The sequence below is a fragment of the Larus michahellis genome, chromosome 1 (genome assembly GCF_964199755.1).
Source record: "Larus michahellis chromosome 1, bLarMic1.1, whole genome shotgun sequence".
Taxonomy (NCBI): domain Eukaryota; kingdom Metazoa; phylum Chordata; class Aves; order Charadriiformes; family Laridae; genus Larus; species Larus michahellis.
Genome location: NC_133896.1, coordinates 214,509,809 through 214,574,036, shown reverse-complemented (window position 1 = coordinate 214,574,036; position 64,228 = coordinate 214,509,809). Strand labels below are relative to the sequence as shown.

General features: G+C 48.9%; 1 protein-coding gene across 2 annotated transcripts; it reads right to left on the bottom strand.

Annotated features, from left to right (window-relative positions):
* Positions 1–19,347: 19,347 nt before the first annotated feature.
* Positions 19,348–48,898, bottom strand: POLD3 (DNA polymerase delta 3, accessory subunit). 2 transcript variants are annotated; one of them, XM_074572230.1, is made up of 12 exons: positions 48,741–48,898; positions 46,858–46,913; positions 45,250–45,352; positions 42,697–42,736; positions 40,970–41,102; positions 37,904–38,168; positions 36,477–36,549; positions 33,893–34,052; positions 32,467–32,579; positions 26,159–26,256; positions 25,218–25,299; positions 19,348–21,533 (listed from the first exon to the last, which is right to left on the bottom strand). In XM_074572230.1, exons 1-12 carry the CDS (start codon positions 48,798–48,800, stop codon positions 21,328–21,330), a joined length of 1,389 nt encoding a protein of 462 aa, XP_074428331.1. In that variant the 5' UTR covers positions 48,801–48,898; the 3' UTR covers positions 19,348–21,327. The 2 variants fall into 2 exon arrangements, with proteins under 2 accessions (XP_074428331.1, XP_074428332.1); XM_074572231.1 differs by having other exon boundaries at positions 26,159–26,253.
* Positions 48,899–64,228: the final 15,330 nt, after the last annotated feature.

The window sequence follows — 64,228 nt, the reverse complement described above, 5'->3', positions numbered from 1 at the left end:
GCATCTCTGGGGATTAACCCTTTTAATTGGATCAGCAGCCACAGATCAGAAGCCAACATTTCACGGTTGGTGGCATCGCCTCCCTCGCCCCGCTCCTCCTCCCGGTGTCCTTTTGCCTCTGCAGGAATCACGCCATTTCCACACGAGCCATGAAGCCGGGGTTGATTTTGGGGCAGAGCTGGCCCAGCGCCACGGGACCTCTCATCTCTTGTGGTACTGAGCTTGGAGGGCAGGGATGGGCTTTCTAAGGAGGGTTTAACAGGGTGCTCCCAGGGTCTGTCAGGGACCTTCCCTGTGGACATGCCACTCATCTCACGGCCACCTCTGCTTCAGCCCTGATCACGCGGGCACCCATCCCACCACAATTGGGGGACCATCAGGGACAGCATCCTTCCTGGCATGTGCAGGGCTGAGACCACCCTGCCCTGCCATTGCCCACCCAAGTGCCCATGACCCTGTCACTGATGGTTGCATTTGCTCCCCTTACCTTGAGCTCAGCACCTTTGTAGTCTTTCTTTACAGCTGGGCTGCCTTCCTTAGAGCTTCTGAACGAGGTCTGCAGCCCTGTCATTGTCCAGTTGTGCTCGTTGTGACTAACTTCTGAGCTGTTCAAAGGTTAGGAACAAAACCTTGCAATCCTGACTGTGCTTTCACATCTATGAGCAAGGAAAAACCTCAGCTTGTGGTTGCAGACATGATGCATGGTGAGGGAAAGATGAAGATGGAGCTCTCCAAGACCTCCCTGCACAACCCGGCCAAAGTCCCCCTGCTCTGGACTGCCTTCCCCATGTTCCTCTTGAATTAGCCACAGAGCATGAGAAGGAGTTTCAGTCAGCTTGGACCTTTTGCTGGTGTGGATAAAACCCGTGAGCAGAAAGCCAGCACCCGTTGGTGGCACCACTGAGCTGGAGGAGCAGCATGTGTCTTGATGCCATCACATAGAGGTTTCCCGATGTCTTGAGAGAAAAAAGACTCAGAGCAAACACTCAAACACTGCTTGTATGACACCAAAGGTTTTGGGTCTTCGGGTCTTCAAATGCCCTGTCCAAGAGAACTTGTCATGGACCCAGACACCATCCCTGGCCTGAGCCAGGAGGAGAGGGGAACATCAGCACACCCAGCCCTGCAAGGAGAAGGCTTCTTGCATGAGGCCTGAGGTGGCATCGATGGGCTTTGCCACCCTGCCTGTATCTGCTTAGTCTCTGCCAGCATTTTGCATGTGGGTTAAACATGGCTAATTCTCGCCACCGCTGGGTAACGGCTCTGTTGAACTCTCTGTGGGCTCCTCGGGGTATTTGCAGGTGCATCCATGCAATTGGACCACAGCAGCATCTCTCCCATTGGAAGGGATTTGGGTCCATGGGACAACAGCAACACACAGGGGTGTTTAATGCAGCATCCCTGGCTGAGGCTGTTGTCCCCTCACCGCAGTCTCTTCTTGACCCTCAGGGAGAAGATGTTGTGATTGAATTGCATGCTGCCGCTGCTTCTGCAGGACCTGCATCTCCTGCCACTTCTTCTGCAAGACCTGTGTCTCCTGCTGCTTCTTCTGTGGGACCTGTATCTCCTGCCAGCCCTCCTGCGATCCTTCTCTCCTCTTGCTGCAATCTGTTTTGTGTGCAATAAGTGCATCAGATATCTCATGGCAGGTGCAACCTGTGCTGCGACACCTTAGGTCTCTGCAGAGAGCATTTGGGCACTGGGTCCAGTTTGGGTCCTCAGTACCAGGCAGGCAGTGCCAGGCTGGACTCAGTCCAGCTGGAAGGTACGCCAAAAAAGTTTTCCCCTTCAGGTAGATCAAACGCTGGAACAGGGACTGAGGGAAAGGGGGGGCATCTCCATCCTTGGAGAAATGCAGCCCTTGCCTGGACGCAACCCTGAGCAACCTGATGTAACTTCAAAGCTATCCCTGCTTGGAGCCGGAGGTTGGACCAGGGACCTCCTGGGGTCCCGTCCAACCTGAATTACCCCGTGGCTGTGTGCTCTGGGATGGATGGCAAGCCACCATCAGAAATCTTGGCTCTACCTCCGAGGTCTTAGGGTTTTTTTACGTCAGAGCCATGCTATTTCATGCTCTATTATCAGGTTAGTCAAAACACTTCTCTAAACTATATGTCTATATAATTGCCAGCTACACTCACTTCCTTGGCTCCTGCTGTTTTCCATTGCATCGGATTTGCAGTCATGCAAAATATCTGCTTTCACCTTAATCTGCATGAAGCCCCCCCCCTTCCCCGCAGGCAGCTCAGGAGCCAAGGGGAAGCCAATACCTCTCGGCTACATTCACTGGAGCCTTGTTCCCCACCGGACGAGATGGGAGAGAAGGGGCTGGTGACGTGCTCCACTCAATTTGGGGTGTCAGCATCATTAGGACTCTGCCATGGGGAAATTAAGTCACATACAAGAAGGTTTTGTTGGGTTTGGTGCTGCCCTGAAAGTCCTCTATGAAGACCATGGCTCTGGAGATGGTTTGAATTTTTGACTCGTAGATGAAGCATCTCCCAATGAGTTGGGCTGTGTGTTCTCATATCAACTTCCCCCAGCCAAGGTGGGGGGTTTTCTCCCCAAAAAGGTGGTATTTCTCTTAAAGCGGTGCTTGCAGCTCTCCGTAGAGACCCCTGTGCCGTGCCAGGCGAGCGTTTCCCCCGCATCCGCTCTGCACATCCCTTTCTTTGTCAGAGATGAGAAATGGAGAAACCAGAGGATCATCCGTGCTGTGCGTCTCACAGGCTGTTCTCGTGCCACCGTGGACCTGTCTCCTCTCCAGACTAAACAGTCCTAATATTTCCTGTCTCTTCTCACATAGAAATGTGTCTGTAATCACTCTTTTCCCCTGTTTCTGCACCTTTTTGGATGCCGGAGCAGCTCAGGATGTACCTAATCTGGCGGGTTGTCCAAGCTGCTGGGGAAACGAGATCGCATTTCCCCGCCTCCAGCTTTGTCAAAGCTTGACACCCCTAGAACTGTGAAACAAAAAAAAAAATCCCTGCAGAGGAAAGCTTTGCCAGCAAGTCAGGACTATCCGGACACTGGAAAAAACCCCTGGCTGCCTGGAAGACGGGTGCCGAGAGAGGGGTGATGAGAAAAACAGGGAAATCCTCGGAGACCGTGGCTGGCAGAGCTGGAGCCAAAGGACGGATGGGAGGTGGAGGAAACGTGACCAACGCGGCATGACCGCAGCCCCGGGGGGCCTTCTCCTCCGGTGTGATGCTTGGCCTCTCCGCCCTGTACGTGTTACGTGGCCATCCCCAAACGTGGGGTTTCCAAAGGGGAGTTAGGACAGACGGATGGTGCAAAGGAGCCCATGGAGCATCCCGCGGTGCTTGTGGTCCTCCTGCCCCATGGGATGCAGGAAAGCCTCCCACCCCACCTCCGGCTGCCGTCTCCAGTGCATGGGGATGGTGTTTCTTGCTTTCCTATTTTTTGCCCACGGAAGCACGCGGCCCCCGGTGGAGATCCCTGTTCGTACGGGGCTGGATAAATCCGAAGAAAGCTGCTTACAAGTCCTTCTCACCAGCATTGCCAAAAGACCATGATTCAGTGCTTTTTTTTGGGTAGAAATTAATTAGTTCAGGCCCATCACAATTATCTAACTCAATGAGCACAACAATAACCCACTGTTTAAAGGTTGTTCACGGCCATTTAGCACCATCTGGGTCGTCTGATCAGGGGCTTTGAAAACAGTTGAAAATGAAGTAAGAAGGATTACTTGGCCCGGACACCCCTTTTTGCCTCCCAGCTGCACAGACAATGAAAATAATCCCGATGGACTCATTAGACACAGGGAGAGGGAGCAAACATCACCCTGTATCTTGCTGTGCCCTTCTCAGCTGCGGGTCGGTGTCCCTGAGTGGGAAGGTGGTGGCCTTGGAAGGAGCAGGGGAGAAGAGCTTGGCCACACGTCCAAATGGCAAAGAGCTCTGCCCTGGACATGCTCCTCTTCAAGCTTTGGGGGTTGCGTTTGAGCTGTGAAGCTTGAGGCAGCCCCATGGAAAGGTTGGGGTTTGCAGAGGTCTCCGCTGCCGCTCAGAAGGACTTGGGCTACTTTGGAGATTGGGCAGTTTCTTGCGGGTGCTGGAAGATGGATTTGAGGGTTTGCCAAGTTGGGTTTCCCCCAAGTTGGGAAGGCAGCGGGGAGCACTGCTGATTTTTAAGGACGAGTGGGTGCTTACCATGTCCAAAGCTGCCCTGAGAGGGGCTCGGAGCCTGCTGGAAATTCAGGACAGACTCGTGTAGAGTCCATCCCTGGGTGGCCACCTGAGAAATGAGACTTAACGCAAGTTGTGTAAGTTTGGAGATGCCACATGTGGTAACCCATGTGCACCCTGCACGGCCTTCCCAGCAGCCAGCCTCCAGGTTCCATGGTCTCTCCAGTAGCTGCCTTGGACCTCCCAGTACCACCAGTTCCAATTCACCATCCCCAGTCTCTCCAGTACCTCTCCCAGACTGACAGCTTCTCCAGCACCTGGCTGTGACCTGCGGTGTGATTGCGTTGCTGGCACCCAGACCTCCAAACACACGTACACACACAGCAGAGAGCCCCTCAACCAGGCAAAGAGGAGCTTAATGAGGAGATAGAGTCTAATTAATGAGACAAATTGCACTGACTGGGGACAAGCACAGTGTCCACTCACCTGCTTAGGCAGAACTGGCCCATTTATCCCCTTATCCCTCTCTTTTCACATGCTTTTTCCTCCCCAGACCCCCTTCATCCCTCCCTTTGCTCACCATCAGTCCATCCCCTCAACATTGTCTTCTGCAGTCCCCAAATGCTCTTCCCTTGGGGTCCCAGCACCTTTCCCCATCCTCATGCCTGGGCATACGTCCCTTAGGGCCCATCAACCTCTTCCTACATCATGAGAGGAGCAGTGGTGGTACCATGGGCTTCTGCGTCCCCATCACCACCACCTCACACCAGCCACGTGAGATGCATTGTCCCCCATCTCCCCCAGGCCGGGTTGGGGTCTGGGTGTGGATGGAGTCTTGGGTAGGAACAATATATGGATTTACAGCCCTGGTTTTCCTGCAATCACCACTGTGCAACACCCTCACTGTGCCCACGGGAGCTGGGTGTCTGGCCACGCCTGCTAGAGGTTGTGCTAAGCATGGACACCACCATGTCTTCTGCAGAGAGGGCACCCAGCTTCCTAGACCCTGATATAGCCACAGGAGCACTGATATAAGATTTATCTTCCTCCATGGGGCATTATTGTGGCCACCACAGCTTGCACCAGGAGCTTTGCCAACTGGATGTGTCAACCTCCTCTCGTCAACGGGGCAATTGCTTGCATGACCGGATGGCAGAAGAACTTGTGCTCAGATCTGACCATACACACATACATCTCCTCTGGATTGAGCGGACATCCCTGAAATGTGGTTGTGTGACAGATTTTTGGTCTGGAGGCCCAGAGGGGTGGATTTTGGGTGGTCAGAAGAAGACAACAAACCTCTTCTCTTCCCTGGGAAGGTGCAGGTCCCAGCTGAGATGGGGTGGTGAGGTTCAACCTGTGGTTTGGAACAGGAACCATGGCTTCTTGTGGTGGTCAAGAACATAGATATGAATTCAAAAAGGGACAGAGACAAAGTGATGGAAGAAGCTGTTGTGAAATATGGCCACCCAGTGGCATGAACACCACCCTTGCAGCACCACTTCTCCCTGGGGATCACCAGGGGAAGCCAGTGTGACCAGCCTGGCAGGAGACATGGCATTTGGGCATGCTTTTTGGCAGGATGACCCCACTCATGGTGTCCCAGTCCACCTGGTGAGGCAGGGGACCCATGCGTCAAGGGTCTTCCCAGGTCCTGAGCAGCAGGGCAAATGCTGCAGTGTGTGTTGGACACTAGTTCGTGGTACAGCTGTCCTGACGACTTCCTTTCCCCACAGCACTGCATCTCACTAGCCTCATCCAGCATCCTTGGGATGAGCTTGTTCTCCTCCCCAGGGAGATGAACGACATCACTGCCAACTCCTTGTCCCTCTTGCACCATCCTGGAGCTGCCCTGCAGCACAAGAGAGCGCTTCTCCTCCTGTGGGGTGGAAAAAATTGTCTTTTAAGAGGGTGGCCATGCTAAGGACACATGGGTGAGTGATCCATGTTGGTAGGAATCCTGCTCTCCTCAGGAGGGGGTACATCCACCTCTGAAATGGTGTCTGTGATCCCTGATTGCCACAGAAAGCAAGAATGTTTTGTGGCGTTTGTGCTCAGCAGTGGTTCTCCTCGGGACCACTAGGGGTTGGAGCAGGCTGTGGTCTTGGCATGGGGTTCCCACCAAGCAGCACAATAGCTGCTGAGGACTGGGTGGGAGATGTGTTTCATCAGTTGGTCCTGTTGCTGTGACCCCATGCATCTTTCATTTTTGCATGGCATGAAGACCCACATTTTAGGAAGGATCCAGTCCGGTTGCCCTCCAGGACTTGGTCCTGCTTGGAGAAAACTGGACATGTCACCATGGGCTTACGTACTGTCTCGTCAGTAGGAATCAGTGGGATCCCAGCCCCAACTGCAAGCCCAGCTTTCGTCCCAGGGGAGGAAAGTCCTGAGAGCCCACTCCCATGGTTGGGAGCTCTTTCTTGCCTCTCTCCACGTCTCTCCCTCGCTGGGTTGCACAGCCACTGGCTGCTGGAGGCCCAGGGTGGTTATTCCCCCAGCGATGGCTGTAGTGAGATGGGTGGGGGATGTGGAAAGGGCTAAACTCCAGGACAATCTCAGCAACCAGTCCTCCGACCTCCAGGCCCTTGTGCAAACAAAGGGAACCACACGATACTAAACCCCCAGATCCAGAGTGGGATGGACAAGCAGGTCTCCAAGAAACCTATCTAGATGGGAAATGTGGGCAAGCGTCCCCTACTGGTGTCCCCTACCGCCAAGACCTACAATGTCAGTGTCCACCCAAACAGGCCAAATTTACATCTTCTTTATTTTTCCTGCCTGTCTCTATGGCTGTTTTTTTCTTGGTTACGAGTGCTCCAGGCCACAGTTTGCACAGGAAAATGGGGTAAAACAGAGTTTTGCTCCCCGGTGGGCTGCCCGAGACAGCGGTTTGCAAGCGGGGTTTGGCAGGGGGCTGCAGAGGGACCTGCTGAGGTTCCTCCAAACCCCGTCAGGCTTCCGGCTCCCGTTCCATGGCAGGAGGATCAGCACTAAATAATGAACGGAAACATTGATCCCCTTCCAGGCTGCTTTTAGCACGTCCCGAGAAGTTACGCAGACACCAGTGTGGGCTCCTGCTCCTCGGCGGAGTGAGGGAATCTGGAGCCTACTGACGTTACAGCCCAGACGTGACACAGAGAACTGCACGTTGTCCTTCCCTCGATGACCTTCCTTGGAAGTCAGGAAGACCCAGTTGCACAACGGGCAAAGGCTTTCAATACGTGATGATAGCTGCTTCAATACGTGACGCAGCTATTGGCGGTTGCTACCTGGGCCAAGAGGTTTCCAGCGGAGGACAGCAAATTGCTTTGCTGACTTCCCGAGATGGATTATTGGCATTTGAAGCTGAATCTGAAGCACCAAAACCAACAGAAAAGGTCGGTTAGAGGTGGATATAATTTGGCCCTTCACCTAAACGACCCCCAGCCTGTGAAAGATACCCAAAATAACTAGAACGAACTCTACAGACAGTGTTGATCTGCTAATAAATAAGAGATTGTATGATTGACTTTGGATTTCCAGATCAGCCTCGTCAACCACTGGCCGAAGGTGACGAGGCTCTCCAAAGGCATTCAGGTGCCTCTTGCCCTTGAACTTGTCCTGCAGATCTGAGCAGCTTCGGTTAAAATCAAGGCACGCTGGAATCAGAGTTTTGTCCTTCACATTGGCATGGCCAAGGTTTAACCCTACGCATCCAAAAGGATTTTGAAGGAGGTTTTGCCTTTCAAATGGCAATTTAACCCTTTCTAGCTGGTCATTGCCTTGGAGGAATCATTTTCCCATGACCCAAAACTTGAGTTTTACCTCTCTTTCTTGGCTGGGCAGCTTGTGCACCGGTTGGGATTGGGATGTCTGGGTTGAATTGGCTGCTGGCTAGCTTCCAAGGGGCTCGGTGCCTTTTGGGGTCACGTTGCAGGTCCTAGGAGAAGACAGATGATGACCTGCACATGGAGAAGTGGCGCGAGCTGGGATTTGCAGCCATAGTTCGGTTGTAGCTCATTGCTCTTTCTTTTGGTGAGACCAGCCATAAAGTAGCCCGATCTCTGCATGGGGCAACAAAACAAGCCTTGGGTGATGCTCTTACCAGCTCTGGGGTCCCAGTTCCCGGTGGGGATGGTCCCTTATCCCCCCGTGAGGTTTTGCACCCCCGGGGAGCAGCCGTGCTCCCCACACCTGGTCTGGGGAAGAGGGATAACGTCATCCGCAGCTCCTTGGCACAAAAGCAATCGCAAAATACCAGCCAGAAGAGAGGCCAGCTGGGGGAAAACTCATGGGTGAGCCCAGCGCCAAGTCTCCCAGCCGGGAATTGGTGGGGAGGGCTCAGACTCCGCTTCTCACAGAGCCTACGGTTTTACTCCTTTTACACCAAGGCAAAGGGAGGGAGGAGGCATCTCTTGCAACCAGAAAAAAAAAAATCCTGGGGGTTTTGTTCTTCAAACATCCTGGTTTGGGATGGTGCAGTGGGGTATGTCAGCGGGAGATTTTTTTTTGGAAATGACATGCCAGTGTTCCCACGGGATGGAATCAGCAGGTCCTTGGGTGCCCTGTGCATTTGTGCATATTCCTCTCCCGTGTCATCTTCCCCTCCTTTCTACAATTTGGGTTTTTTTATACATCTTAGAGCTTTTTCAGAGGCCCAACAGAGCGTTGCGATGGTTCACAAAGCTCTCTAGGCTTTGACATGGGCTCCAGCCCTTGCTTTGATGCCAGCAGGACAGAGTCTACTCCCCTTTCCAGCCCATGGCCCCTGCTGGGAGAGGTGGGATCTTGGAGAGCAGATACTGCTACTTGGTTTTGGGTTTTTTCCCAAGTTTTGAAGTTGCCAAGCACTGGCTCTGCCATTGCTTAGCCTGCTGGAGGAGACCACGCAGACAACTCCCCAGGCATCCTTGTCTCCTCAAATTGAGGAAAATCACCAGAAATAGGGTGAGTAAGAGATGACCCTTCCTTGGGGTGCCCCCACCCTGGTTCCTGGCAGGAGATGGGTCAGGGCTTGGAGGTGGATGTCACATCCCAAAGCACCGTGGCTCAATAGCCATCAGCAGCTCCGCGTACCCACCTGGGCCCTATTTGAACCCACCCATAATTTCGGCCTCCACAAAGTCTTGCAGAAGATTTTAATGCACTGCAGGAAAACTTTTGGCCCCTGATTACTCCTGATTTGCACCCAAGCAGGTGAGACACCCCGCCCCAAAGCTCCCAGGGGGTAAGAGCACTTGGCGATTTTGTTAGAAATGCTTGGGGATTTTTACTATGTTTCTGAGTTTCCACCTCAGGGAGCATTCAGAGGCTTTCTCCAGCCCGGTGGGGTGTCATGGTGGGGTGTCCAACCAGCCCAGGAGACCAAAATGCTGCTTTCCACACCACAGGAACAGGATGTTTTCTCTTCAGCACTCAGCTCTGACCCAGGATCCATCCAGTCCTGGCATGACAAAGCCTTTTCCATGGTTAGAGCAGCCTTATAAACCCAACTGGTGACACTGGCATGGGACAGTCTCAGGTGGACCATCCCTGGACCATGGTGGGCAGCACTACAGAGCCAGCAGAAGTGGGCACGTCTCCTCCTTTGGCGGCAGCAAGGAGTTATGTCTCCCCAGACACAGGAATCAACACCCCTTTTCTGCTCCACCCTGGGGCAGGGCAGAGGGTTTGCATCTGGGGCCGAAGCACTGAAGATCCCACTCCTGCCACCACCGATTTATCCCAGCTGGGGAATGTCACCTGCAGGTGAAGGGTGGGGACAGCCAGGGTGGATCGTGACCAACCTGACCTCCAGCTGCCAGGTGAGCCAGGGATGGGATACACTGGGATTTTAGCAAAGCTTTTTGACAACATCTCCACTAGCATCCTCATGGCCAAAATTGGGACGATATGGGGTGATAGGGACACCCCTATGGCAGGTATCCCTGGGATATAAGGATGGGAGCGGGTAAGGATGGCTGAGGGTGATGTTGTTGAGCTCCTTTACAGTACGTCTGCTACCTCAGCCAGGTCTCATCGCACCCAAATTTACTCCTAAAGTCCTTTCAGACAGGAGGAATGGCAGAAATCCATCATTATAAGAATAATCATATTATTTGAATATTATTACTTTTAAAATGTGCAGTGGGGATGGCTGCCTTAGCAGAAGACGTCGTGGTGGTGGGTGAGCAGGACCTGAAGCAGGAGCAGCAATGGAGGAGGAGGAGAAGGATGATGAGGAAAAGTAGATGGAGGAGGACAGTGAGGTCTGATCTTGGATAAACAGGTCCAAAGTCTTCAAGACCCCCAATTTAGCAGGCTGGGTGACCCCTTATTTACCAGGTGCCGTGGTTGTTATGTGGTGATGTGCCGTGCCAGGGGACGTCAGTGAGTGTCACTGGGGGCTGTGTGCTGGGTCCGGCCCCCAGCCCCATGGAAACAACTCCCAAAACCCTGCAAACAGCACCCGCAACACGGCGGGGAGGTGGAGAAGATTTAATTCCCTGGGGTTGGGATGCTGTGTCCTGACCCTCCCAGCTCCGTCGCACCCCAGGGTCCCGCAGCGGGTGCAGCATCCCTTTTTGACCCTGTAGTTTGTACAGGGTGGCTCGGCCATGGGTGGCCTGGGGATGGAGAAGCGGCCACTGGGGACTGTGGCTGGGATGCAGGGGGATGAGATCCCAGATTTGGAGGGGCCAGGTGTCCCCGTTAATTCCTCCATCTGCCTCCCTGAGTGGCTCTGCCCACACTGGGGTGTTTCAAGGGCCATGGATGGGCCTTGGTATGGGGCTGGGGCTCAGCCCCAGGGACACGCTCGTGGACATCCTGTGCACCACAGGGGACCTGGGAAGAGCAGGGAGGTCCTTCGGGTGCCTGGGACCTCTCAGCTGGTCCCTGTGCCCTCCCGGCAGATGTGAGTCTCCAAACTGGGGGGACCAGTCCCCACAAGCATCCCTGTCACTGGGGGTGACACGATGGTCCATCAGCAGCCGGCACTGAGCTCTGCCATCCCCGGTCCCGAGCATCCCTGGCCTCAAGCATCCCCTTCTGGGTGCAGGGCAGGATGATACCCTTGTGCCAACCCCCCCCCAAAGCCGCCCCCTGGCCGTGGGGCTGACCGGTCCCCCACGCCAGGGTCCTCCCCAGCAGCCTGCACCCCCTCTCCGAGCAGGGCCGGTAGCCGGGAACCTGCCCCGGGACCAGAAGCCCATTTCATACGGCCGGGGAATATAATAAAATTAAAGCTCATTAAGCACTTAGAGAAGGGTTTGCATTGAGGGGGTGCGGGCGGGGGGGCCGGGGGGGGCCGTGCATCTCAATACTGGGTTATTTAGAAGGGAGAATTTAATAACAGGGGGGTTGGTTTTTATGGCAATAGATTTATTCCACCTGGGCTAAGAAATACATTCCACATCTGCCGAGCCGTGTAACCAGACTCTAATTAAAATCGTATGCCAAGCGAGGGCCTGGCTGTAAAACACAAAGCTGGCTTTTAGAGCGGCTGGGAACCGCGGCTCGCGCCGAGCCTCGGGCCCCGGGCCAGGCGGCGGCCATGGGGCGGCGGAGGCAGGCGGCGGTGGCCAGCGGCGGTGGCCGGCAGAACGGGTATGGGGCTGGCGAGGCGGCTTTTTGGCTGCTGGTTTTCCCCATGGTGGGGCTGGAGGGGTGCGTGTGCGTGGTGTCTCTGTGTGTGCAGGGACCTTGGACAAAGTGGCCTCTGTGTGCATGTAGTGTCCCTGGGGACAAGGTGATGTCTTTGGGTGTGTAGTCACCATGGGGACAAGGTGATGTCCATGTGCATGTAGTCACCATGGGGACAAGGTGATGTCCCTGTGCATGTAGTGACCTTGGGGACAAGATGACACCTGTGTGTGTGCTGGGACCCTGGGACAAGGTGACACCTGTGGGCATGTAGTGACCTTGGCACAAGGTAATGTCCATGTGTGCGCAGGGACCTTGGGACAAGGTGACACCTGTGGGCATGTGTGTGTGCAGGGGAGGTGATGTCCATGTGTACGTAGTGACCACAGGGACAAGGTGACACCCATGTGTGTGCAGGGACCCTGGGACAAGGTGACACCTGTGGGCAGGTAGTGACCATTGGGACAAGGTGGTGTCCACGTGTGTGCAGGGAACTTGGGACAAGGTGATGTCCATGAGTATGTAGTGACCTTGGGGACAGGGCTATGTCCCTGTGTGCAGGGCCCCTGGGGACAAGGTGATGTTCATGTGTATGTAATGACCTTGGGGACAAGGTGATGTCCATGTGTATGGAGTGGCCTTGGGGACAAGGTGACATCCATGTGTGTGCAGGGCTCCTGGAAGAAGATGACACCCATGAGTGTGCACAGTGATTGTGAGGACAGGTTGACATCAGTGTGCATGGTGACAGTGACACGTGTGTATGTGGTGACAATGGGATGGGCCAAAGTCCATGTGTGCATCGTGGCCACGGGGACAGGGTGCTCTTATGCCTACGTGGTGATATGGGGACAGGGTGATGTCCACCTGTGTGCAGTGACCATGGGGACAGGGTGACATCTGTGCATCTGTAGTGACCATGGGATGGGGTGATGTCCACGCACCAGTGACACGGGGACAGGGTGACATCCATGTGTAAGTTGTGCCCAAGGGGTCTGTGTGTGACACCCACGCATCTGTAGTGACCGTGGGGTGGATGATGCCCACGTGCAGGCAGTGCCATGGGGACAGGGTGACACCCATGCATCCATGGATGGGGGTGACATCCCTGCGTGTCCGCAGTGACACTGGGGAGAGGGTGACATCCATGTGTCCTTCGTGACCACGAGGATAGGGTGACATTTATGCTCATAGCACCGTGGGGATGAGGGGACATCCATGCATCTGCAATGACCATGGGATGGTGTAACGTCCATGCACAAGTGACATGGGGACAGGGTGATGTCCATGTGTATGTCGTGACCAAGGGGTCTGTGTGCACAGCGATGGTGACACCCACGCATCTGTAGTGACCGTGGGGTGGATGACGCCCATGCGCAGGCAGTGACATCCCTGCATCCATGGATGGGGGTGTCATCCCTCTGTGTCTGCAGTGACAACAGGGAGAGGGTGACATCCACGTGTCCAGAGACCAGGAGGATAGGGTGACATTTATGCTCATAGCACCGTGGGGACGGGGTGACATCCATGCATCTGTAGCGACCATGGGATGGAGTGATTTCCATGCCCAAGTGACGTGGGGACAAGGTGATGATGCCCATGTGTTCATTGTGACCAAGGGGTCTGTGTGTGTGTGTGTGTGTGTGCCCAGCCATGGTGACACCCACACATCTGTAGTGACCGTGGGGTGGATGATGCCCACACGCACGCAGTGCCATGGGGACAGGGTGACATCCATGGATGGGGGTGACATCCACGTCCATGCAGCGGCCCGTTACCGGGGCTGAAAGGCTGCCCTGTGCGCCCCATGGCAGGACACCCGCGCTGTGATTTTTACGGTCCCGCGAAGTCAAGCCTAATATTTACCGAACAAACAGTGGTTCTGTCTCGGGTTTAATAGCCCGCTCCTCCAGACAGCGGCAAAAAGCGCCAGTTCTGATGGAGAAACTAATGAGACCTTCGAAATAGTTTGTACGGGAGTAGTGAAGAAATAAAAAAAATAAAATAAAAAAAAAAACACACAACCCAACGCACTCGATGCCAAGGAAAATACACTTACCTAGTAAAGCATGAGTAATAAGTGGCACTTTTTACAGTGTGAAGATATAACTTTTCATGAAAATACCAAATAAGGCTCCGTGTGAAAGGTGGACGGCCTTTCTATTGATTTTTTTTTTCTTCTTCTTCTCTTTTTTTCCCCCCCTTTCTTTTTGTTCTCAAGACGCACGTGCGTTTTCCCCAGCGCCCGTTTTGCAGGAGCCTGTTTACGGCGCTGGGTTCCCACCACCCCCGGCGCAGCCCAGCTCGGGTTCCTTTGCCGTAAGATGAAATAAGAAGGGAATGGAAAAACAGGAGCTGCTATTCTGCGAGACTTTCTATTTTTAAAAGGTTAAAAATAGCTATTTTCAGACACCAGCCCAGGAAGCGCTGGGGTGAAGCGACGCGGCGGGACGTGAGGAGTAAACAAGCGCCGGGACGTGCCGGGCGGCGCGGAAGCCGCAGCTCCGAGGATGCTCGTGGAGGACGGGGACATCATGGGCCACCACGAGCCATGAATGTGTCCGCAAGGAGCTGCGGGGCTCAGCGCCAGTGGGGCTGCGCAGCCCCGAGGGAGGATGCTCAGCACCAAGATGGGACGCTCTTCCTCAAGGGAAGGTTCTCGGCATCAAAGGAGATGCTCAGCACCAAGGTTGGGTGATGGTGGTGCCCTGAAGAAGGGTGCTCAGCACCCAGGGGGATGCTCTGCACCCAGGGCGGTGCTCAGCCCTCACGGAGGATGCTCAGCATCGAGAAAGGTTGCTCGGCCCCGCGGAAGGATGCTCACACCCAAGGGGGATGCTCAGCACCCAGGGGGGAGATGCTCAGCCCCACGGCCCCAGGGTGCTCAGCACCGAGGTTGGGGGACGCTCAGATCCCATGGGGGTGTTCAGCATCCAGGAAGAATGGCTTATCGTGCCCAGCATCATGGTCCTGGCGCCTTCGTGGCTCAGCCAGTGGGATGGGATGCTCGGCTATTGCATGTGGTACCCACCACGGGAATCATAGAATGGTCCAGGTCGGAAGGGACCTTTCAGATCATCGAGTCCAACCATCAACCCAACACTGACAAAAACCACCACTACCGCATGTCCCTCAGCACCACGTCTGCCCGGCTTTTAAATCCCTCCAGGGATGGCGATTCCACCACTTCCCTGGGAAGAGGATGCGGAAAAACCATCTCCAAAAGCCCACAGCTGCTTTTTCTCCTTGCATTTTGCAGCTTTGCTCCCCTCTCCTCTCTACTAACTTGAAAGCCCACTCTGTTAGTGGCTGTGGCCTTCTGCTCACCCCATTTGCTATGTTTTTCTGTTGCAGACATCTAACGTGCCACACCGCAGCCAAAAGGAGTCGATATTTCAGCGAACATCCCATAGAGAAGATCCCCACCTGGAAGAACACCACATAGGGGTTTAAATACCGTGATTTTGCACAGCTGCCAGTTTAATTTCCAGACTTGTAGATGCTGGATGGGACCCCTCGAGGTCTCCGGTCCAAGCTCCAAAGCATGGTCAGCTTTGATGTGAGATCCAGCTCCAAAATTGGAGCAGGGGCTCAGGGTTCTCACAGGGGAGTTGTCCTGGTGTGCTGCTGCTTTCCAAACCGGGAGCTTTTGGGATGCTCCAGGCAGCTTCCAGGTGGCGAATGCCCTCCTCCATGCCCTGCAGAAAATGTGGTTTAAAAGGAGAAGCCTCTTAAAAAAAAATAAATCAAATAATGAATTAAGACACGCAATCTGCACAGTTCCTGGTAAGACATGTGTTGAAAACATCAAATAATGGCACCAGGAACCCTGGAAGTTCTGCGAAAACTCAGCATCCCTGGTGCCTTGCAGCCAGGGGACGTGAACACAGGGAGAGTCATAGCATCACAGAAGGGTTTGAGTTGGAAGGGACCTTAAAGATCACCCAGTTCCAACCCCCTGCCATGGGCAGGGACACCTCTCACTAGACCAGCTTGCTCCAAGCCCCGTCCAACCTGGCCTTGACCCCCTCCAGGGATGGGGCAGCCACAGCTTCTCTGGGCAACCTGGGCCAGGGGCTCACCGCCCTCACAGCCAAGAATTTCTGCCCGAGATCTCAGCTCAATCTCCCCTCTTGCAGTGGAAAACCCTTCCCCCTCGTCCCATGGCTCCCCTCCCTCATCCAGAGTCCCTCCACAGCTTTCCTGGAGCCCCTTGAGGGACTGGAGGGGGCTCCAAGGTCTCCCTGGAGCCTTCTCTTCTCCAGGCTGAACCCCCCCAACTATCTCAGCCCATCTTCATGGGAGAGGTGTTCCAGCCTTCTGAGGATCTCCGTGGCCTCCTCTAGACCCGCTCCCAGGAGGTCCGTGTCCTTCTTGTGTTGGGGGCTCCAGAGCTGGACTTTCTTTAAAATAGTCAAAGACCAAGGATGGGTGAGGAACTGGACCTCATCAGGGGCCAACGTGGCCCATCTTGGTCCAGGGACAGCACTGACCGCTCTTCCCTGCCCCAGTGCAACACTTGAAGCTGAGATAAGGATGAAGAGAGTCTCCTATGGGGGGTAGGGGGGTTTCACTTGGACTTCAGCCCCACTGCCTTGCATTTAACCCCATCCTTCAATCCAGTCCCTGCCTGTTGGCCAAGTGCGATCAGCAGAACCGTATCCACCTTCTCAAAAGAAGCCACCAAAATATCTGAAATAACCAGTGTGTACACAAGCAAGTTGGAACCCTGAATTTCTCTCAGCCTCCTGCCTTTACGCCAGCCTGGTTGCCGGATTGTGAATTGACAACTCTTGGTGCTGGGAAGGATGTTTTAGGTCTTTAAAGCATTGTAAGCCCTCAGGGGCTGGAAGTGAAGGTTCCTCAGGAGTGCTCCCCATATCCCCTGTCTCCAGCGCCTCCTTCCAAGGCTCAAAGGAGCTGTCGTTGGACGATTCAGCAGCAGTTGCCTCGGGATGGGGATACTGGCGCACCCACCAGCGGGAAGGGACTGTTTTCCGAAGGAGAGCAGAGAAGAAGAGACACGGGATGTCATCCACCCAGTGCCACGCGCACAAACCTTCTTCCCTTCAAGCTCTATGTGCCTTGGAAAAAACCACAAAGCGAGATCAAGCCAGCAGCAGCGCACCATGTGGGGCTGGTTTCAACCACCAATTTTAATGGGTTTCAAATCCTTCCCCAGCTGAACTGGTCACCACACGGGGCAGCGCTTGGGAGGAACAGATAGAATCATAGAATAGAATCATAGAATTGTTTTGGTTGGAAGGGACCTTTCACGCCACTGAGTCCAACCATCAACCCAACACTGACAAACCCACCACTACCCCATGTCCCTCAGCACCACGTCTGCCCGGCTTTTAAATCCCTCCAGGGATGGTGACTCCACCACTGCCCTGGGCAGCCTCTTCCAATGCCTGACAACCCTTTTGGGGAAGAAATTTTTCCTAATATCCATCCTAAACCTCCCCTGGGGCAACTTGAAGCCATTTCCTCTTGTCCCATGGCCTGTTCCTTGGGAGAAGAGCCCGACCCCCCCTGGCTACCCCCTCCTTTCAGGGCGTTGCAGAGAGCGAGAAGGTCTCCCCTCAGCCTCCTTTTCTCCAGGCTGAACACCCCCAGCTCCCTCAGCCGCTCCTCACAAGACTTGTGCTCCAGACCCCTCACCAGCTCCGGTGCCCTTCTCTGGACACGCTCCAGCACCTCAACGGCTTTTTGTGTGGTGAGGGGCCCAAAACTGGACACAGCACTCGAGGTGGGGGCTCACCAGTGCCCAGTACAGGGGGACCATCACTGCCCCAGTCCTGCTGGCCACACTAGTGCTGATACAGGCCAGGATGCTGTTGGCCTTCTCGGCCACCTGGGCACACTGCTGGCTCCTATTCAGCTGGCTGTCGACCAACACCCCCAGGTCCTTTTCTGCCGGGCAGCTCTCCAGCCACTCTGCCCCCAGCCTGTAGCGCTCATGGGTGTGTTAATGGAGCGAGAGCTGCCGTCGAGTTTCTACAGTGATCTCAGCACCGAGGGCTACAGATGCCATGACCCGCTGCCACGGAAGCAGACTGTGCCGCGGCAGGGGGTGCCCCAAATCCAGCCCAGCAGCACCCCACGTGCACCCCGGGGTGCTGCAGCACGCTCCCTAGAGCTGGGGAAGCAGCGAGGCGCTGACGCACGGCCCTGGCAAGCGCCCGCTCTCCCCTCTGCCGGCGCTCGGCCTCGCCGAGTCGCATTTTGCTTCCTTATAAGGCCCTGCTGCTCTGCGCTCCCCTCTCCGGTATCTGCGGCCGAGCTGGCATTGCCTCTTCAGAGAGCAAAACAATTCCCCACACGCCGCCAGGACACCCTCCTGCCCTCCGTTAGCACCCAGCAGCGCTTCCTCCCATCCCTCCTCTGGTTTTCTTTAACTAGATAAAGGCCAGGCAACCACGGAGTGGGAAACACAGAAGGTTTTTTTTCCGAGCAGGCTCTGCCCCGTGGGAAAGAGGGCTGTAAATCAGCTGTGCTATCTCCTGAACAAGGGACGGGGACTTTTCATCCATAGGAGCAGCATTTCTAGCCCCTTCCCAGGGCACAGGCGGTCGCTGGGTCAGAGGCACCTCGGCCAACTGATGCATCTATAGCTTTGCCCCAGAGCACGTGGCGGTGCAGCTTCTTCAGCCTCTCACCCCACCTGCAAAACAAGGGTGAAGCTCACTCCGCCTTAAAAAAAAAAAGGCTTTCAGGAAGCCTGAGCAAAGAACCACTGTGAAATACGCTATTTAGCGGAGAATATTAAATTAACATCCTCTCCCACAGCCTCTTCTGGGTGTAAAGGGGGTGGGAAGGGAAATGCAGGAGGAAGATGAGAAAAAAAAAAATCCCTAAAAGATTCCTGTATCTCCAGGATGAGGTTCTGGACCCTGAGCACCATCGATACCAAGTCTCGAGCCAACCGGGAGGCAGGAGATGTGGTCCTCGTGCCTGGCTCGGGGCTGCCACCGCCTCCCAGACATTTTGTCCCCCACCAGCCACAGGGTGCCAAATGGGTGACGTCTGGAAGAAGGAACCTTCTCCCTTTAAGCAGCAGCTAGGGGACGCAGCCCCGTTCCTGGGGACACAGCTCCAGGCTCGCCAAGGGACCCGAGGCCCCCCTGTGGGCTGGCAGCCCATGAAGTGCAGGAGGGGGAGTATGAGATCATGATTTTTGGAAGCCTGAAGTTCGCCTATGTCCTGCTTCTTCAGACATTAAGTCATTTTCCTGAGGAAGTCGCATATGACGTTGATCTGGTTATAGAGGGAGTCGGGGTGGAGCAGCGAGCTCCAGCTAGACCACGGTGGAGGTGAGGTGCAAGAGCAGCAGGGACACCACGTCCCATCAACATCTGCCACGGGAATAAGACTCAAGGGGTCAATTCAATACAGATCCTGAGAGTTTGAGATGTTCTCACTCACATTTGGGATGCTCTAAAAGGCTCAGTTTAATGCTCGCAACCCTGGTTTCGATGGCAGAACTCTTTCCCCACTTCACCAGTGATATTCTTCCATGCAGCTGAATGTCACAGCTACCACGGGAAATCAGGCTGCAGCACATCATTTAAGGAGAAGCAAGGACAAAAGCAAAAAAAAAAAAAAATCTTTATTTAAGGGGTTTTGTTACTTATTACTTTTCAAAATACACCCCCAATTCTACCAAGAATAACAGAAACACTACAGTGGTTCGGGTTTTTTTTAAACAGTTAAATTTTCTTCATAAAAGTCAGAACAAGGTTGTTCATTCTTCCCCCATGGCCCTCTGCTGCCCACGTCACTCCAACGTACCACGAGAGCACGAAACGTTTTTTTTTCGGCTTGTGCAGCAACCTCTGTGAGTACCGTGCCAGTTCTGCCTTCCCATTTTCCCATTATTTTTTTCCCTATACATCTCCAACACAGAAAGTCCAGAATTTCAGTTCTTAACTCTCACGGGGAGCCACATGGGGAGGGTGCTGAGCGACGAGGTGACCCTTGAAGAGCCCCAGGAGCAGCGATCCACACAGTGAGCAGCTGAACCCACCCAGCCAGGACACAGGCACGAATCCAGAGACACTGCTGGTTTGAAGGAGATCCTCTCACATCTGCTGAGGGTGCAAGCTGCCGAGGGTGATGTGACTTCATTCGAGTCAACTCTTGGTCACTAACAGGTGTGTGCTCAAATTTCTCCAGTCACCAACCTGATCTCCTGGTCAGGATGACTGTCAATACAGTTGTTTGGCCCTTTTACTGCCCACAGGTCGGAATACTTTCAGCCGGGTGTCTAAAGACATTTCTTCCTTGGTTCACACTCCTCAGACTTTATCTACCTTTCTGCCAACACAAGCACTTTCTATACGAATATGGATATACATATCCATACGTACGTTGGCCTAACACCACCCAGAAACAACCACTGATGACATCAGTCACCCATTTGGGAGCCCTCACCAAGCCAAGCTTCAGAAATGCTCAGCACCCATCTTCTAGAAGATCTGGCTTTTACATGCATCTATCAAATTTGGCACCAGAAAAATCAGGAGGCATCCAAAAAGACGACTCATTTCTGATTAACAGGACTGCAGTGCTTTATTCGTCTCCAATAACTGGTTCCTCAGGACCGTTTGCCATGACATACTTCCTTCAGCAGGCAGATGACGAGATGTCCTAGAAAACAACTCTCCCGTTGTTTGGTTTATGCCTGTAAAAAGAACTTCAGGCAACCCAAAAACTACAAACCCAAAAAGCAGCGCGCAGTCCCTCACGGACAAGGACAGCAGGTACCTGCCGGGTGTTATCAGAACTGCCCTCTAATCACCCTGCCCTTTGACTCATTAACTTTCAAGGTTGAAGACACAGTTGCTTTCCCAATAACAGCGAAGCCTTCCCCCAATTACATGGGAGCCAATTGTGTGGGAAGCCTCAAAGATGTTTTTGCAAAGACAGAGCACCAACAGCGTCCCGGTCTATAATTAGGCATCTGAGCAATTTACAGAGGATATGTTCAAGGAAGAAAAAAGTAAGAGAATTTTATATGCACTGCTTTGTCCAAAAAAAGATTATGAAAGGCAGAGCAAAAACTATTTACCAGTCTTAGGGGGAAAATTAAGTTCATTTCATTCAGTTAAAGCCGCAGCAGATGTTCAGTATTTGCGTGTATGCCCGAAGACCTGCTACATTGCAGCTTCTAACCAACATTTAGATCAATCTGGGGAGTTGGGGGCGTAAAGAGAAGGGAAAAAAAGCCACAACTTGACTCCTAAATAAGTCCAACTACCACTTGTGGAACAGGTGAGAGGCTGAATAAAAAAATAAAGTTTCATGTGGATAGATTAAAGTCTTTCAAGAGTTCCTCTAGATTTTGCGATTCCCATACTGCTTTGTAAAGACGATTGAAATTATTGCAGTAACAAATAAAACTTTTCTCCGATACAAAATCTAGTCCAGAGGGCTTACTTACACAGTAAGCAAGATATCTTACGTAAGTGAAGATTGCATGTTGTTATCCTCCAACGCAGCGGCTTTCAGAAAGCCACACAAAAAGAGCAACACTCCCAAGCTGCCAAGAGGACCGGGAGAAAAACCCAGTTCATTTCTTCTGAAAAAAACCCATGATGGAGACCTGTTTGTTGGCTCTGTTGGCAGTAGCTGCCCCTTTCTTAAGGTTCTTCTTTTCTTCCTTTGGTTCTTTCTTCAGAGGCTGCGCAGGCTGTTTGTGTGCAGCTGGTGGCTTGGCCTTGGCGAAGTCATCCTCGCTGTCTGTACAGGATTCACTCTCGTAAACCTTCTCAGTCACTGGTTAAAAGAAAAGAGGAACAGATGATGATGGTTAAGCCTGAGACCTCCCCACTGCACTTCTGGAAATGAGCATTTTGGGTTCAAAGGAGTAACATGCCAGATACAGGAATTAAATCCGTTGCTCAAGGTTATGCAGTAGATCCAGAGGACTGGATGGGCTTTCCATACACTGAGCCAAACCGTCTCCCTTCTTTCTTAAGTGTAAGGTGGCAGGTTAGTGACTCAGGAGCTTTAATGTCATTAGCTCTTTCAAAACGGCCTATACACATTCATTCACCATACCCACACCCTAAATAGCATCTCCCCACCGGGAAGGGCCCTCGAGAGCACAAGTTCCCTCTCCAAACCTATTCAAGCATTGCCCTCTTCTAGAAACGAGGGTCAACTGGACTGAAGACCTCCGCAGCTCAAACAGTTCTCTACCAGGGACTGGCCTGCAGCCATCAACTTGTCTTGCACAGGCTGACAAGGAGCTATCAGAAAGTGATGAATCTGAACGAGATCAGTATCCATACTTTAGCATTTGATGATGGAACATCTACTTTAAGGTTAAAATCCACCATTTTGACTTGGCCTGATTTTCATTTGCCAAAGCAAACAGATTGTCCTGAAATCCAGACAAGACAACCCAGAGACAGGGACAGCCTTCCCTCACCAGCACCACACACATCGGACGGTCAGGGAAGAGCGAAGCAAACGCATCGCAGAGATGAGAGAAGGAGCACAAAACCCTGGGGGCGGCTTCTTCCCATACAGGTGGGCAAGCAGGGCAAATATAAAGAAATCCCTTAAAAAAATAAAACCAAACCCGTGGCTGAAATCAAGGACTATGACTGAATGGGATTGCCAGCTCACTGCTGTCAGCGTCGAGCGATGGGGATATAAAACAATGCTCACGGAAATTAAACTGAAGTCAGCTCCACTGATGGAAGCCATCGTTAGATACTAGTAAATGTTGTTGTATCGGCTTTCCCAGCAGTGCTCTGGTATTCTTCTAGTAAGTCATTTTTCTTTAGCAACTGTATTCTTTTAAACAGATGTCCTAACTTCCCTTCTTCTGGGAAACTGGCTTTCACTTGTATTAATGCATCAAATTAAATAAGGTTTTCTACGTAACCAGAAACCGGGAAAAGGAATGGTAGGAAATCCTGCTCCGCAGCGCCAGCGGATGCTCAGACATGGACTGTAAACCCAAGCTAACCTCCCTTCAGAGGCAACTGGCTTTTCAGCGAGAAGCTTTAACAGACCACTGGCCACTTACTGAGCTTTAAAAAGCTATCGTGTTGTCACCCCTGTCAGTAATTGTTGATAACTCCAAGGGCATGCACTTAATCCTCTCCAACTGCAAGACAACACATCTGAGATCGACCTTCTTTTACCGAGATCTCAGCTGAACTTAAAACTTCTGTATTTGCAGCAACTACGGGCACACAGATAGATCGTTACTGACGCTCATCTCGCAGCAAGACTCACTAAATCGCAGTAACTCAAATTATGTGAGCTCTAACTTAAGCCAGTGCTGTAAGACAAATTTACCTGCAATGTACACGCATATATTCCAATATACAAGTCCATGTGCATCCTTTCAAGCTTTAGAAAGTGGAAGGTAGAAACGCACTAGCTTAAACCTCAGTAATTCCCCTTTGCTATAGACTAAGAGCAGGCACTCAACTGAGTCCCAGTTGAAGCATGGTAACGTGTCTTGTGCTTAATTCCACAGATACTTTAATTGCTCAATTTCCCTCAGGGCTAATCCCTAAATTACTTTTGCTTTTTGACACCAATTCCTTGCTATTGCAGCTATTGTGAAAATGATCACTTAAAAATCATGGAGAACAGCCTAATCTTAATGTTAGGATTTGATGTCTCTATAATCTAGTCCTTGTTCAACAAAAAGAAAAAAAAAAGAAAAAAGAGACAGTAGGGAGAGGGGGAAAAGCCCCTATATTTCAAAGAATAACAACAATTTACATTAGCCTGGGAGATTTGCAAGTTATTTAGCCTTCAAATGATTAGGCTTGTGCATGGAAAGGGTAGGGAAGGGAGGGGAGGAGAGAAACTGGACAGTAACCAGACAGCACGTTCTGCGCAACAGAGACTGGCAGGTTTTTAGTAGAAAGAAGCATCTCCTCCCTACCCAGTTCCTCAGCATCCCAGCTCCATCCCTCCCTCCTTCCTAGAGGATCCATCTCCCAAAGGCACAACAGGGGCTTGTGTTTCCCTTTTCATAAAGCGGTAGTGGATATGAACTATGAAACCAAAGGTCTGGATTTCACAAGAGACTATTTAAGCCCCTTGGGGGCAGGGAGAAGAGAAAGAAAGGCAATTTTCCCAGCCCTGGTATGTTTGGAAAGGGCTGAAGAGACAGAAGAGTGCTCTTTGTTGGAAGCTGAACCCGGAACAGTCATTACTGCAAGCTCTGGATGCAGACCTCGTTCAACTCAACTGCCCAGCTAATGCTTTTTTGTTCCATTTTCCTTCCAAGTGTTTTTATGGTTCTATCTGGGATGGGAGAGCAAAACACCCCATAACACAACTAGCCAAAGCAGTCAATAACTTTGTGCAAGTCCAATTCTTTGACAAAAATCCAGTACTTGAGATTTCAGTTACTAGCACAGCCAGTTGCTGAGTGCTAGCTTTATATTTCTTTAACGGAGACACACAAAGTTAATAGGAAACATAAGATACAACTACACAGGCAGGTGCAAACAGACACAAGCTGACTCATGTCCAGGCAGCTCCAAATCTGGGCCAAGCAAGCCTGCATCTATCTACGCTTATGCACAACGACAAACCTGTACAACGGCAACAGATCTCCTCCTAGAACTGGCTGAGCTCCCGTGACATCTACTCAAATCAGCAAGGCTGGAGAATGTTAAGCATCCCATATAATTGAGCTGACAACAGCGCTACAAAAAACACATTCCACCCTCTTAATTTTTTTTTTTTAAAACCTTTGGGGGAAAAAAAAAAAAAGAAAAAGAAAAAATTCTGAACTCCTGCAGCTCTACTTCAATGTCAGGACACAGAGGAGGAAACAAGTACAGCGGTGTTACGCAGCTTTTTGCAGGTAACAGGAGGAAGCAGTGTCCAGTCAGGCTGGAATTCAAAGCCTCTGGCTCTCAGTACTTCTGTAGAGGCTCTCTTCCCTCCTGAAAGCAGAGCCATCCTTATCAGAAACAGAAACCCTTCTCAAGGATTTAATCCCCAACTTACTCCTTGTTTATTTGGGATACTTAAAGTTTATATTAACATATAATCAAGCTCTGCTGCACAGCTCTGGATTTATCTCCGAAAGAAAAAAAAACAACCCAAAACCAACCAAACAACTCATCCCAGACAGAATTTATCCCAAAACCTAGACACCTCTCTGCATCATCTTTAAGCAGTTGTATCTTTGGAGAAGAGAGCAGATGAAGCAAGTGCTCATGCTGGCAGGAGGAAATAGAGAAGAAATGGAAGAAATTCTGTGAATAATCAAAAAAGAATAAGGATTCAGCCACAGCTCCATGACTCCTTACCCAGGCCTTCACTAAAGGGCAGTTACCTCAGTCTGGGAGCATGAGGTCGAAGGGGAATAACAAAATGATTTTGTGAACCTCTTTCAAAGCCCGGGAGAGGCTGGCCTGTAAGAATCTTCAACACAGCTTCAATAAAGTTAATTCCACTGAGGTGTCTTACCCATGCAGCCTTCTTCTGAGTCAATAAACATTTTGGATTTCAGCACACGCTTCCGTTTCCTCTTCCTCCCTCCAGCTGAAACCTGAAGGATATTGAGTATTGTGAGAAATCAAGTGTTAAGGCCCCATGCACGTACACAGGTCATAAAAGCAGCAGCCCCAGGAGTGAAATGTGGTCTCTCTAATGAAGCTGAGCATGATTTGATAAGCAACTCTGTCCCTTCCCAGGATATCCTAGTCTCGTTTGTGTAAATGCCACAATTCTCCCCATCCTACCAGGACAAATTTCAGAGAGGCACAATGCAACTTAACTGAGACAGCAAGCTTTCCCGTCTGCCAGCACAGGGGACACATTTCTCTTCTGGGGCATGTGACGTGTTGAAATGTGTTAAATTATGTGAGAAGCTGGCACTGGGATTGTCCCATCATACCTCTGAAGAATGAGGAAATAACAAGGTGTGCAAGACATCAGAGCTCCTGCTGTGACAAAAAGCTGCGCTTTCGTGAAACTACATTTATTTTCTCAGCTCAGAGGTTAACTTCTTGCCAATCACAGCCCACCTCCCTCAAACAGCAGCTTTCCTGCGATACAAGGCTGAATACCCGGAGTCTCTGGTTTCATTTCTGACCCTGCCCTGACTCCGGAGGCCAAGATTCAGGAAAAAAAAAAAAGAGTGTTCAAATATGAGCCACAATTCATAGAACCATTAGGAGGGAAAAAGAGAAGAAAACAGAAAACTGCATCATGTCAGCAGAAAAGCTAGAGTTTAAATAATTGTCTAGAAAATGAATGAACTAGTGAACATGGTGGATTCTTTCAAGCAGGATGATGGGATGACTTGACAAGTGAACAGGACTTCCCCCCTAGCATCTGAAAAGTGGTTGGGCAATCCCCATCGAGTCGGATAAAAACAGAAGTTAATCACCCTACTATGCTCTTACCTCTGTGGATGCAGGCTCCAGTTCAGTTTTCAGAGCAGGTACAGGGGGTGGAGATGGAGCTTTCTCTTCCTCGGGTGTGGGAGGCAGCGGGACATCTGCTAAGAAGATGAACATCTTAATAGCACATGGGTCTAATGCCTGCTTGCAGGTACCCTTTTGTCTCATCATTTCATTTAACCCTGAGCAATTGCTTGTAACCTGCATTTAGATCAAGGTTTACAAGTTCTCGATCAGATTTGTTTAATTCATGTCGGGACAAGTCGTCCGAAGTGGTTGGCCTGCAGCCAGAGTGCTCACCAGTTCCCAAAGGAAGGAGAGTGAGATAGGATGGGAGAAGTGCATTTGGGATTTTTGGTAAGCCAAAAATCAGTTCCACCAAATGAAACTTTAAAAATAAGCACAGAAACTGGCATGTTATAGCCATATATTTCACTTGCTCATTAAAAAGAGGGACTGTAATTTGTTTAGAAATTGAAAGAGGCAGGGTTTAAGACTACGTATGCCCAAAACACTGGACGACCTTAGTTTCTCTACCTCTCCCCCACTGGTAAAACAGTCATTGCTTAACAGTGGTGCTATACATCCCAAACAATCCGTGCTATTAGCTCAAAACTACCTTAATCCAAGAATTAAGTGCAACATGCTATTACCCACCCTAAAAGATTGTTAAGGGACACCCCAACCTTTCATTTAAAGAACAAGTAAAAACCAAACCACCCCAAAAAACTAAGCCCATTCTCTCATCTGCCATCACCTGTGCTCTCCTCCGGAGATAGTGGAATCCTTTCAATGGCAAAAATAACTGAAATAGTCAAGGCCACTTTCACAAATTTGTACACAGCAAAACGAGCTCTGGAGCCTCTACCAGCTATGTCAAACTGGGCCTCAGCGAGACTAGCAGGGTTTATAGGCAAATGAGAAAGCCAGGGTCACTCTGCTGTGGGGCTGGCAGAGGGACAGAGCCATGACGGTGAAGAAAAATCAGCGCAGGGCAAGAGGGGAAGGAGCAGCACCTTGCACCGCGCAGCAGGCACTGTGACGAATTTAAATGGCTTTAAGGAATCCTCTCCAAATCCAAGTGAGAAACGCTGCCATGCAAGTCCTCAAATGTGGGGGAGAGCTAGGAATGTGGGGGAAGAAACTCCTCATCTGACCTATTGCTTAATAATAACAAGGATGCTGCTGGACAGGAGGACAGAGTGCCTGCTTGGCTTCTCCTCCCAGCTCTGCTGGCTGTAGCACCGCATTCATCCTGTCGTCGTAACACGAATTCTGGATCTGTAGCTGTCCCAACCGATTAGGTCAGTGTTAAGAGTTATGACTGTGCCAGGCATACGGCCAACTGACCTTCATAGGTTAAGAAGGGCTCAAGTGAAACAGTGGTTGGCTGCCAAGGCTAAATAATAAATTACATTCTTCAAACAAGGACTCAGCCTCCTAACTACTTCAGTAAGCGAGGCACAGAAATGCAAACAGAGCGGGATAACATGACTCGGTATTTCACCTTGCTCCAAAGAGCTGGGTCTGGCAGCTGCGCGAAGATAAAAACCAAACAACGGATCTGCTCTAAGGTGCTAACTGCTGGGGCAGCCTGGACCGCAGCCGAGGAGCTGCGGGGAACTCGACATTCTCAATATTTATCATAGTCTCACAGCAACTGCAGGCTGAAGTGCCCATATTCTGCACAGCACCAAACCTGCTTCACCGGCTACCCGGGCTGGCCACACCAATTTGAAAAAATTTTTTAAGAGAGCATGGGCTAAGAGGGATGAAAATCAGCCTGGTGAAAAACTGCTACCTCTTCCAGAGGCTGCTGAAGGTATTTCCAGCGTGTCAACCCCACTATTCTTGCTCGGGGGAAATTTGGGCTTTTCTTCATCCTCCTTCAAACAAGTTCCCCCAGTTTTTGTCAGGCAGAAGGCACCTTTCTCCCCACGTCAGAGCGTTTCGGACTGCCATCGAGCTGCATCTCTATTACTTTATTATCCTCTTCTAGCCAACGCAGCCCTCTGACATGTGATAACTCCTGAGTCAACCTCTAGCTGCTGCCCACAGTTTACTCAACAGCAACAGCTGCATGAAATGGATACAAGTTGGGCAATTGGATGTACCAAAGATGTAAATCCTGGCTTTGTTCGGTTTGCTCTGACCCTGCCTGGAAAAACTGTGAGAAGCTTTAGTGCTTCTGCTGCGGCTCTGCGAAACCGATAGAGTTTGTAGGTTACAGTGCCACTGAAATCACCCTCCAAAGTGGCTGTAAAACACTTGTCAACACTGCGAAACGCTGCCTGTGTTGGTATAGCTGAAGCTGCCAAAACCTCCTGTCCTCTGTGGACGCACTTGTGTAGTTTATTCTGGCACTGGAAGCAAAACAACCTGCAGTGACTAAGGCACCCTCATACCAATATAACTTTTTAATGAAAAATCATTTAAATGGAGAGGATTGTGCCTTATGCCCTCCCTGTATTTTCAACTTGGTACAATGTGCTGACACTCGTGTAAGATGAGCTTATTTTAGGCTAATTTCAGTACATAAAGAGCAGACTAATACAGAGCAACGCAAAAAGACTCGCCTGGACATAAGAACACCTATACAGTGCTTCGCATCAGTCGTACGGACCTAGTTTCAAACCCACAAAATGTCGCTAAGTCTGCCTGAAAAAAGGGCCGTGCTTTTACTAGCAGTTACACAGGTGGAGCCCTGTCTGAACGCCATTTAATCACAGCAGTGGCTGCGGACAAGCGTCCCCTTGTATCCGCAGCTGCAGCCGCGGGAGAGGTTAGCACCCCTGCCCGAGGCCGTGCCTCCTCCCGCGGCGCGGAGCAGCCTGGGCGACCACCTCCCCGTTTTCTCCGAGCTGAGGTCAGCCAGGTTAGCGTGGCACGTTAGCATAAGCAGCAGCTAAACCCTCAGCCTTTGATATCTGCTCTGGCGGTGCAGCTTCCCATATTGCCTTTTGCATATTTAAAACTTACCCCCAGATCATCTGCGGGTGAATGACGCAGGTGGTGGATGAAGCGTGCCCCTGTCTGGCGGCGATTTCCAAATGCTGTGCAGCATATGGCGCCTTCCTCCCTGTTCCCACAGGGATGCAGCATGGAACAATGTCACTCCAGGCCCCATTTTGCTCACTGATGCTGCCGATTAAAATTGCCCCTCCTCTCTGGAGAAGCCCATTTCCAACCTTTCCAAGGATAAATGCTCTCAAAGTCCAGCTGCTGTACGTTATTTTTTTTTTTAATTATTTGTTTCTTCCAACTTACATTCTTATACTTGAATACTGAGTGTAATATTCGATATGAATCTTTCAAAGAATTCAAATTTATCTTCTTTCATCCTGTTGGATTTAGAAGGACAAGGAGCAGAACCAAACGGCCGAACACAGACCTAATCAGGGTGGTTTAGATAGCCATTAGCTTCAAAAGAACAGAAAAGCTCCTCTCGATTCTAATCTTTCCCTTTTGAAAGATGGAACAGAGTACTAAACTAATCTGCTTAATATACAAATTTGTATACACAAACTATAATTTGCATAAATTTACAATTCTAATCCATAACACAAACCCCATTCTGGACATAATGGAAAGAACAAAAAGGACTACGATGCAGGAGGAGCAACGGCAAGAAAATTCTCCAAACAGAAAGGCAAACATTCTGCATACATCTCCAGTAGGTTAAATAGGAGTAAACCAAAAACCAAGCCTCCCTACAGCCGAGTGGGGAGGTAGCCTTACTTGTGCTGGTTTTAATGTCTAAAGCTACTGAGAATAAGGTTAATGAGACAACCGGGCCCCAAACCTGACCAGAGGACTAGACCCATGGTTTCTAATTGCAAATCCAGTTAACTCTTGCTGAGGAGCACAAATAAAACAGGGGAGAACAACTAAACAGACCTGCTGCGTGCACTGAGGTAGAAGTATACATACAGACTCTGGACCACACCTTGGAATAAATGAAAACAGAAGGCACCACATTCAAAGGCATTAACTAGTCAGCATATGCCAATGTAATACAGGTATTCAACATAATATTCAAAACCAAAAGTGGATATGCAGCAAGCAGGAGTTTGCAGTAGAGAGTCATGGAATGGTTTAGGTTGGAAGGGACCTTAAAACTCATCCAGTTCCAACCCCCCTGCCCTGGGCAGGGACACCTCCCACTAGACCAGGCTGCTCCAAGCCCCCTCCAATTTGGCCTTGAACCCCTCCAGGGATGGGGCAGCCACAGCTTCTCTGGGCAACCTGGGACAGGGGCTCACCACCCTCACAGCCAAGAATTTCTTCCTCATATCTCATCTAAATATGCCCTCTTTCAGCATAAAACCAATGCCCCTTATCCTATGGCTCCCCTCCCTCATCCAGAGTCCCTCCCCAGCTTTCCTGGAGCCCCTTGAGGGACTGGAAGGGGCTCCAAGATCTCCGCGGAGCCTTCTCTTCTCCAGGCTGAATCCCCCCAACTCTCTCAGCCTGTCCTCACAGCAGAGGGGCTCCAGCCCTCAGATCATCTTCGTGGCCTCCTCTGGACCTGTTCCAACAGGTCCATGTCCTTCCTGTGCTGAGGGCTCCAAAGTTGGACACAGTAATCCAGGTGGGGTCTCACGAGAGCAGAGTAGAGGGGTAGAATCACCTCCCTCAAGTACTCTCTATAGAAAGCACTCCTCAATTTGTGACAGTCTTACAGCACTGCTCTTAGTCTCAGGAGATTAAGAGAGCTCTAACAGAACTAGATAAGGCAAATGGACTGTGCGGTCACCTCTGGGCTTGCTGTGTGCTCAGAGCACTGTCAGGAGCACAGGAGGCTGTGGGTCCCCAACTCACGGCAGCAAAACCACAACTGAACCAATAAGCCCTCATGTTTCAAAGAGCAGCTGCTCCACACAGCCCTACCACGCACCTGAAACACTGGTCTCGTTTCTGCTCATTGCTGCCCACTCTCATTAGCAGAGAGTGGACGAGCTGAGAGATTCCAGCCCAGCAAGGAGCAGCACTTCAAGTGGCCAAACAGGCTGATTTCAATCTTCCCTCTTCAGAGCTAAACAACGCAGCTTGTCAGTAGGCTGACTGATGAGTAAATGGAAAGACCACATAATAGCTTACAAACATTTAAAGAAATAAATACCAAAGAGTGTGGGCATATATATTTTTTTATGGCCAAACAAGGAGCTGCACACAGGAATGTGATGAAAATTAAGGCTGATCGTGAAGAACAGCTTCCTGAGAGATTTATCATCCTGTGGAATAGTCCGAGTAGAAGCGATGGATGCCTGATGACAGAGATCACTTGAAATTATGCTGGGCAAAAGAAAAACCACGAAAATAGGCCTAAGGTGGCAAGGATACTGCTAAGATATCCAGCAGCATTCGCCTCTCTAACTTGTATAAAAAATTCGCTTAGTTTCGTTGTTGTTTCTCATGTGCTAGCCACGCTAAATAAGCAAACAGCTTCAGCTCTCCTGCAGGAGTCCACCTCCTCGCCAATACAATTTAGTTGCTGTTTCACCTTTTTTTACTCAAGCTGTACACCAAACTAGTGGTTTCAATTATTTGCCCATAATGATCCCTAAATTCTTTTCCTGATCAGCTCTTTGGATGACTGTTCCATTTAGCACATACTCCTTAGCTCGATCCCAACTTATTTTCCAATTATCTATATTGAACGGCATTTGTCACCTCAATTATCCACATTCTTTGGAATCCAGCCCTGCTGTTCCTCATTATAAGCCCAAATCTTGCAACGTTCTGGGCACCCTACTCCTATCAAAGCCAACAGCAACCGAGGAGTCGCAGAGTCGCATCGGATATGGCTCAACTGTTTTCCCTCCAGTTTCTCTATTATCTTTTTTTTTTTTTTTTGAAGTCTTGCTTCCAATGCTGTCTTCCAAACCATTTCTATAAACAGACAGAATAAAGATACTAAAAATGACCCTGAGAGGGGGGAAGTCACTTTGTGAGTGTTTACTCACCAAATAAACTGGTTATGACCAGTCCTACAATTCTGGAAGGCGTGATATCTTTCACAAGAGATTTGAGAATCTCCTTCCCACACGTCAGCGTGACTGGCAGCACACTTGGTGAGGAGACAGCCAGATCTGAGCTAAGCTAAAACAAAGACTGAATGACTGAGGCATCTCAACCGTATGCTCAAGTGCTTGCAGCACAAGATAAACAGAAAGCTCAAGCTACAGCCATTTGCACGGTCTTTAGTCCTCTAAACTATTCCCTCAATCGTTGACCAACAGCCTTGGACAGTAATATTGTCGAAATCAGGCCCCTGACCTACATGCCTGGTTGTTTACATATCTTTTTACCTTCCTCATCACTGCTGTCAGACTGAAGTTGTTTGATTCGCTTCCTCTTTTTCTTTAGATTTTCGGGATCTCTTTCTTCCTCGTTATCCGACTTGTCCACCCTCTTCATTTTACTGCCACAAAAAGAAAAGGAAAAAAGGAACAAACACATGTTAACCCTTGTGTGTGCATGAAAGCATCACACATGCCTAGACGAGCATGCTCCTGACGGAACTACTGCTAAGGAAATCAAATACCTCTGTACCTCTTAAAAAGATAAGCATCACATAGACTGAAGTATACTCACCTAAACAATCAGGCATAGGTGCACGAGCATTTTCAAGCCTCTCATCCTTACCCATACCCAGTTCTCCAAAACAAGGAGGATTTCTTTAGCCCCTCTGCGGTTCAATGTTTTGCCCAGGACCTCACCTAGCTTGGCCACAGCAACCTGGCAAGAGCACATTTCTGATCTTGTCTCTATAGCTCAGGCTCCCAAACACTCATGTCCCCAACAGCATCGCTCAGAAGCTCTTTTGACAGACTGCTTGCCACTAACTGACTATGAGGTAGTGTCTCAGAATCCTGGAGCCATTTTTAAAGACTACTGGAAAAATAAAATAGCTTCTTTCTTTTTAGTGTTGGCGAGACGTGTCAGACTAACAAGCCTGGAGGCTAAAGGCCCACGTATCCTCATAGAGCTGGTACAGCCCAAGTGGCCTTCCCAACACCACACTGCCAACATGCAGTTTCCAGGCCCTTGGCTTTTTGAATAAGGCTATCAATAAGACGACCAGTTAGCACTAACTGCGATGGTGGGCTGGGCGGCGCGCTTACCTATTTAGTTAGAAACGGATTGAGACCACCAATTAATTACTCATAGGCCACCAGAGAGCCATCAGACTGTAATGATTTTTTGCCTCTGTCAGTTTGGGTTGGATTAAACACAAAGGGCTGAACTTAAAATTTACTTGGAGTCTCAGCCCAAAGTAAACCAGGGGCATTGAAAGCAGCAGTACATTAGCTATGGAAATCAACAAGCAGAACTTTGTGAGCTGGAAGCTGTGTACATATAAGCTTGGGAATATAGTCCCTTCCCTACACTACAGGTGCTCCTGCCAGCCCCCCCAGACTGCTTGCAGGGTCTACACTAAGTCTGCTCGCAGCATGAGCTTGTCTCTTGGAAAGCCACCCCCTCCCACTGAAGACTACCTGGACCGTGTCCCTTACCATTTGCAACGGCACAAATGGCCCTGAGGCATCTACAGCGCTAAATGGAAAAGAAATATTAAGAAAGAATTCCAAGCGAGATAATTTTAGGCCAGGTTTAATGCAATTTAGTAGCTGGAAACAGGAGGGAAGCCAGCATCGTATGACCAGCCAGCTCCATGCAGGCCATCAACAAGAGGGTTAACAGATTACAGGGACCCTGAACAGTGTGGCCCACCTTTTTTTGTCCTTTTGTTGACTTCTAGCAGGCTCTGTTTTCTTCCCAGGTTTCTCTGCTACAGTATTAGGGGATGATTCTGGTTCTGCTTCAGGAACTGAAGGCTTGACTACTTTCTCTTCCTTTGGCTGCTCAGGCACAGAGTTGACTTTGAGTTTATCTGTGAATAAACCATTAAAAAAGCACAAACACTGAGCATTCAGTATGAATGACAACTTACAAAGGAGCCGGCTAAACAAAACACTGTGCACCAAGAATACAGAAAACACTACAGATGATGTGTAAAGGCATTAGGGATCTAGATTGACCAAGTTGTGTCATACTGAAAAAACAGGCATGCTTAAATTTCTAGCTGATTTAACAGTTTGATTCTGTTCCCGATGGCATAGCCCAAGCACGCTGCAAGCTGAGTGCGCTGCAGCAGTTAAAACTCCGCAGAAGCGGGCTAGGAGGCAGCGGCAGAATCCCTTGCAGTCACCAGGACGAAAGGCACAGAAGGGCTGGGAACCCCTCTTCCAGACAGCCCCCTTGGCATAACACCACATCCATCTTTATAGCCACTTTATCCCTTCTAAATTACAGTTTTAATCAAGCACAAAAGGGCCCAGAAACAAAAGAATCAGGCCTGATGAAAAGCAACGAGAGCTGCGTGCAGCCTCCACCCTGCATAACGTTGGAGCCCATGAGTAGTATTTTCATTAATGTAGCGGCTTCTCGTCCCATGCCAACCCCGACGTGATCAAGAACCAGCCTCTTTTGCCTACACAGCACGACATACAAGGACAGTTCTCCAAAAGGCTTACATTAGTACCAGATAAGAGGCAGCAGGTAGAGAGGGGAGCAAAACCATATATTTATCAACCTGATAGGTGGTGCTGTTAGCACACTAGCACCTAATTACAGTCTGTGAGCTTCATTCAGCAGCTTTACCCACACCTCACCAGAAACGAGGAGCAGACAAGTTAGAAACCTGCATCATCCCAAGCACAAGATGCCCGAGGGAAGAAAAAGCGTTCAAGATTGAGATCAAACTACACTGTCAACAGGAACAGAGGCTGCCGAGAGGGCTAGAAGACTCCACGCCAAGGCCTTTCTGACACTGCTTGGAAACCAGGCTGGCTGCTTCATTGAGCAAGGGAAAACATCTCATACAAAAGAACTTGAATGACAGCTCTCTTATTTACGATCAACAGCAGAGAGCTGGAGGACCCAATTATTGTTAACTCGGGACTTTCTGGCAACGGCGAAATCTTTGAAGCCAGGAGAGATGTACAACATATAGGGAATAAATCTTACTTCTGGAATCACCCTATCTCTTCTATACACATAATCATTTCCAGTTCTGCTCGGTTTGCTCCTTCCCTGCAGCAACCTCACAAGTTTCCTTGAAGTGCTCCCTGACAGGCCTCACCAGAGAAGTGAACCCCATTGGAAATTGTGGAAATGCATCCAGAAAGCTTTCTCCTCCACCACTGGGTTATCTTTACCATGCAATTTCAACTTCTTGGGTTTTCAGTGTATGAACTTTGGTCCGGGGCTCTTCTCAGATCTTAAGAATTTACTTAACTGTAGTAACTGTTCTTAAGCTTGTGAAGTTTAGGCTGAAAGTGTCCTCAGCTCCCTCAGTCTCATCAAAACAGGAACTCAAAGATGCCCAACAGTACTGTGCCTTCTGTGTTCAGTGCTGGAACTGTACCCTGCAAACTCTGACAGATGGCTGTCAGAAAGTGAACTTAGCTGTTTACTCTCTCCCAGCAACTCTTCTTTGAATCCTCTTGTACTCACAATTATAAGGGCATCTTTGAAGAAAGTCCTACAGTCCTTTTTCAATGTCAACTTAAAAGCTTCAGCATATTTTCTTTAAAGTTGGATAATTTAGGTCAGAAGGGTCCTCCAGAGGCCACCTACTCCAAACCCCTGCTCAGAGAGGAAGGCCACCCTTCATTTTTATCCTCCAGTTATTAGCTCTTTGGTTTTCAGTAAAGAAATTAACCCTAAATCTAACTACAGACTCCTCAGTGATTTGTGATAAAAAGCAAGCATCGTTAACACGCCCTGCGTAACAGGTTTTGGCAAACATTTTACCAATAGCTAGTTTTCCATCCACAAGTACTCACTTTAAATCAGATTTCTTCTGCACTAAAAATCCGTCCTGGGTTAGTCTGCACAAATATGTCATTTTAATTGATCTCCATCCAGCAAGCTTTTTGTCTGAAAAATTCCTCTTACAACTTTTAATTTTTGCCTTAAAAGCTGCACAGAAACCCATTAACCCCTCCAAATCCAAAAAAGCAGGAGAATAGTATGGAAAACTGTAAGAAAAGAGGGGAGAAAATCCAACAAGTTTGGCAGGGCAGGAAGGAAGGCTTCTGCTCATCTCTGTTCATGCCTCCCATCACAGCTGTATAACAAGATGCCTGATATCACTGATTTTTTTAATTGCTACTTAGCTAAAAAAAAAACCACAAACAAATGAGAGATTTCCAGTATCCCTCAGGTTTTTTATTATTTTTTTAAAACTACAGCAGGCTGGTCCCTGACCACAATGGTTTCTGAAAACAGATGCATGTTAGAAAGTACTTACTCATGGCAGCTTTTCCAAAGAAGTTGTTCATGATGTTGCCCTTTGCTGGTGGTTTGCTGCTTACTGCAGACACCTAGAAGCAAACAGAGGAGTAACCACAGGAATTATTCATGCAACACAGCCCTCAAAACATGTAGCACTGCTTCTGGGCAAGCAAAATAAATACGTATAATTTGTTGACTAGTCAGTGTCTTAGATTTCAGTATCTGTTTGGGAGAATCTGAAGACATTAGATATTACATGCATCAAAGGGTCGAGAGTAAGTTACTTATGGCTCCTTAGCTAGGCCTTCAAATCTAACTTGGGTCACATTCCCATCTGATGGCTGACAGTGTTACTGAAATAAGTGGTTGAGACTTGGGTCAGTTCCCAGTAAAGAACTGTTCTTTTTGCAAACTATCAGTGCCTCAATTCACAGTAACCGACAGAGGAAAGAACACAGATTGGCCAAACCATGAAGACTTTATCCAGCTACTCTGGCACGTCTGCTGTTCTGCTGAGCCATTTGCAAAAAATATCACTCCTCTATTCCATTAATATAGCCACCAAAGTGAAAAATCACACACACACACAAAAAACCCACCTAAGGAAGCTTGGCCTCCTAATCCCATTTATTTTCAAGCACAAAAAAAAAAAAAAAAAGGCAACCAGACACTAAAGTTCCCAAAACACTCAGACATGCACATTTCACCAGTTCTAAATTCACTATAAAAATCGGAAAAGTGAACCAAAATGTACTCAGCTGTTATAAAAAAGCCAAATCATATGCAGGGAACATTACCATTTTAATACCCATTTACTGGCCACACTGCTTTAAAAACAATTATACTAATTAAAATTAATACGTAATCCTATCCTGGAAAAACCAGCAGTTGAGCAGATAAACAATTTAGTCTTGCACAGGTCAAGCTCTGAAACTTCCCTCGCAGACCAAGTTTAAACACCTTGATACTTTTAAGACCTGGACTTCTCACATTTCACTTATTGCTCAAAACAAATCCTTTTAAGCACAATGGAGAGAGCGAGATCCTCAACGGGTGTATATATTGGCATAACCGAGGACAATGGAACAATTGTCTCAATAATGCAGCTATGCTGGTTTATACTGGCTGGAGATCTGGCTCAAGGAGGAACGTCAAAGCGTCAAAGTTACGGCAAATACACTCCTGTGGATAGGTCAAGAGCGTGGCACAATATACTGTCCCACAAGATGACCGACAGAAGGCATGACTGTACTATACAGTTAAATACTCACAAAACGGTTATGAAAAGCATTCCCAGTGGACAGCAAGTTTAGCTCTAGACGCAGTGGACAAGGCAGCACCACAGCGGCTAAGGTTATGTAGGTCGAGTAAGAGCAAAGCTAGAAGAGCGGTTCATTAAGCCTATTAACCCAGAGGGCTGCCAAAGGGTCTGAGGTAACTTACACCTGGGGTCTCCTTAGCCTCTGCTTTAGTTTCTTTATTTGTGTCCTGGGGTTTAGAAGCTGCTTTGGCTGCAAACATTCCCATGATCCCTTTGGGCTGCTGCAAGGTCTGTTTAGCAGTCGATGGACCGTGGCCGTTGACCACCGGTACGCTGACAGCATTCGTGTCACTTGGTGTCTGGGAATCAGCCTGCACAGACGTCTGCACTTGAGAAACTTCGGCCAACGTCCTGGGCACAGCAGCAGCACAATGAATGGCACTAAACCTGTGTGATGGAGTGAAAAATTTAATTAGCCTTTTAACAACTTATTTTTCACCTTGGTTTCCTCACTGGTAGGGCCTTGCTTCTCTGGTCCTGTGTTCTCCTGTTATGGGAAAAAGGGGAATTTAATTTGCACATGGGACAAGAAAGAAAGGCTGGCACAGAAGGAGAGCGATGGAGACCTCTACCGAAAAGATCAGCTGAACCTGTCAGCAAGAGCCAGAGCATTCAAGTGCTAAACAAGCTGTTTGGATTTCGTGGTGTGTGTGGGGGAAAGCCTGTCTCCACACCCAGGGTGGAGATGGAGCAGGCTGCATTTTATTCCTAAACGGGTTACACTCTCTAAAGTTTGTGGCATAAATTGTATTGCTGGCTGATGATCTAAAACATTCACAACTTTCAGATCCTTTGACAGTGTCCACTACTGCCGCAACAAATGGCCACAGTCGCACCAGCCAGGTAAGTAAATCACAACTGAAACTGAACTAATTAAACGGCTCAGAAGACATCCGTGACATTCAGACTTAACTATATAAAGTCATTTCCATGTAATCACTAGTAGTCAGAGATGCATCTCAGCTTGTAACAGTCTCAAACGTGATTGTTTGGGGATATGGAGATAGAAGAATTAAATGACGTGCTCACAGTTACAATACAATTCCCTGACAGTCAGGAATAGCAGCACCCAAAAATAACTGAATTCTACTCCCCACTGTGCAAATCACAGGCGAGGCTTTCCAGATTTCCTATACAAATGCCACAAAAGAGCACAGACTCACGCCTTCCAATCCACTGAATTACACAGCATATTTTTATTTGCATAAGAAATAAACCAGTCTTCTGCCAGTTAGTTTCTGCACCTCAGTATTAGCGGCTCACATGCAGTCTACTTCTACTCAGATCAGGAACTGAAATGTATTAACAAAACAACACCATCGCATCTAGCATTTCTAGACCGCAGCAGCAATCTCTTGAGATTCAAACCTTTAAAGGAAGGAAAGAAGACACTGAAGAAAAAAAATATTCCTACTTTCTTTTCTACTTTCAATCTGTTTTCAACATGGTCAACGCCGCCCTCTGGACAGCTTTCACTCCTACTTCACGCATCCAAAAGCGACACCACCACACCTCTAGATTACAAATAATAACCACTGATGATAAAACATACTGACTGTGCAGCAAGCATGTCGAAACCTCGCATATTCCAGGCACTTGGGAAGTTAGCTTGCCTTAATGCTGCTGTGTGACTATAGCTGATGGGCTTGATCCAAAATTCACTAAATAATCACTGAAAAAATAAGCAAAGTTTGGACTATGCTCTGCAAGCAAGGAGCTGCTTCCGCTTGGAAAGCTGACATTAGCAACATGCATTAAATCCAGTTAGTTATATTAGTACAACATCCAGCCACCTCCGCCGTCTTCCCAGGTCCCATACAAACACAGAAGAGAATAAAGATCCTTGCCCTAGAGCTTGTGAAATACATGGACTGAGAGGGAAGCGGAAGAAGCCAGTAGGTTCTGTTTGCTATAAACACGCACATAGTTAAACCTCTGTCTTTTGCAGGATCTACAGAAATCTTGTCTCAAGTGTAAAAGACAACTCATGTAGTTGACAAGGGAGAGCGAATATGGTCAGTCTGAACTTAGTTCAGCCAGGTCACAGGTGAAGAAGCTGAATTTTTCATAGCTTGCTTGGAAAATTCTGCTCCAAAGCCAGGCAGGGATTTACACACGTGCTTCAGAAAGCGATTTCAGAATCTGAATTGTCTAAACCTTCTGCATGCACAAGTCTGAAAGGCAAACTCTGAGACACAAGCATCACCATGCAGGGATGTCTGAGAGTAAAATGACTGGAAACAAGGCAACTGCAGCCAAACCCATGGCACGTGTCTGCATTGAATCAGGGTTTTCTAGCACTTAGCAGGGTATTGACATTCACGTTTGAAACACAGAGCTTCTAGGACATTATTTGCTCAGCCACTCACTTGTCAACGTTTTGAAGACAGCTACGCTTCTACTTTCAAATTCTATACTCTTTCTATGACACAACATTCAGGCATCCCCCCTGCTAAACCAGATTGGTCATGGCACTGTACATCCCGATTACATCAAGCTGAAGCTGTCGTGGTGGAAACAACATATAAATGAAAAGCCACAGCTGCCAGGCACTGTGCAAGAGGAGAGATAATGACCCCTGGAGACTGAAGTCCCCCTGAATTCCAGGACAACCTTTCTCTACCTCAACCATACAGGGCACTTGTGCTGCCTGGTCTGTTTTGTATGCTTCCCCTATGCCTCAGGCTCTCATCTTATAGACAGAGAATGAGTTGCTGCAAGACATCTTCAGAGAAGCAGAGGAGTCCGGTGGATGAAAACACAGACTCCCAAAACAGAAGGCAAGCTCATGTTAGCACTTTGCTGAGCACATCACTCATGTTTTCATAAGTCTGTTTTGATTTACTCTTACTGTGTGACTGAGGACTGGATAAAAATGGTCATGACCAAGCATGGCCTGGAAACGAGAAAAAGGTTTCTAGCCATCAGAGAAGAGATGTACTGGAACCATCTGCCCATTGAAGTAACAGAGCAAGCGAACCAAGTGTAAACTGGAAATAGCTCAGTTTACCAATCATACAATGTGCTGTCTGGGGACTGATCTGGCATCACTTAGAAGATCTTTTTCTAGCTTTTTAAAAATCCAGGCATACCTGGTAACCATTGACTTCTGCTGAAGCGCACTGTGTAGCAACTCTCCTCAGTCTCAAATCACATAGCATAAGAGGAAAAACCAAGACACAACTCACTTGCTGCAGTTGTGGAGGTTTGTTTTGACGATATCATAGTCTGTGTTGTAGAGTGGCCCGCTGTCCTTGAGCAAGGCTTTCTGAATGCTGTAGACGTGCACGCTTGCAATCATGGCTAGTTTAGACTTCATTGCTGGGGGGAAAAAAGAAAAAAAAAAAAAAGTCCTCTGTTAGCACAGCCTTTACAGAATCAGGCAGCAACTTTAAGTATCAGGCTCTACCAAGGATGGAGAGACAAACAGACCACTTGACGGCAAGGACCTAAATATAAAAATGTGTAATTGTACCTTCTTCCAGTGCTCACTGATTGAGAAATCAAGGTAAGAGACTCCACAAGCCTCTCAAACATGCTTTCCATGATACACTGTTCATTCTTACACAACTGAATTAAGAGCAATGTCTTTGTGTTTACCTTCAAAATACCCGGTGTTTGGGATCCAGCATATCCAAATGACTACCCAAAGCTAAGGAAGAAAATAGAAGGCCGTATCTCTATCCTGCTGGAACTGCTCTCTGACATTAAGGTAGCATCCACCGTATCAACTAGGGGCACCGTGTCTTCTCTAACAGTCTGCTGGAATCAATGTTTTGTCTCTTCTACGCTATTTAAATTGTAACCCCCCTGAGACAAGGACTGTTTTTTAGGAATTCTCTGTTCGTGGCTTATAGTATTCTTTCCACGCAGTCCTGATCTGAGACAGAGCTTCTAGGCACTGTAAAAATACACACAGTAATCATTTCTTGGGGCCAGTCCTAGACTATGCAGCCCTACTCCCATCACAAATCTCAGGCTCTTCCAAACGTAAGTCATACCTTTGGCCCGTCTTCTGATACAAAAAATATGAACAACCCTTTCCTCCACAGCATAACAGAACATTACGCAGCACGCATAATTCAAACAGGACAGATAGTAGTTGCACTGCTTGACAATCTACTACCCTGACGAAGACGACTTTAGCTAGAATTCTACCTCAGATTTCACAAAGGGAAATAAAACAAGTCTTTCAAACAAAGTTAGATCATTAGTAGGGATATTTAAGGTCACAAAGGCCACAGTAGGTTCCTAAATGCCTAAAACGTTATTTGAAAGTGACTAAGAGCCTGCTGTGGATCGGATCTCATCAGCAGCACCAGACCTGGTAAGATGACTGACGCTGCATGGAAAGCAGTTGCAGGAAGCAGTGTTATAACGGTGGTTTGTTTTGTTGTTTTTTTTTTTTCCACCTTTTACCGGAAAAGCAAATACCACAGACAAAAGTGAGAACATTCTTGTAGGACATTTAGCTAATACCCACATCACTCAGGGCAAACAAAGACTGCAACTGCATTCAATCAATAACGAGAATTATCTGCTTCAGCATCCTTGGGAGCCTGAAGGCTCATAATTGTTCTAAAACACTGTGAGACACTGGTATATGCTACTCTGATATTGTTGCATTTAAGGGGGAGCTGCCTGTCAGTGGCAGGGAGGTGGAAAAGAATCACTAACTAAAATGCTAACATTAAAACAAAAAAACCAACTAGACCCAAATCACAAATCTGAAGTTACACAGCTGTTGGCTCAGATATTCAAAATTCTGAGAAAAAGCTAGTACAAAAAGTACATACCTGAACCAAACAGCCTGACTAGGCACTTACGTGCAGATGGCAAGTTCTGAGCTTTACTCACTTTGCTGTTCTTTCAAAGAAAAAAAGTTAAAACCACAGAATTTTCAGGATCTGCTTACCTTCGAGTTTATCTTCTCTCACTACTGCAACCTTGTGGCACTGTGAAAAATAAATAAATGGCAATCTTAAAATCTGAAAAGACCTGTTTTTCTTAAAATTTATATTTTCAGTTATCTGTTGAATAAGTCTACAGATTATAGATGCAGCTTTATAGCTGCAAAGAACACTGCCAATGCCTTTAAACAATCATCAGCTGCTATTTTTTAAAGGTGTATCTCCCTGCTTTTTTAATAGACTGTTTCGCAGATCACTATAACCCTAAAGAAATCCTCTGTCCTCCATTCCTGACACCGGGAGACGAGACACAGATGAAACGAGAACTAAACAACTGCACGGCACAGTGGAGAAAAGCAAATTAACACAGCTGATGACCCAACTGCTAGAAATCTGCCGCACCAGCCCACATCACCCATGTATATTTAGATTGCCAGTAAAACTGTAATGTAGCAATCTGTAGCACAGACACGGCACCAGAGAAGCCAAACACCATGAGAAATGAAGCATTAATTTAAAAGTCACAAATGAATGTTTCTGGAAATGTGCTCTACAGGCAGTCTTGAAGGACTATACTTGCTCTGTGACATTTAACAGGCTGTGGTTAATACAGAGAACATCCAAACAGACAGACTGGACAAAATCCAACCATTAATTTTGTGCTTAACTGATACGACAGACTAGCCAGCAAAAGAGTAAGAGGCAAGAAAATGTAGGCAACCTGAAATGGTAAATAAAGATGGAGAGTCTCGGTCCCTGAGGCTGATAAAAAGCAGCAAGGAAAAGAGCGTGCAGTGCTTAAGACACGATAAGAACTATTTGTGACCAATTTCTATCCACACCTCCCTTCACTTCTATCCAGTTCTATATTCAGTTTCCATCCACACCTCCCTTCAGTCTTGCAGTTGAATCCACAGCCTTGTGGCTACACCTACTGACAGCAGACAGTAGTGCAGGGTTACCAGCAAGCACAGAGTTGCATCTGAAGCACTTGCATCCCTTTAACGACCCAAAATTGACTTGTGACAGATAACACCCACCAGCTACTCCAGTGCCTGCACATCTTCTGGAAGTATCTTCCAGATCTGACCTCTTCTCCCACCTGCTCCAGTCTGAGGAACTTTAAACTCCTCCTGTGTGGCATTCCTAACCCTGGCATTGCTTCATCTCTGCCCCTCACAACTTACTGCCCCTGCAGGTCACCTTTCTTAAAGGGCACCGCTATTGCAGCATTCAAAAATAAGATATTCAAAAACAAGAAAAAAGTGACCTTTATACGTTTACCTCGGTAAATCTTGTTTTAGAAATATATAAGCTGCTAAGACAGTTTTAAAAATTTTTTTTTTCCTATGTCAGAATTCACTTGTTTGTTTTAAATATGTTATGGCAAATTTAAAAATAATAGAATGTGTTGATAAACCTCTGGTCAGTACTAGTGAGCCAAGAGATGCTACTTTGTTATTTCCAAATGAAATCAGGGGAAAAACCTGTTAAACTCAGGCTATAAATGCAACACTACCTGTACAGCTTTAAATAAGTCTGTTCCATTATACAGAACTAATGCAATACATAATTACCTTCAATTTCAGACAAATCTGGAGATTTAAAGAGAACGTTCTATGCATGTGAACCAATTTATTATTTACGAACGCCAAAAAGGTTTGTTGGTTGCTTTTCCCCCCAGTCTACATACAAATGCTAGGACACCCTGAGAGGTACTAATTCTAAATGAATACTATGGACTGGAATTGTAAGACATATTACAGTATTTAAATATACGAATAGCTAAATTCATATCTAAATATACAAAGAGACACCTAGTGGAATGTCAAAGGCACTTAGTGTTTCGCTATTAAATTCTTCCGTGAGCAAAGGAAAACAAGCACTCAATTCGTTCATCTTCTTTCAAAAACCTCTGGGGTATGTCTGAAATTCTAGATGATATTCTTGAAAATCTGACAAGCAGCAACAAGAAAAAATAAATATATTACGTAGTGATTCCTTTGCTTAATAAGTCAAAGCATTTTAAATACAAAATACTGTTAATTTATGCTTCTCTTGTATACCAGGATAAAAAAAGTTGCTTTAATTAACAAGACAACTTCAACTATTTATTATTCTGTTTATTATTATTCTATTCTAACTGAATTCCAAGCTCTCTCCAAACACTCCTTAGCACACTTCCACTCCACAGCAGATCCTGGGAAATGGATTAGCTGCTCTCACAAGGGCCCCTTCAGACTGTTTTAGAAAATGTGCTGTCCACTATCAGTGATAGGATTGAGCAATGACTGCTAGCAGGATTTAAGTTAATTAATTAAAAACCCTGGTGTGTAATTCATCACTGTATTACCAAACCACAACTAACTGATCTTTCCTCCCCATTGTTTGTGTGCTGGAACAGAGATAGTTTGTACAAGTAGAGAAGACCTAGCACACTGTGCCCGTTACAGAAAAAAGAGAGAAAGTTCAGCTTTTAACCCAAAGATTGCAAAACAAGATGGAAGAAACACAAGAACAAAGAGTTCACAGACACCTCTGAGAAATAAAACACTCACAACATGCCCATTCTGGATGAGGTCTCCTGCTACCAAGTAGGTGACATGAAGCTGAGCTCCTGAATTCTCCTTTCGTTTCCTCTCTACGTAATCATACAGCATCCTGCACAAAAGAAACCAGTGTTAATTACCCAGAAAGGAAAGAGCCCGTCACCACCCCTTCCGTGAAGCTTACATAAAAAAAAAAAGAGTAAAGCCAACCTGACATGGAAATATTTCACAGAAGCGCAGTTATTTTAAATAGGATTAATTTAATCTTACTGAGACACCTTTCTGCTCTGCCACTTTGAAGAATCTCAGTCCAACAGCTATATAAACCAAAGGTGAAATGAATACAAGCTCTCAAAGCTTTAATAGTTGGTTGCAGACGGTCTCACATCCTCTGAGCAGCTTGTTCCAAAGTCTCTCCTCAAGAAGGCTGTTTCCCTCATTACAGTTCAGCATTCTGAAACACCTGACAGAGGAACTGGTGATTTTTGGTACAAAATCACACTGGCAGGTGTATATATACAATCCAGTTACATCCGCTGACGTGTTGATCAGAAACATGAGGAAAGAGCATGATTAGTGATGGTGAGATTGAGCTGAGACTCAAACTTTGAGGTCCCACTTACGCTACTGCTTTATGATGAGTGTAACCGGGCAGAGACACTACCACACACTCCATGAGGACACTATCTGGTAAAGATACTTGAAGATCGTTACTGGTTCAGAGACAGACTGCAATTACCACGCTGTCACAGCCAGCACAATCACAGAGGTGAAGCTTGGCACAGTACACTGCAGCTGAATACACAGCAAACACCCCTTTAGGTCCAAGCTATAGTCAGAAACGAGAAAATATTTCTATTATGGGACTTGACACTCCTTATGGAGCCTTCAAATCTTATGCTTAACTTTACCTCGATGTGTAGCAACAGGCCTGGAATCCTTCATTGTTTTATAGGATATTTAAAAGGCTACAGTAATTTTTATTCTTCAAAATACACCAAGACAAGGTTACACATTTATGCTAAGTTTGGAGAGACTTCAAACATTTCCCTGTGCCCATCAAGCCTGAGAAGTAGATATTAATAATCCATCATGCACTACACAGCAGGGTGATCAGACTGGATGAGCGTTTGCCATACAGAAGCTGTTCAGCATTTTCCTGATTCTGCTCCCAGCAATATCCATGGATAACGTACGGCATCCTGAGCTGGGATGTGCAGTGGCAGATTCTCACAGAGGCACAGCTCTGTCTGCAGGACTGGAGTCCAAGTTCAGAAAACAAATCTGCATTTTGGGATGAAAGGAGCTACATGCATTTCTGTAGTAATATAACACTAAAACTTCTATTCTGACCTAAGTATTTATGATATAAAGCAGCACAAGGTGTCCAGCTGAGGTGCTACTCTCTGAGGCACAACTCCCATCAAAGCCAAGGCGAGAACTGCCTACAGGAGGGGTAAGGCATGTTGAATAACATACCTTACTGTTCCTGAGAAGACACACAGGATTTTTAAATTTTTCCAGAGAGATCACTTTAATACACTAACCACAATCATGAAAACGGTAATTAAAGACCTTGCCACAAAACAAAAGTTTGTGGGATGCACTAATACCTACTGTTTAGCCTGGTTGACGTGAACTCCCAGAGTGTAGCTTAACCATTTGTATGTTACCTGTACAAGAAAAAAATACCAAACTTTAGTAATAAAACCTCTCTTGATTTGTTAAATTGCCCTCCTTTGTTCTTTTCATGGTTAAGTCAAACTCTTTAGACCTCCCCCTCCAAAAAACCCACAGCAAAATCTGTTAAATGCGAGGACACATGGACACCCACCCACCTGTGCTTTAGGGAGTAGATTGAATCCCTGAGACCTAAACAAACTATCCTAAAAGGTGTGGTTTTGTGAACACCTTCTTGAAATGCCATTGCATAAATAAAAGCCATTTAAAATGCCCACAGTGCTCAGCTTCAAAACAGAGAGAAAAAAATGAAACAGCACAATTTTCAGGTGTCCCTGCCCAGGGCAGGGAGGTTGGAACCAGATGATCTTTAAGGTCTATTCCAACTCTAACCATTCTACGAGGTTTTAATTGAGACCAGCTGTTATTGCTCTTCCAAACAACTGTTGAGGATTTATTGGATTTCTGCACTCTTGCCTGTCACAGGGACACAGGGATCTCCAACTGCATCACAAGTCTGACAGCACAATGTGCCAAATCTCAGGAAACTACAGCTCTAATCCCAGCCCTTTCCATATCCCACTGACCTGCTGTATTATTTAGACGAGGCATGTCTTTTACACCTGTTTCTCCTCCCACTCTGCCTTTTTAAACTAATCCTCAGGCTAGGGCCTCTCCTACCTCAAATACAACAATTAAATTACATTTTATTAGTCTGGCAGTTCACTGAAATGAATTATAATGACACAGGCAGTTCGTGTTACTACAAATGCTTTACAGTCAAGATGCACCAACTTCACTGTATCACTTTCTAGGCAAAAATCTCTATTTTGAAAGAAACACAGACACCCATGCTTACCATTTTTCTGAAGCATCCTAAAAAAAGCAAGGCTTCAAAAGGCTAGATATGCTAAGTTGTAATTTTACTTTTAAGATGAAATAGTGGTTCCTTAACTTTCCATGTGGTTGCCTTAACCTTCCATGGAAAAAACCCACCATTTCATACACTTCTGTCATTTATACCTTGAGCTGAAACACCGCTACCTGTAGCTGAAACAGTGCTATAGTACTTTTTTTTGAAGAAAACCAGCTTGCCCATTAGGGAGCATAAGGAATTTAGGAAGGGTTGCTTTTTCTGTGACACAAATGATGGCATCACCAATTACTTTTAGAGACACTAAATTAATTTAAGGCATAAGAAGGGAAAAGATCCTGCCAAGAAAGGCATCTCCTACCCAGGAAGCCTGCACTGACTCTTATGTTGTGACCTGTGGAAAAGCCAACACTGCAAACGCAGCCAGGCATCGCGCATAAATCCCCCAAAAACGAGTAAAACTTGAGCAAACAGCCCCGAGGGGCAAGGCGGAGGCCTCCTTCCTTCTGCGCCTGCAGAGAGGAAGCTGGGCACCCACACGTGTCCCGCAGGTGGGTGCGATGGGACACACACACACACACACTGCCTTTGCCTCCCCTTACAACTGCCAACGGAAAGCAGCTGCTCCCGGCGGCTTTGGGCTGTTTGAACCGAAACTGAGAGGGGGGGTGTTACATTAGTGTCACCCCAGGCGCTGACACAGTGCCAGGCCTGGCACTATGGCGCCCCCCCAGCCCCTTCACCGTTTCCAGCCCTCCCCCCAGCCTGAGGGAGTCTCCTAAACATGCGGGCTGACCCCCACGCCCCGCAATGGCTGCCACGCTGAGGGGAGGTAGAAAGAGGGGGGGTCGCTCCCTCCTGAGGGGGTCGCGCAATGGCGGTGGTCTCCTGCACCTCCTCCCCCAACACTCCCCCCCTCCCGCACAGCCCCGGCTGCAGGACTCACGATGCGGTTCTGGTCGGTGACGAACTCGTCGATATTCTCGAGGTAGAGCTCGTCCTCCATGGCGGGGCAGGGCGGGACCGGGTAGGCCGCGGGCGGGTTCCCGCGCAGCTCAGGGCCGCGGCCGCCAGCCCGCCGCCATGGCAACCCGCCGAGCCCGGAAAGGGGAGCAGACGGCGGCCGCGAAGGGACAAAAAGGAGCGGGCTGGGCGCGGCGGCGCCGCCTGGTCCTAGTGCCCGCCGGCGGCGGCGGCGTCGCCTCACACCTCCGCTGTCCCCTCACGGCCCCACGCGGTCCCTTCACACAGCCCCACGCTGTCCCCTCATGGACCCACGGGCCTGCGGTGTCCCCTCACGTACTGCTCTGTCCCCTCACAGACCCACGCTGTCCCCTCACAGACTCACAGCACTATGCTGTCCCCTCACACTGACCCACGCTGTCCCCCCACAGCCATACACCGTGCCCCCACTGACCCACGCTGTCCCCTCACATGGACCCATGCTGTCCCCTCACGGCCTCACGCTGTCCCCGCATGGCCCCATGCCATCCCCTCAGCTGACTCCACGCTGTCCTCTCATGGCCCCAGAGCCCCATGCTGTCCGCTCACATGGCCCCACACTGTCCCCTCACAGCCCCACGCTGTCCCCTCACGCAGGCCCATGCTGTCCCTTAGCAGACCCACAGACCCGTGCTGTCCTCTCATGGCCCCACACTGTCCCCTCACAGACCCACGTTGTCGCCTCACAGACCCACAACCCCACACCATCCCCTCACATGCCCCCAACGCCATCCCCTCACAGACCCAAAGCCCCACACCGTCCCCTCACGCGTCCCCACACTGTCCCTTCACAGACCCACGGCCCTCCCACTCCTCCTCTCCTCCACTGCCCCAGCCATCCAGGGCAGGATGAGCCATGGCGCGGAGCAGGGCAAGCTGAGACAAAGGTTGGGAATCTCCAGTTTTCCCTCGTTCCGATTTTCCTTTCATTTCAGCCCTGCCTGATCCTCACCAGAATGGTGGAGGCAAGCCAGGCATTGGAGTCCTGCTGCTCCCTCCCCTAGATAAATCCTGTCGTTGTTAAAAGGCAAGGTGAAATGTTACTTAAAAATGTTCTTAATCTCAGTTAAACTCTCCCCATGTTGCCACTGGTGACCACTTCCAGCGCTTCTCACAGCACCTGCTAAATACTACTCTACGCTTTCTGTTTTTTTGGAGACAAATAGCAAATGCTGCATCACGAGATTCAACATATTCATCAACGAGCTGGGTGAGGGGACAGAGTGTTTGCTGGTGACACCAAGCTGGGAGGGGTGGGTGACACCCCAGAAGGCCGTGCCACTGTCCAGCCAGACCTGGGCAGGTGGAGAGTTGGGTGGAGAGGAACCTGATGGAGTTCAACACGGGCAAGTGTAGGGTCCTGCCCCTGGGGAGGAACAACCCCCCGCACCAGGACAGGTTGGGGCTGACCTGCTGGAGAGCAGCTCTGCAGAGAGAGACCTGGGAGTCCTGGTGGGCAACAAGCTGCCCACGAGCCAGCCATGTGCCCTGGTGGCCAAGAAGGCCAATGGTCTCCTGGGGGGCATCAAGAAGAGTGTGGCCAGCAGGTGGAAGGAGGTCATCCTCCCCCTCTGCTCTGCCCTGCCCTGGGGAGGCCACAGCTGGAGCACTGGGTCCAGTTCTGGGCTCCCCAGTTCCAGAAGGACAGGGAACTGCTGGAGAGAGTCCAGCGGAGGCTGCGGAGATGCGGAGGGGCTGGAGCATCTCTGTGCTGAGGAAAGGCTGAGAGCCCTGGGGCTGTTCAGCCTGGAGAAGAGCAGACCGAGAGGGGATCTCATCAATGCTCAGCAAGAGCTAAAGGGCGGGGGGCAAGAGGATGGGGCCAGACTCTTCTCAGTGGTGCCCGGGGACAGGACAAGGGGCAACGGGCACAACCTGGAACACAGGAAGTTCCATCTCACCATGAGGAGGAGCTTCTTTCCTGTGAGGGAGGCAGAGCCCTGGCACAGGCTGCCCAGAGAGGTGGTGGAGTCTCCTTCTCTGGAGATATTCCAAACCTGCCTGGACGCGTTCCTGTGCCACCTGCTCCGGGTGACTCTGCTTTGGGAAGGGGTTGGACGAGATGATCTCCAGAGGTACCTTTCAACCCCTGCTATGCTGTGATTCTGGGATTCCCAATCTGTAATTCCCAATCCCATCACAGTTGCGTCCCATTTTTAATACAGCTTCACAGTAAGCTGAGGACTTCACTGATATATCGATATTGTTTTCTAAATACTTCCCCATGATAAAATTAATTTAAAATCTGATAAAGTCAATGAAGTGGTTTTAAGGTCGTGTTTTCTTCCTTTCAGTGTGGGTTATACTACATTTTATTTGCCATGTTTCTTATTTACCTGTCCTGGCTGGTTTATAGCATGGCCCCATGGGGGTTTGGCTGGATCTGAGGGACTGCTGCTGCATGGAGAGGGATGTCTGACATCTCCCACCCTCCCTGCGCCTCATCGGCCCGAATCGCCTCTGTCTCCAGCATATTTTATCGTCACTTTTTTTAGCTCAATGAATTTCTTTTTTCCATATACCATCTAGTTCGGTTACTAAAGTGTTGCTTACAACTTAATCTTAAGATTTAAATGACGGGGAATGGTCTATGACATATCAAACCACCCCGAGTCAATTCCATAGACCTCTCCCTTCACCGGGAAAATGAAATTGTTACAGCAGGACCTGTCCCCCCGGCACTGCACGCAGATGGCTTTCTTCATTTTACTGACAGTTAAGTAAAAGCAACACAGAAGAAATAATTTTTTAGCGTCTAACACTGCCACAACACCCGCTTCTGCAGGAGAGAAGTGGTGCGTGTTTCCTCTGCTCTCTGCCTTTTCAGGTGGGACACAATGCTGAGCTGAAAAATGTGCTTTTAGGGTCAGAAGTGAGTTCCTCCAATGAAGAGATCACTGAAACATTACCTTTATGAGCATTAGGTGTTTTCCTGATTTATGTATCGTCTCTAGGAGTACTGGCGTCAGGAAACTGAGAGGTCCACATGGAGTGCCATGGCTTACGGGGCTGAACTGCTCATCAGGAGAATTTCAAATGAAATTTGGGTGTGTGAGATGAATGCTGTCCCGTATTTGTCCTGAGACCCGTAACAAAAGAGAAGTGGAGAGACAGACTCTGCTGGTTTGCAAGGAAAGGCGACAAAATTAGCCTTAACATCTCAAAGAAGTGATCTTCCTCCGGGTACCTGAGGTCATGACACTAGCCTTAATGTTAGTGATGCTGCAAAGTATACATTTATTTAGCAAGTGGACATTTAATTAGGGGTGGACCTGCTGGAAAGCAGCTCTGAAGAAAAGGATCTGGGGGTCTTAGTAGACAGTAAATTATCCATGAGCAAGCAACGTGCCCTTGTCGCCAAGAAGGCCAACGGAATTCTAGGCTGCATAGGGAAGAGTGGGGCCAGCAGGTCAAGGGAGGTCATTCTCCCCCTCTACTCTGCACTGGTCAGGCCACAACTGGAGTACTGTGTCCAGCTCTGGGCTCCCCAGTTCAAGAGAGACGGGGAACTACTGGAGAGAGTCCAGCATAGGGCAATGAAGATGATGGAGGGACTGGAGCATCTCCCTTATGAGGAAAGGCTGAGAGAGCTGGGACTCTTTAGCCTGGAGAAGAGAAGGCTGAGGGGAGACCTTACTAATGTTTACAAGTATCTAAAGGGTGGGTTGAAGGAGGATGGAGCCAGGCTCTTTTCAGTGGTTGCCAGTAAGAGGACGAGGGGTAACGGGCACAAGCTGGAACATAGGAAGTTCCGATCAAATATGAGGAAAAACTTCTTTACGGTGAGGGTGAGAGAGCACTGGAAGAGGCTGCCCAGGGAGGTTGTGGAGTCTCCTTCTCTGGAGATTTTCAAGACCCGCCTGGATGCAGTCGTGAGTAATGTGCTGTGGGCAATGCTGCTTTAGCAGGGGAGTTGGATAGATGATCTCTAGAGGTCCCTTCCAACTCTGAAATTCCGTGATTCCGTGATTCCGTGAAGTGCTGAGCAAGAACCTTTCGCTCCATGAAGTCAGAGATTTTCTTTCTGATTTCAAAAGGAGCAGAAGGTCAAAATCATTACCCACATACTGCTCGTTGTTACGAAAAGGCAATGGGGTTTTGCAGATACTGGGACTCGCTGGTTATTCTTGTCACTGGTATGAGACGTCTTCAGTTCTGCCCACAGCTGGTCACTGTGCAATTTCATCTGTGAATCAAGTCCTTGGGCAAAAATGATCTTGCCCAACACTGCTTGAAACACAGCAGCTGATAAACAAAGAAATAAAAATTACAACCTGTGACCAAAGTATGGAGCAGTTTAATATTAACGTCCTTTTACATTTTTCTTACAGTTAAAGTAAAAAGAAATGATGATGTGACAGATAGAAGCAGATAAAAGTCCTGAAACAGAACTGCAGAAAGGGATAGAAAGAGACTTGGGGTAAGTTATGAGGTTTCCCTGAGGTTGTACACCAGGTCGGGATGGAGGAGGAGAAGAACCAAGGTGCGTTGATCCCATTTGAGACTTTATTCTCTGAATGCATTGATTCCCATAAAAATATTGCAGCGAGCAGCAGCAATAAGCTGGAGAAGCGCGCCCATGTGAACCTCATGAAGTTCAACAAAGCCAAGTGCAGGGTCCTGCGCCTGGATCAGGGCAACCCCTGGTGTCAATCCAGCCTGGGGGATGAAGGAATGGAGAGCAGCCCTGAGGAGGACTTAGAATCATAGAATCATAGAACCTTCATGGTTGGAAAGGACCTTTGAGATCATCAAGTCCAACCATACACACACAAAAAACCCCAAACCCTTACAATCTCTGTCACTAGAGCATGCCCTGAAGTGCCAAATCTAGACGTTTCTTAAACACCTCTAGGGATGGTGACTCAACCACCTCCCTGGGCAGGCCGTTCCAGTGCCTGACCACTCTTTCAGTGAAGTAATTCTTCCTACTATCTAATCTAAACCTCCCCTGCCGCAGCTTCAGACCATTTCCTCTGGTCCTGTCATTATTCACCTGGGAGAAGAGGCCAACACCCACCTCTCTCCAACCTCCTTTCAGGGAGTTGTAGTTGGGGGTGCTGGGGGGGAAAAAGCTGGCCATGAGCTGTCAATGTGCGCTGGCAGCCCAGAAACCCCCCCACAGCCTGGGCTGCATCCCCAGCAGCGTGGGCAGCAGGGCGAGGGGGGGGATTCTGCCCCTCTGCTCCGCTCGGGGGAGACCCCCCTGCAGTGCTGCCTCCAGCTCTGGGGCCTCAGCACAGGAGAGACACGGAGCTGTTGGAGCGGGGCCAGAGGAGGCCCTGGAGATGATCCAAGGGCTGGAGCCCCTCTGCTGGGAGGACGGGCTGAGAGAGTTGGGGGGGTTCAGCCTGGAGAAGAGAAGGCTCCGGGAAGACCTCAGAGCCCCTTCCAGTCCCTCAAGGGGCTCCAGGAAAGCTGTGGAGGGACTCTGGATGAGGGAGGGGAGCCATGGGACAAGGGGGAAGGGTTTTCCACTGAAAGAGGGAAGACTGAGCTGAGATCTGAGGAAGAAATTCTTTCCCGTGAGAGTGGTGAGGCACTGTACCAGGTTGCCCAGAGAGGTGGGAGATGCCCCATCCCTGGAAACATTCAAGGCCAGGTTGGACGGGGCTTGGAGCAACCTGGTCTAGTTGAAGATGTCCCTGCCCATGGCAAGGGGTTGGACTAGATGGCCTTTAAAGATCCCTTCCAACCCAAACCATTCTGAGATTCTATGATTTTATGCAGGAGTAGGGAAGAGATCGTGCCTCTGTACTCGGCTGTGGTGAGGCCTCACCTCAAGTACTATGTTCAGTTCTGGGCCCCTCTGTACAAGAGGGACACTGAAGTGCTGGAGCGTGTCCAGAGGAGAGCTACCAGGCTGGTGAGGGGTCTGGAGACCAAGTCATGTGAGGAGAGGCTGAGGGAGCTGGGCATGTTTAGCTTGGAGAAGAGGAGGCTGAGGGGAGACCTCATTGCCCTCCACAACTCCCTGAAAGGAGGTTGGAGAGAGGTGGGTGTTTGCCTCTTCTCCCAGGTGAATAATGACAGGACCAGAGGAAATGGTCTGAAGCTGCGGCAGGGGAGGTTTAGATTAGATAGTAGGAAGAATTACTTCACTGAAAGAGTGGTCAGGCACTGGAACGGCCTGCCCAGGGAGGTGGTTGAGTCACCATCCCTAGAGGTGTTTAAGAAATGTCTAGATGTGGCACTTCAGGGCATGCTCTAGTGGCAGAGATTGTAGGTTGTTTGGTTGGACTTGATGATCTCAAAGGTCCTTTCCAACCATGAAGATTCTGTGATTCTATGATTCTAGCATCAGTGGAGATCAAACAGCTTGGTAGCTGAACACTTGTGGACCTCATAGTCCAGCTGAGCAAACCAGGGGTGTGTGTGATAACCCGGCTTGTTATTTGTGATCTTATCTCTGCTTGCCCTTCAACCTGGCACATAGTGCCACTTTTCGGGTTGTACATACTAGATGCGAAGTGTAAACCAGGTGCATCTCCCTGATATCACCACATATCAGCAGCAATATCATTGTGAATTAATTTTGTGAGCCCCAGTTTATTTTCTGAGAATCTGGGGGCTTCTTTTTTCTTTTTTTTGTGAAAAAGCCAGAAAAAGGAAATCTGGAAAGAGGTGCAACAGCGGGGACTCACACGAACCCAGCAGAGCAGTCCTTGGGTCCCAGCGAATCCTCCTGAGGAAGACACGAGTGTGCAGCAGTCGCCCCGGTAGTCACAGCCCCGTTTTCAGTGCCAGCATCTACACCTGTAACGGTACAAAATGACCTTTAAAACATCTCCTTGCAACCTGGGTGACTTTGTCAAATTTTTTGGATCATGAATCTACCTAACGCTACGCTGATTTTGGAAATAAGGACAGCAACTCAAACCACAGTTGACCAGGGAGCTGCACGGATCCTTATGGTTTGTAGTGAACATTATTTACTTTTGCACATTAAAGTATGTGAGTAGCTATAGACTGGCTCGTTAACTTGAATGAGGAGCTAAAACTAGAACTCACCTTGTCTCTTTTCCCTGGATGGTAACATTGTAAATGATCTTTCACAGCTAAAATACGTAAAGTAGTTTAAAAAGAAGGAAAAATGGGAACAGGAGAAATAATCGCATTGTAATGCAGCAAACTGACAGATGCTGAAGAGCACGTGCCTGGGATTTCTCTTGCACCACTGGAGATGGGAGGGTGTATGAATCCTAATGGAGGATCTGGAAATGCTTTGGGAGTATTCCCTTAAAAGGTCTGATAATTCTCTTTTGTATAGGATTTGCAGTACTTTCATACGTGGCTCTGAAAAAGGTACATTAAACGTACATTCCTCTTTGAAGAAGTAGAGAAGTGTTATCCCCATTTCAAAGATGACGACACTGAGACACAGAGAGGTTATGTGATTTGTCCAAGAATCTTTCAATACTCCCAGGTGTAAAGCCCAAGTATCCCGACTCCCAGACTTTTTTTTTTCTCAAAGCACTATAAAGGATTCTTTCAAAGATCGCTTGTTAATAACAAAATGCCTGGTACTTACAGCTCCCCACAGCCAAAACCACCAGCACCAGCAGAAACTGAGCCTGAGGACTCATAATAATGGTTGTTTCACAAATGCTTTCCAAAAAAACAAAAAAGAATGGGCAGAGCCTCTGGAAATTTATTATATATAGTAGCTGGCAAGCATCTGCCTGAGGAGGAGTTTGAGTGAAAGGAGTTCTGTTGAAGTTTTAATTAATGTCGTATGAGGGGGACCTTCTTGAGCAACCGAGCAATGCTGAAGGGAGAACAGAAATGTAGAGATCCCAGCGTCAAAGCACCGTTAATTGAATCTGTTCAAAAATCATCCAGGTCCTGGCACCCATTTCCTTTTGGAGCTCGTCAGATCTATTTAGAAGCTTCTGAAGATGCAGTTTTTGGGCAGAAATGCATCTCATCAGAGGAGAAGTAGAGGATTTCAGTTACGAAATGAAAGTGGTAAGACAGATATATAAGGAGACAGAAAGCCTGAACCTCCTCCTTTCTGCCACAGAGATGAATTACAAATAACCAGGTAGAATTAGTGGGGTCTTTCAGTAGGAAACCTGTGTGATGGGCGAGTCACAGTTAAGGCAGGAGTCAGGGTGATGACTCATTCCTTAACAATACAAAATGGATAATCATGGCTGGAAGACTTAGGATCAAACACCATCAGAAAAAACAGTGGGAATTCATTTGCTTCTAGACTTGCCAGGGTCAGAATCAGCACAGGCATGTCCATAAACTAGAGGAAAAAATTGGTATCATGGGATACAGCTCTATCTGAGGCAGATGGATAGGTTTGCATGGCTCAGTCGTCTTCTCTATGTTCTTTTCTATGCGTGTTCACAATAAAAAGATCTTGAGATGCACACAGAGTGAGGCAGCAATAATGCCGAGAAGGGAGAGGCATCTGGGAAACTACTAAGTTTCAGGCGGAAGAAGGATATATGAGCAGGAATCTCCCCTCTGACAACCAGCAGAGAACAGCAGCGTGACGGCCGACAGCCAGTTGCTGTCTATCTTAGTTACCCCAGTCACTCCTGGCACTGCTGACAGCACCGACTACCGTCTCCACTAGCGACATGGAGAGTTTTTGACACCCAGCATATGCGGAGACACCTAAGTTTAAGTGTCTTAATCTGGAGCTGCTTCCCAGACCACTCACATGTTTTGTGGTGCGTCACGGTGCCACATGCCTTCATAAAAAGCAATGTCGCGTTGTTAATGGTATGAGCGGATGGATTTGCTTTTATACTTCGTACAGGCTTCTGTGCCAAATTCTCTTGTACTTTTTTATTGAGCCCCTTCTCGAAAAATAAAAATGCAAGGTTGAAGCATTGTAGTAGAAAAAAAGCACGTGTAGCCATCTGGGAATGCATCAGCCAGAAAAATATAATCTCTGCTACCACCAAGTACTTGTTGTCACATCTAAACAAAGATGACTGATGTGAATGTCTTCAAAAGCATCATGACAAATTTCCCGTGTTGAGTCACCTTAGTAGCTGGCATTTCTACCTTCAGGTTATTAACTAATACCCACATTTCATTCCGAGCATGTTCTCGGGGCTGTTTGCATGGGAAGACTGATGGAATAGTTCCCCTATGGACTCCTGTTCTTGATGTCTTTTATTTCAAGATAATTAGTGTGCCTCAGCATGGACTATTTGACATTTATTCAATAGTAGGACGGGCACAGAAAGAGCTGTGGCAGAACAGCTTGTTTTCTAGCAGCTATGCGGATCTGTTTCCACAAGCAGACAGGCTATTAAGGAAGATAAACAAGAGTAACCGTTAGGAAATAATGAAAATGCTCTGAAGAATGACTACTGATAAAGCAGAGAGGAGAATGAGCTGGGAAGCGTCTCCCCAAATGCAGGGCAGTGCACGGCTACAGCACCCTGGGGACAAGCAGGCACAGAGATATCGGGAGCAAACTCTTAGGCGTCAGCTCCGCTGTGTCACATACTGTGCCCAGGGTGAGAAAATGGGGCCACTCCTTCCCTCCTCCCTATCTTATACCCCAGTCAAAGAAAGTAAGAAGAAAATTTAAGCTACCCCTTGCCCTGCGAGATATGAGCTCTGGGAATAGGCTGAAGATGGGTTCTTTGATGTCTCTGTACACCTTCACTTAGCTGCTAGTGAGATTCAACTTCCCCAAAAGGCTGGTTGGTAGATTTTGGGGAAAAATAACCCATAACAGAGTTGATAAGTGACAGCAAGAAACAGAAATTCTGAAAAAGACCCACTACAGTCATGAGAGGGGGGTTCATCTACAGAACATCTTCAGCCTGGAGAAGAGAAGGCTCCGTGGAGACCTCAGAGCCCCTTCCAGTCCCTCAAGGGGCTCCAGGAAAGCTGGGGAGGGACTCTGGATGAGGGAGGGGAGCCATGGGACGAGGGGGAAGGGTTTTCCACTGAAAGAGGGGAGACTGAGCTGAGATCTCGGGCAGAAATTCTTGGCTGTGAGGGCGGTGAGCCCCTGGCCCAGGTTGCCCAGAGAAGCTGTGGCTGCCCCATCCCTGGAGGGGTTCAAGGCCAGGTTGGAGGGGGCTTGGAGCAAGCTGGTCTGGTGGGAGGTGTCCCTGCCCAGGGCAGGGGGTTGGAACTGGGTGATCTTTAAGGTCTCTTCCAACCCAAACCATTCTGTGATTCTAACAGAGCTTGCAAATGGCTGAGCAGCAGTGACAGGTGATGAGGTCTGTGAATGCATCGACCTCATATCGCGGTGTGGGCACCGCATTTCCAAAATCATCTCTTCCCATGCAATTCCCTGTCTGAGTCAGCAGGTGACAGTTGGACACCACGCTTGCCTGGCAGCCCTGGAGCTGCACGCCGCCAGCCTGGGCGATGGAACTCTGCTGCTCTTGCTGGGCATAGTGGGAGAGCTACATTTCTGCTAAGCTTGTGCAAACCCAGGCTTCTGCTGCTCTTCCCTGCCAGCTTCCACCACCCACTGTCTCCTCCTTGCTGCCAGCACAAGTGTTTGTGCCACCATACTGCAAATTGGGTCAGGAGAACCTATTTAGGTTAAACCAAACTTTTTCCTGGGCTAATTTTAGTCTGGATCAATCCCTTCCAAAACAGCTCGAAACCCTGTCACACTGCTGCTGGGGAACCGCAGGATGGTGGCACTGTTGTACCTGACTATGCCAGTTAAAGTGTCCATGGAGTGGTGGCATGAATCATAGAATCGATTAGGTTGGAAAGGACCTTTAAAATCATCGAGTCCAACTGTTAACCCAGCACTGACAAGTTACCACTACCCCATGTCCCTCAGCACCACGTCTGCCCGGCTTTTAAATCCCTCCAGGGATGGCGACTCCACCACTGCCCTGGGCAGCCTCATCCAATGCTTGACAACCCTTTTGGTGTAAAAAGTTTCCCTAATATCCATCCTAAACCTCCCCTGGTGCAAGTTGAGGCCATTTCCTCTTGTCCCATCGCCTGTTCCCTGGGAGAAGAGCCCGACTCCCCCTGACTACCCCCTCCTTTCAGGGGGTTGCAGAGAGCGAGAAGGTCTCCCCTCAGCCTCCTTTTCTCCAGGCTGAACACCCCCAGCTCCCTCAGCCGCTCCTCACAAGACTTGTGCTCCAGACCCCTCACCACCGGTACCCTTTTCTGGACACACTCCAGCACCTCCAGGTCTTTTTGTGTGGTGAGGGGCCCAAAACTGGACACAGCACTCGAGGTGGGGCCTCACCAGTGCCCAGTACAGGGGGACCATCACTGGCCCAGTCCTGCTGGCCACACTAGTGCTGATACAGGCCAGGATGCTGTTGGCCTTCTCGGCCACCTGGGCACACTGCTGGCTCATATTCAGCTGGCTGTTGACCAACACCCCCGGGTCCTTTTCTGACAGGCAGCTCTCCAGCCACTCTGCCCCCAGCCTGTAGTGTTCATGGGGTCGGGGTGACCCAAGTGCAGGACGCGGCAGTTGGCCTTGTTGAACCTCAGACTGTTGCTGCTTCACAGCAGCTTCCGCTCATGCAAACCGTGTCTGAGATGGGCCTACTCCCCTTCATCCCCACTGCATAGCACACTGGCACTTCTGAAATTTTCTGCTGAGGTGCCTTAAAGAGCTGTGCAAGCTGAAAAATAACCAATTATAAACAAATATCTGGTTTTTGGATGGGCAGGGTTGTGTGATCCCAGAAGAAACTCTGCTCTTGCACAGCTCCCACAGGCACAGAGCCGCAAAGAAGAAGCACAAATCCAGGCTGGGTGGAGAATGGCTGGAGAGCAGCCCTGCTGGAAAGGGCTTGGGGGTGCTGGGATGGGAAAAGCTGGCTATGGGTCAGCAATGTGCACTGGCAGCCCAGAAACCCCCCCGCAGCCTGGGCTGCATCCCCAGCAGCGTGGGCAGCAGGGCGAGGGGCTGGATTCTGCCCCTCTGCTCTGCTCGGGGGAGACCCCCCTGCAGTGCTGCCTCCAGCTCTGGGGCCTCAGCACAGGAGAGACACGGAGCTGCTGGAGCGGGGCCAGAGGAGGCCCCGGAGATGCTGGGAGGGCTGGAGCCCCTCTGCTGGGAGGACGGGCTGAGAGAGTTGGGGGGGTTCAGCCTGGAGAAGAGAAGGCTCCAGGGAGACCTTGGAGCCCCTTCCAGTCCCTCAAGGGGCTCCAGGAAAGCTGGGGAGGGACTCTGGATGAGGGAGGGGAGCCATGGGATGAGGGGGAAGGGTTTTACACTGCGAGAGGGGAGAATTGGGTTAGATCTGAGGAAGAAATTCTTGGCTGTGAGGGCGGTGAGCCCCTGGCCCAGGTTGCCCAGAGAAGCTGTGGCTGCCCCATCCCTGGAGGGGTTCAAGGCCAGGTTGGCCGGGGCTTGGAGCAAGCTGGGCTGGTGGAAGGTGTCCCTGCCCAGGGCAGGGGGTTGGAACTGGGTGATCTTTAAGGTCTCTTCCAACCCAAACCATTCTGTGATTTCATGATTCCATAAGAACTGCTGGCTGGGGAGGGCACCCAGCGATGCCACCCGACAGTAGCCACATTTAGCAGGAGGGTGCGTTGCTCTGAGTGCAGTCAGTCACTCCGTGAGAACTCCAGGTGGATACAAATCCTCACTTGAACGCAACAATTTTTTACCTGGCAAAGGTCAGGGAAGGAAATTGCACACGTTTAATAAGTGTTAAAATAAACTCATGTGACGCACATGGCGCCACAGCGTGCTTCTCTCCTGGTCACAACAATCGCATTACTCAGCTGGCATCATCTTTGTTTTGCTGGTAACAAAATTATATACATCCTCTTCCTCCTGCGGTCCCGTGCACTTTCTTTCACACCCTTGTTCTCTCTTTTTCCTTGTTTCACTGTAGCTATTCTTGTACTGCAACATTTTGCTCCTGGCTTGACATTGGCGTTTGGGTTGCGGAAGGAGTGTGCGGGCCTTAAGACATTACTCAGCGTTTTTTTTCTTTAAAAAAAGTCTCTTTTCATCTTTTGTTTTTTCCTCCTTTCAGTTTCCTGCTTTGAGCTTTCCGGATGATTTCCTGACCTGGGTTAACATGCCTGGTAAGTGTAAAATTACACTTTTCACCTTCAGGGCACAGCGTGTGTGTGTCTTGGTGTTGGAGATTGCCTTGAGGGTGAGAATGAGTTTATTGAAGTTCTTAGCTGAGGATTTCTTTTTTGTTTTATGAAAATGCCATGGGATCGGGTCCTGATCTCACTCACTCCTGCTTTATACTCTGAGGTAACTAGACGGCCATAAGTTGGAATGAGAGAGGTTCAGACTGGACTTTAGGAGATTTTTCTCCATGCGGATGGCCAAGCAGTGGGACAGGCCCCTGGGGGGGGTTGTGCATTGCTGTTCTTGAAGGTTTGGAAGACATGACTGGAAAAAGCCCTGAGCTACCCGGCCTGATCTCAGAGCTGACCCTGCTTGGAGCAGGTTGGACCCGAGACACCCCAAGGTCCCTTCCAACCTGAATTATGATCCCTGGAACCTCCATGATACTTGCTTTGCAGCAGTGAAATGAGAGAAGCAGCAAGTCTCTGGTATGGAAGAAAAGAGAAGAAAAGGTAGGAACTTCATTAACACCCAAAGATTTCTGCTTTTGAATTTAAAAAGACCTTGAAGACAGCGAGCAGTCCTAAACAGCATTTTTGAAAATTTAAAGCTCTTTCCATTCAGACTGGAAAAGCACTTAATAAATAAAGGCAAACACAATTGCTTCCATGTCACACGTGAGTACTTCTGCCTAGTCTTGGTCCCAAATTCCCATGGCTCACACCTCTCCCAGCTTGTTTTCCAACAGAAGGTCACAGACCACAGAGAAAAAGGATCATCTGAAGCACTGTCAACCCAAAGGGATCCATCCCAGTCCTTCCAGCAGGAGCTGACTCCCCTGCGCACAGCGTGGGCTTGCAGCTGGCTGCGCGAGCGGGGTGACACAAGAGTGACCAGCCAGCTCGGCAGTAAATCGGATGGCATTTGGGGCTCTTGTGGAGCTCAGAGGAGCTGGCCCCAACCTGCAGAAGTCCTGGTGGGGTGAGGAAAAGGCAGGAGAAATCAGCATCTCAAGCTAGTAAGACAGAAGCAGCCATGGCATTGCTATCTGGAAGGACATTCTATGATTCTATGACACCTCCAATAAAAACAAGAAAGAGGAACATCTATACTCCGTCAGAGGGCATTCCTTGATGAAACCCAAAGTCAGGGAGTAGAGCTCTGTTTTGAAGTGTGGTAATCCTTGTCAAACAGTTGGTGTATCACAGACATTTCTCTGCTTTACAGCCAGCCTGTACATCTTCATTTTGGCCCCGAAAATGTTGTAGTCTGAGTTCTTTCCCCCCTTATTTCATGACCAAAAGAGGCCTGGCATCACTGTTTCTCTCTCAGTCCCAAAGGGCTGTCCCAGCTGCTCAGCTTGGGCTGCAGATGTCCTCAGAGACCCTCCCACCAAACCTCTTGTGTGTTTTCTCTGGACTCTTGATACCCCACCCACATACTGGATTCTTGTCGAGCATCTTTCCCACATTTACCACATTCCTTTCTGTTAGTCTTGTTTCTCTTCCTCAACAACATTATTATTTTTTTTCTTTTCCCACAAAATCTCCTTAGGAATAACCCATTCCCACATCTCTTCGTTCCCTGCTTACCATCTGGCCCATTCCGACCCAGCCATCAGCCCTACTTCACCTTCTCACCCAGCCTTTTGAGCGTTGAATTCACTCTTGTAGGAGCTGACCCACTAGTAGCAACCAGGTGTCTCTGGGGCATCCTGCTTATTTGATGTAGAAAATCATAGAATCATAGAATTGCCTAGGTTGGAAGGGACCTTTCACATCATCCAGTCCAACCATCCAGTCCAAACCATCACTAAACTGTATCTCTAAGCACTATGACTACCTGGCTTTTAAATCCCTCCAGGGATGGTGACTCCACCACTGCCCTGGGCAGCCTCATCCAATGCTTGACAACCCTTTCAGTGTAAAAAGTTTTCCTAATATCCATCCTAAACCTTCCCTGGGGCAACTTGAGGGAGTTGGCAAGGCAACTTGAGGCTCCCATCACCTGTTCCTTGGGAGAAGAGACTGACCCCCCCCTGGCTACCCCCTCCTTTCAGGGGGTTGCAGAGAGCGAGAAGGTCTCCCCTCAGCCTCCTTTTCTCCAGGCTGAACACCCCCAGCTCCCTCAGCCGCTCCTCACAAGACTTGTGCTCCAGACCCCTCACCACCTCCGGTGCCCTTCAAAAAGACCTGAAGGTCTTTTTTGTGGTGAGGGGCCCAAAACTGGACACAGCACTCGAGGTGGGGCCTCACCAGTGCCCAGTACAGGGGGACCATCACTGCCCCAGTCCTGCTGGCCACACTAGTGCTGATACAGGCCAGGATGCTCATCCAGGTCATTGATAAAGATATTAAAGAGAACCAGCCCCAACACCAAGCCCTGGGGAGCAAATATGAATACCATTCCCTGCC

Bases quoted from the DNA above. Each gene is read 5' to 3' on its own strand.
- POLD3 (XM_074572230.1), bottom strand. From the start codon at position 48,800: ATGGAGGACGAGCTCTACCTCGAGAATATCGACGAGTTCGTCACCGAC. The intron at 41,103-42,696 runs GTAAGCAGATCC...TTTTCCCCCCAG, and splicing joins GAGAGAAGATAAACTCGAAG to CAATGAAGTCTAAACTAGCC. The intron at 36,550-37,903 runs GTAAGTTACCTC...GTTTGCTTCTAG, and splicing joins AGGCTAAGGAGACCCCAGGT to GTGTCTGCAGTAAGCAGCAA.